Raw genomic sequence first — 72,089 nt, 5'->3', positions numbered from 1 at the left:
TGAGATTTAAAGGCTCCAACCGATCAATTCTATTGACTGGGTTGGTGAGTGTTTCTTTTTTCTTGACTGTATTGCTAAAACTCTAAAATCTTCATCATGTATTCATGGTTCTTCATATGGTGGTACGCAGAAATGCAGTTGGAGATACTTAAGTTGTGTATTTATTGTTGTGGTACCATAAACTTTTTGAATTTCGTGTAGAGTTAGGTTAAGGGATATTTTGCATTTTTTATGCAAGTAAGTAATTAGAAACAAAATAAATGTTCATATCTAAGTCCCACCAACATGTTTGTATTACAAGAGATATCCACCGTCACTTTTCAAACAAAATGTTGGAATCTTCTAATACACAATTAGTATGGTTTTTGTTTTTGTTTTTGGTGAATATAATTGGTATGTTAATCTCATAGTTTAGCAATTTGGGCTCTTAAGTGTCAAAAGTTTTTTTTTTTTAAAATAATAAGTTAAGGAGGAAAGTTTTTTGGTATACTAATATTAGAAAATGGAATTCGTGGTCTGAAGTCATCTTCAATGGAGAAAGAATAAATACTCTCCTCTATTGAATGAAGTTACCAAAATACCCCTCAAGTCTCATACAACTATGTCACCATTTTTCTTTAACTCTTACTCCGTTGAGTAGAGAAATTCTCCCCAAAGTTTACTTGTAAAGAAAATCAAGACAAGCTCAATTTGGAAAGAAAAAAAAAGGGGCCGGGGGATGGGAATCCTTTTATCCAAAAACTGGAATCGGAGCCCAAATTGGAGTTCAGACTCCAAACAGTGCAACCTCAGTGGTCTGTACACATTGCAGCGAAATGGGATGATTTTAAATGGGTAAGCCTCATTTGGAAGGGGTAGGGGTGTCAAAAAAGAACCCGAATCTAAAAAACTGAGCACATCGAATTGAAAAATGCGAATAGAACTGGGCCAAACAGACGGTCAAGAATGATTGAATGGACCGTAAAACCGGAATACTACTAAAATTAATTGATTTTTGTATATTATTTTAGGAAAAAAGAACGTTACATGATCATGTGGTTCCTATGCCCACAAACACACGGTGCACGATAGTACCACCTTACCTACATGAAATAAAAAATTACATTTATATTGATGCCGCTGAATAACGCTCTCATTAACCCCGTGCTAGTGCACGACACAATTAGACAGCGACCTCTTGCCCATTTGAAGTCCACGATCAAGTGTAAACCAGAAAAAAGAAAGCAAAAAAAAACACTGGATCTGAAGAGGAGAGTAATAAGTTACTGGAGAGAAGTATATTGATATTTTTGTTTTGGACCATTTGGGGTTAAAAGCTTGTCACAGTTTATGCAGACCTATTTGTTAATAATATTCATCCATTGATTTGAATATTCCAGTCCAGTTCTGTCCAGTCCACTCCAGTCCAGTCCAATCTAGTCATGTCTAGTCTTAGACGGTCACTACTGGACTACGAGAGACTACTAGAGACACTGAGGGACAAAATAAGTGCCAAAGGGCCAGCAGACATGTCGTCTTTGTAGGACCCATGGGTATACCTGAGAATCCCATCTCTATCTCATACCTGGGATTGAGTTGGCAACTCAAAATTGATCCTTTTCACTTTCTTAAGCCCAATGGGCAAAGCTTTGCTTCTAAGGCGCCTGAAAGAAAAATTAAAGAAACTAAAGAGATCCCCACAGCCCCCACAGCCACAATGGGTAGCGATCCTTTAATAGAGTTTAGTGCAAACAAAGTCTGATAAGTGTGATAATAGAAGGATACAGTACATTTGATAAGGACGAGAGCATCACTCGTGGCCAACTAAAAACTTCCAAGACATTTTAGCCCTTATACCTTCCACTCGGACCGAGTTGATTGGCCGTATTGGACTCGGTGAAACAACAGTAATAAGTCGTTCAATATAGAGTTGTAATTCCGAGTCAGACCCTAATAAACCAACACAATTGGATTGGAGTTTGGGGACTGGTTGAGGTTGTGTTTGGTTGAAGGTGTCAGATGAATCGAATTCTTAAATTGGATCAGCTTCTTAAGAATCTGGTTCATGTGGATTTTGATTCAGATAAAAAATCTATTTGGTTATCTTAGGTCTGTCAGGTGGAATCCAATTGAAAAACTGTTTGGTTGCCCTAGGTTTGTCAGGTGGAATCCTTCAGAATCTATATGTAAGACTGTTTAGTTACCCTGAGTCTGTTAGTTGGATTCTACTTGAATTTTGTCTGAAAAAATATTTTAACGTTGTTTTGTTATACAACATATGCATACATTTAATATGACTTTATAAAAAATAAAATAATAAAAAAATTAGATTAAAATTCTCAAAAGAAAGTCTTTCCTAATCTTTCATGTGTCCATAAAAATTACATAATTAGCACTAAGTGGTGTTATATTACTTTAACAAAGTAAAACTCATAGTACAGACATTTTCAAACAACAGAGACCTTTACATATGGTAAAAAATCCATATCCATTTAATTTAAGTACATACATATAAAATTTTTGTCAAATTTCAAAGATATCATTAAATTTGGGTTCTTGTGTGGATTAGTGTCATAACTGACTATACTATGACCAGTTGAATAAAAAGGGCCTTGGTGGATTTGAACCACCATCCTTACAACATGTTCATGTCCAAATGCTCTACCAATTTGAGCCGAAGATCCATCAAGTGGAGCTTGGAATTTAATCAACAACAAATAGAACCACTAACTATGAGGACATGACATTCTAAGACTGATAGTATATTGCTTTCTAGTGAAACGGGACCATATCAGGACTCAGGACTCAGGACTCTGGAGAAGGGTGGCATCAGTTGACAGTGAACCTGTGATTATGTGATTCTCTCTCTCTCTCTCTCTTTCTTGCTAAAGGTCAAGAGTGCCACTTGTGTTTCAACTTCAAGAGAGGAGTCAGACTCATCCCTTTTCCCAGAAGGTGGTGGCCAACAATGTCCGTAACTCACTCCTCTGCTTCTGTCCCCACCAGTCCTACTCCTCCGTCCTCACTCCATACAAAAAGGGGAAAAGAAATTTAGGATAGTAAAGGAGAGTGATTTACCTATATACTTTTTGGGAGAAAGTTTTCTCTCTGGAAGTGTGGCCTATGCCAGCACTCCCATGAATCTATCTCTCTCCTCCCTATTTGAAAAGATACTTCTACACCTTTTTTTTAAGGAGGAGAGAGATAGACACATGGAAGTGTTGGCATAGGCCACACTGCCGAACAGAAAACTGCTTCCCATACTTTTTGATGAACCTGTAATCACACAAACCACACATCAATCCCAAGAGGTTAACCTGCTTTTAGGATCGTGGAATGGCAGATTTACCCGTATATTAGTAGCACAAGAGATTCTGAGAGGATTTGTACCAGCATTAGACATCATTTTAGTAATAATAATTTGAGAAAAAAACTCTGTCCAGGAGTGTGGCTTACGCCAACAATCTCATATATGTATTGCTCCTCCTCAAAACAAGGGGGCATGGGTGTTTTTTGAGGATCCGACTTCTCTACTTCCGCCTGCCCGGTACTGTCCTGCACCCCCACACACAAGCACGGCAGAGAGTACTGCCTTCCGCCCGGGAAAGGCGCTCAAGGAGGGGTAAGGCGATACATTCTGCTTTGCTTGTGTGTGGGGCGCACAAGATAGTAGGGACAGTCGGAAGTAGAAGAGTCAAATTGGTTTTTTCATATGAGTAGATGTATATGGGAGTGCTGCCGTACGCCACACCCTTTGACAGAAAACGACTTCTCAAATAAGTACACTTGAAACCCATTTAACAACTACGCTTTTTGGTAGGGATGGTTGAAAGAACTGAAATTGGATTGGCGATTCCAACCGTATTGGATCAGAATTGACCTATTCAAACTTCTGATTCAATTCTTATTTCAGCCACTTCAAATTGGCTGATTCATATTTGATTTCTATGGTTCCGATCCATTCCTGATGAATCAAAATTCGAATTCATGGAGATTGGTTCCATTTACTTGAACCATGCTTGTAGAGTTTTTAATGAATACAATTAGTGGGAAGAACAAAATTTTCGTTTGAATATATATATTTTTAAATAAAACAGAAAAATTCAATAACAAAAAAAAAATATTTAAGTAGAGAAGCTACTATTCTGGTGATTTTGTTATACAATTCGTCATATTTATTTGCATAGTCCACATAAGTGAATTCGGTTCCTCTGCACGTACATATGCTAGGCAACCACCTATCTTTTTTTGCCATTTAAAGGGGAGGAGGGTATTTATGAAAACAAAATAAACATGTGATTAGCTACGGGTGTACGTTCACCTGCATGCACGTATAGATGATCCATTCTCCATGTAAGTAGGGCTTTTTTGTTACCAACCATGTTTTTTTTTTTTTTTAAATTATTCTCATGAAAAAAAATATGATGGTTTTGCCTCGTGAAAGTCGATACGATAATTGTAACGATAGATTGGGTGTTTTAATGGTTGAACAAATAGGATATACAATTGAACCCAACCAAGATTTATCCCAACTAAATGGAGTTGGCTACAACTTGCAATCAAACTTTTTTAAGTTCTAAGCTATGCATGTCTTTTCTCACTTCTCGAAACATTTTAGATTTATCCTAAACTCTTTCAACTCATTGAATTTGAATCAAATCACCTCTTCGTATTCAAGCATTCAAAGATGTTTGTTACTCATGTCCATGTCACCTCAGACAACTTCCACACAACTTATCATATATCGGAGTTGCTCCTACAACAACAACATCATAGCCTTATCGTGACTTGGTGGGGTTGGCTACATAGATCCTAGAATAGACAGTAGAATAATAATAAAGAAGTAAAGGGGGGTGGGGCATACAACAATGACACAAACTTGACACAAACTTTTGGGGGGGGGGGGGGGGGCATACAACAACGACACAAACTTGACACTAACTTTAGGACATCGATCATAGCTAAATACCGCTTCTTAACAGCCCAACATTCTACTCTAAGCCTCGGAAGGGACTGGCGTAGAAGGGACATTTTGAATTTTTAATGCAAGTAAGTAATTACAAACAAAATAAATGTTCATATATCTATCCCACCAAAATGTTTGTATCCACTGTCACTTTTCAAACAAAATTTTGGAATCTTCTAATACACAATTGGTATGTTTTTTTGGTGAATACGAAAAGTAACACAATTTTGGAATCTTCTAATACACAATTGGTATGTTTTTTTGGTGAATACAATTGGTATGTTAATCTCATTGTTTAGCAATTTAGGCTCAAGTTTCAATTTGTTTTTTTTTTTTAAATAGTTGGTTACGGAGGAGGGTATATTGATACTTGAAAATGGACTTCGTTGTCTGAAGTCATCCGAAAAAGAATAAATACTCTACTCTATTGAATGAAGTTACAGAAATACCCCTCAAGTCCAATACAACTATGTTACCAGTGTCCTTTTACTTTTACTTTGTTGACCAGAGAAATTCTCCCCAAAGTTTAATTTTAAAGAAAAACAAGCTGATATAATCAGGGCAAGCCGAATTTGCAAAGGGGGGGGGGAGGGGGGATGGGAATCCTCTTATCCAAAAAACTAAAATCTAGGTGCCCAAATTGGAGTTCGGACTTCAGACTCCAAACAGTGCAACCTCAATGGTCAGTACACATTGCAGCGAAATGGGTTGATTTTAAAAGTGAGCCTCATTTGGAAGGGGTAGGGGTGTTAAAATAGAACCCAAATCGAAAACATTGAGCACATCGAATTGAAAAACCCGAATAGAACTGGGCCAAATGGAAGGTCAAGAATGATTGAATGGACCGAAAAAATGGAATACTGCTAAAATTAATTGATTTTTGTAAGATTTTTGTATATTATTTTAAGGGAAAAGAACGTTACCTGGTCGTGTGATTCCTATGCCCATACACAGAATGCACAATATTACCGCCTTACTCCACGACATAAAAAATTGCATCTATGTTGATGCACTACAAGAAAACTCATTTTTAGAGACGATTTTTTCCCGTTGCCAAAAATCAAAACCTATTGTTAAAAATCTGGGCAACGGTTTTCCAACCCGTTGCCATAACCGTTGCCATAAATGATGCAACCGAAAATAGACGGCAAAAGGTGTGACGTTGGGAAAAATATATTGTCAACAGTAGCAATAATACAGTTGCCTAAAAACGTATTTTTGGCAACACTATAATTTACCGTTACTAAAAATAATATTATAGCCGAAGAAGAAAGTAAACCTTTGCCATAAATTGTATTTTAGCAACAAAATAAACCACCGTAACAATAAGAACATACCGTAGGCCATACTTATAGTTAGTGTTTTGGGGGACGGTATTAAAAAAACCGTTGCCATATATGCAATAACAAAAAATAAATAAATTATTTTTATACAATTATATATTACCTGTAATTATATCCGTATACATCTTTACCCAAAAAAAAAAAAAAAAAAAATAGTATCCATTATCATTTAAAAAAAAATAAAATCAAACACAAGTTCAAATAAAAATGGATTGCTTTCAATTCACTTTTAAAAAAGTACTACAATCATAATTAAAAACTCATTGCTCTAATTACACTCTTGTATATTAATCAAGCTTCATAGACTGCACACTCCTCATCAGCTGGACAGGTTTGTCTTGCAAAACTCATCCAATGGATCTCAACTCTCTTTCACAGGGAATAGACTTTGTAGATTTTACACATGCATTTATCAAATTAACAAAAAGAAGAGATGAGGAAAAATGGCAAAGAAAAAGTTCAAAAACCAGCATTCAAGTCACTATTCACGTCACTGTTCACGTGAACAGTGTCACGTGAACAGAGCTATAAGAAAGAAATAACGAGGAAACTTTCAAACAACTCAGTTAAAAGCACCAAATCAGTTTGATGAGCCAAAGACTTCTTAACACTTTTAAAAAAAACTCCACATGAATGTATAAATACAGAAAATTAAGGAAAATACCAGTAGCTAATGCATTCTTAAGACCAAGTTTTACGAGTAAGGTAATGGCACTGCCACAAACAACATTAGACAACTACTACTCATCAGTCCCAAACAACGGTACACATAATCAAAGCCAACATGAAAAGAAACATCTCACAGTGGAAAACCATTCCCAAAACAAATCCAATTCCGAATCACTCCTTTGGTAGTCTTGAACTACCAGATTAGCACATCTCAGCTTCCAAAAGAACAAGCAATACTTCTGAGAGGCAAAAAAAAACAATAGGCCTTGATCTACATCTGCTTATCTATGGACTTGGCATCATTAAAATTTATCATTTTAGAATTTAGAAACCACTCAAGAACATAAAGAAAAAACAGTTTAAATGACTAAGAGAAAATATAAACCTCATCAAAGGCCCTCTTGTAACCAAACAGCAAGGTAAAAAATTGAGATAGACTCCATGTATATGTCTTATGACTAAGAGAAAATATAAACCATGTATATATGCCTTATTGCATTGATGGTGAGTAAAAGGAGTTAAATAGTGATGGACTCCAATTCTTTCTTATGACGAAGAGAAAATACAAACCATGTATATATGCCTTCACACACCCTCCAATTTCTTTTGGTTTACAAATATGAAGTTTAGGGATTGAAAGAAGCAATGAGATTCGAAACAGAATACCACAGAAGCTCCAAAATATCACAGCTCAAGGTGACAAATTTAAAGATAGTTTTGCAAGCAGAAGCACTTACCCAAAGAATCAATAAAAATCCAAGGAAGAAGAAGAAGACAGAAATGGTTGTAATTTTTACGTACTAGGACTTGCTTCCAGTGTTGTCTGTCCTTGCTCAGCTTGTACACATGGGTCCCTCACCGAGAAAGAGAAAATCTATTGCTCCCAACGTAAACTACTACACTAAGCTTAAACAGCAATGGAAATAAAACAACCATGATCGAGTATCTATTGATCCTGTATTTGGGACTTTCACTTAATTATCACTTTGTCCATGAAGGTTCCCACTGCTTCCATCCAATACCAGACTCGTCCCCTTGAAGCACATTACTTTCATTGGGTTTTTATAGGTGAAGTTTCCATGCTTGAGAAAATGACATAGTCAAACACTGGTGTCATTGGGTGGTGTTGCCTAATTAGGATTTTAAACATGATAGTTTTGTACTAGAGGAGTTCACCAAGAGTCATAAAGAGTTAAGATATAGTTATGGCACCATTGAACAAGAAGTGGTGACTACTGAAACCGAAGCTCCATTAAATAGAGCACCCACCATTCAGTAGGACCTCTGAACACTAAAAAGTGAATGCCTAACTTCATAGGACAGTTTGGAAGATATGCAACATGTTCAAATTATAACCACTACCAAAAAAGAGTGAAGTGGATACCTTACTTTTGTATGCCATTCACTCAAAGAACATATGTGTAAAGATGGACACCTCGGAGAAATGGAACTCTTGGTGACAATGGACTCGGGCAATAAGATACTTTGACAATAAGCTGAAACAGCACAGCTGCAACGAAAAACAGTCGAGCACAATCAGAGATGTTCTTTAAAAGTGAATTTCTCTCTACCGAAAAACTCTCACGTGTATACAGAAGCAAAAGTTTCACACAGGGAAGACTCTCCCAAGCCAATATCCTCTTTAACCATTTCCAAGGAGAATGAAAATTAAGATGAAACAGCAAACACTACACAAGCATATCAACTTAGAAGTACATGGCATCAACATTGCATTCTTACATTGATCAAGTTGGTGGACTCATCCTCAATCTAACCGTTCCATCTGCAACATAAGAAAAAATGCAATACTTAGGGTCAATTTGGTTAGAACTAAAGTAAGTGAAAATAACCAGTGAAGATCAACATATTTTTCACTCATACTTCCAACCAAACGCCATTAAAGTTGCTACAAAAAGTACAAGGAATGGGAGGACTGAACCATTAGTTACCAACAACGTACAGCACAAAAATGTATTCAATACACACAATTGGCAGAGATGATGGAATACCTGTATTTGAAGTAACATTCCAGAAAACTCCCAAAACAGAGAACCTCTAGCCCCCTATTAATCAGCAGGAATATTAAGATGCAATAACTACATGTGCCCCGCAGTTTTAACGACCAATAGCCTTCTAATAAGCAACAAAACAAGGAATAGAAAGCACCACAGTAACAGGTAGCAGTGTATCAAAAGTATGAAGATTTCAGAATCAGAAAAGAAGAAAAAAGAAGGGAAGAGGGGACATGACCAAGATCTCTCACCTATGGTCATAAACAAAGGAATCAAGGGATTGGATCTGCTAGACTGCTAGATGGATCAAACAATAGAGAACAAATAGAAACTTGCAGAATAAAATCAGAATGGAAGACTGATAGGGGAAAAGCAATAACTCAAAGAGCACTGTTCAGATGGTTCTGATTTTCAAGTCAAGTGACCTTATTGATCAGGTTATCAGATGGAAAATTCCCACAGAATTCTGAGGGCAATTGCACAATTCTACCTCTACTAGGAAAACAGGGCAGATGGATTAGAACTGAGAATCTAGCCAAATAAACTAAGGTTTTAGATCTGAAATTAAGAGATTATGATAAAAAGAAGTAATCCACAAAATTTAAGATCAATCTCAGCAGATTTGAGAGAGCTCTGATATAAACTTAAATACGGAGAAAAGCTGAAAAAACAGGGTATCACCAACTATAATTTAGAAAGCTGGATTGGAAGAATAAGAAGAGAAACTAGACAATAGAAAAGTTGAATAAGAGAGCGCACAAGGAATCCAACTTACTGATCCCTGGAATCCACCATGTACTTGAGAATCCCTCTCAAGTAACTACTGAATCCACAACAATCATTATACTCAGAAAATTGAACTTTAATTAATCATAAATACATGGGTTAGGCCATAGGCCATTAGATCTATATATAGAATTCATACACTGACCCTCTACTACTTGTAAACTGACTTGGAATTCAAACTACTACTTGGAATAGTAAAATCAGACATGAAATTGACACTCCTATTACCTTAGGACTCTAAATCTCATAGGATACTCTGAATAGCAAAACTCTTTTCTAACAACTACTACTATTAACTCTAGGACTAACATTTAGACACTAGTAACATCACTCTAACTTAACTAAGAAAGTAAATCTAGTATTCCTATAAACGGGTCCATTACAATGAAAATCTATGGGGCCAAAGGGTCACAAACTTCTTTAGTGGCTCTCACCCATCTGGCCATCCCCCAAAAAATAAACAGAGTTTACAAAGAACACATATGAATTAGGTTTAGGGTTTTCAAAGGGCCCAATACTGAACAAATGCTGAATGAAGAAGAAAACATAAATGACGGACAGGGAGGTGGGAAAAGGTTTTACCTTGGAGCAGAAAAGCGGGATCTCTCTTGAGTTGCCAAGAGATGTCCATGGCGTAGTTCGTTAACTACCCGGCCTCAGTCGAGCTCGTACCTGGGCTGCACCGAGATGCCGAAGATGCCAACCACAGCAAAGTTACAGTGAGTCCAGCAGAAGTTATGCTCCAAATTTTCCCTCGCCGAGTTTCAATCTTACAAGTTTCGATCGAGAGAGAGAGAGAGAGAGAACCATCACCTTCACAGCATTTGAGGATAAAGAAACTAACAAAGCTCACACAACTCCCTATGATATTGCTATAAATTATAATGGATTAGCTATAGGAACAAAAAAATTTTATAATCTTTAGGGTGCAAGGGAATGTGAATTCCAGTTAGGTAATTAAGGAATGTGGGCACAAGAAGAGGGTCGGTGAAAGAACATGGGAACTGAGGTTGGAAACTGTACATTTCTCTTGTCCTCTCTCTATCTAATTTATACATTCATTTAACCAAGCCAAGAAGACTTTAGCTTGGACCCTCCATTTGTATAGTTTTACCGCAGCTTCCTCCTTATACTTCTTCTCATACTCTGCAAACTAGGCATTCCATTCAGCTTCAAGAGAAGAACCTTTAGGAATGTGGCAGCTCCAGTGCCTGTGAAACAAGAGTGACAAAATTCAATCACAAACCACAGGAATACGTCAAATCAAATCAAGTGGCAAGAATAGGGGGCAACCCAATTTTAATTGCTTTACTTCTTCACTTCCTCAGGAACATGGAAAGGCTCATGCGGCCATCCAAGGCTCTGCCTTGTTGCATCCACTTCTTTCGCACCCAAACTCCCGTGTACACTACATGAGTTTGCCTTGTTCGGGGACCCATAACCAATGGTATTAGTGATCTGTAAAGGGATCAGACTTGACAAAGTTGTTACCCAACTTCACTTCAAACTGTTATAAAAAATATTAGAACTGTATTGGATGGGTAACAATTTAACCTTGATGAGGGTGGGTTTGTCTTTGACTGCCTTTGCTTCCTTAATGGTCTCCCGAATCTCATCATATCCAGTGTTACCATTCTTTACCCAAATCACATGCCAACGAAGACCCTCAAAACGGGTATTGACGCACTCGATCGGTAAATGCAATCTCTGTGTCTCCGTCAATGGAGATGTGGTTGTCATCATAGAAAGCGACCAACTTACCAAGTCCCCAGTGCCCAGCAAGGGAGCAAGCTTCATTTGAGATACCTTCCATTTGACAACCATCTCCCAATATACAATATCCGGGGAAACAACAGTAACAACAAACAAAAGAAATAAGTTAAGGCAATTATCATAGATAAAAGGAAGACAAAATCATTGAAACTAATATATAGTCTAAGGGAGTATACAAATCAACATCAAATAAATACATCATGATAATTTGGACATCTCCCGTGTAATGGTCAACAATCTCGGAGTGAGCTTTGTTATAACAAGCAGCCAAGTGCTTCTCCGCAAGTGCCAGCCCAACGGCAATGGGAATACCCTGACCAAGAGGACCTACAGAAAGAGATATTAGAATACAACAAAGAATTATCATGTTTCTGATGTAAGAGAATGGAAGAATTTAGCATCAGAGATATAGACCAACATTTAGTTACTTCAACACCAAGTGCCTCAAAGTTTTCAGGGTGACCAGGAGTTTTGCTTCCCCACTGACGGAAAGCCTTCAAGTCTTCTTCCTAGAAGATGGAATTGTACCATAGAAGGATTCAGCAAGAAGGAACTATAATCGGAACAAGACAGAAACCAAAAGAAGGGCACACAAATGGGTACCTTAAATCTGCATTAGCAGAAATGAGAAAAGATAAGCAGACATAAGAGAACAAAACGAGGGTATCTTGAATTAGTTTCACAAAAAAACTACATATGAGGACACAGTCATCTAAGTAGAAGACCATATGGGTATCCTATAATCTGTTCCTCCTCGAGGATGTGAAGAAAGAAAATCAACTGGTCAAACAGAAAAATGGATATCATAAATCTACTTAAAACAAATTTCTTTATTAGTTTTTCCTGGCAAGAACAAAAGACCGCAGAGGATTCTATTGATCAATTAACCGTTGAAGAAGACCGAGTGTAACATAATTCTTAAATATTCATTTCTGTCGCAGAATGCAAGGAGCGACTGATTCCAACATTAAATATAAAAATACGATTAATTAAAGTTATCCGTAAAAAAGAACGAGGTAAATACCAAAATCTGAAAGCAAAGATCCCAAATAACCTATGATGTAATGGAAGAAAAAAAAGAAGCAAACCAAAAGCATCCGCAGCCTAGATACAATCAACAGAAACAATCGAAAGACGCTCCTTTACACTGTCGAATCCAGCAAGATGAAGCAGAGCATACTGTAACATGCAACCATGTCCAGCAGAGAGCACGAAGCGGTCACGGTTGAACCATTTGGGATTTTTAGGGTTGCATTTCGTCAACTCATCGTTCAAAATATGACCCATGGGAGAGCACCCCATCGGCAAACCCGGGATCGATCGCGAGAAACCTAATCGTATTGATCGATTTCTCTACTAGGGTCTCCGACTCTCCACGGCGGCCGCACGGATGGAAGAACGAGAGCTCACGAGCTTGCGAGAACTAGCGATGAGCAGAGACTGTGATTTGACTGATGCCTCGAAGCCAGTGAGGGCAAGATAGTGTCAGAATGAGAAGTGGAGTATTGGAAAAAGTGCGAAAATCTTTTTCCACATGTGTGCAAAGAAAATTAGAGAAAATACGGTAGTATGTGAATAATAATTATGAATAGTATCACATGAATAGTGATCATGTGTGGGACCCATGTTAACACAAAGTGAGAGTGTACAAAGAACGTGTAAAAATGATAAAAATAATCAAATTCACAGACACAAGTATTTACGTGGTTCGGTAATGCCTACATCCACGGGCGTAATTGAGACTTCTTCAATATGAGAGAACTGAGACAATAATCGTACAAGTAATAACACTTGGATTTAAACCAAACTCAACCATGTATCCAAAGCCGGATACCCTTTGTACACCCTCTCTCAACTCACACCCTCAAACCCCTGAAGAGATTATACTAAACCCAATACTCCACAAACACTCTCGGCTGACTTGTTATGTGCTTCTTGCACTTCCTACTACATGAGCCTCTCTCCCTCATCTCTATTTATAAGCAAATAGGGGAGGGGAGATTTCAACTTGGCATTAAATGAGGTAGATAGGAGGTGGATAGCCTCCACGTTTTTCTCCTCTCTTTAGTCCATTTTGGCATACTCTCTTTCTTTTTCTTCTTCTCATTTATTGTTTTCTCTTGACTTTTTTACACAACACACCACCACCCAACCCATTTGTCAAGGGTGGTGGCTGGCCCTCATAAATGAGGAGGACCCAACAAACTCCCCCTCCGACTCATAAGGAGGGACATGCCATGCCTACAATGATTTTGCAAAACTCGTGCTTTACTTTAGGTAAAGCCTTTGTCATCATATCTGCTCCGTTCTTATCAGTATGAATCTTTTCAAACTACAAATGTTTTTACTCTAGCACATCTCGTATCCAGTGATACCTTACATTGATGTGGTTAGTCTTGCAATGGAAACTTGGATTCTTACTTATATGGATAGCACTTTGACTGTCGCAATGAACAACGTACTTATCTTGTTTCAGACTCAGTTCTTGAATGAATCGCTTCATCCATAACATCTCTTTACAAACTTCTACAACAGTTATGTACTCAGCTTCTGTGGTTGATAAGGCCACACATTTCTGCAACTTGGATTGCCATGACACTGCCCCCCCTGCAAAAGTAACGAGGTATCTTGAAGTAGATTTCTCGAGTCAATATCTCCTGCCATATCTGCATCTGTGTATCCCTGCAACACAGGTTTTCCACCTCCAAAGCACAAACAAGAATTAGTTGTACCTTTAAGATATCTCATAATCCATTTCACGCTTCCCGAGTGCTCTTTGCAGGTTAGCAAGAAATTACTTACAACTCAAGCGCATGTGCAATGTCCGGTCTTGTACATACCATGGCATACATCAAACTTTCTACAGTCGAGTAGGGTATATTCTTCATTCCAATTCTTCCTTCTTCAGTTGAGGGGCTGTGGTCACTACTCAACTTGAAGTGGCATGCAAGTGGAGTACTTACATGCTTTGTTTTGTCCATATTGAACCTTTCAAGCACCTTCTGCACGTATGCTTCTTGTGATAGCCATAGCTTCCCAGCTTTCCGATCACGGAAAATCTTCATCCCTAAGATTTGTCGTGTCTGCCCCAAATCCTTTATGGCAAAGGACTTGCTCAATTCTTGCTTTAACCTGTCAATTTTATTGACATCCTGACCAACAATTAACATGTCATCAACATAGAGCAAAAGGATAATAAAGTCATTTTCTGAAAAGTTCTTAACAAATATACAATGGTCTTAAGTTGTTCTCGTGTACCCATGATTCATCATGAATGAATCAAATTTCTTGTACCATTGCCTTGGTGCTTGTTTCAAACCGTACAAGCTTTTTCTTAACCTGCAAACCATGTGTTTCTGACCATTGACTTTGAAGCCTTCTGGTTGCTCCATGTAAATTTCTTCCTCCATATCACCATGGAGAAAAGCTGTTTTCACATCAAGTTGATGAACTTCCAAGTTCATACTCGTAGCCAAACTTAACATTACCCATATAGATGACATTTTTACTACGGGTGAAAAAATTTCATCAAAGTCAATACCTTTCTTTTGCCCAAAATCTTTCACAACCAACCTTGCCTTGTACCTTGGTTGTGGGTTGTTCTCTTCGGTCTTTAATTTGAACACCCATTTGTTTCTGAGTGTCTTCTTATCCTTAGGTAAGCTTATCAGATCATAGGTATGGTTCTTATGCAAGGAGTCCATCTCCTCTTGCATAGCTTTTAACCACTCAGCTTTGTGCTTATCAGCTTTTACTTCTTCAAAGCACTCTGGTTCACCTGCATCTGTTAGTGTAACATATTGATGAGGTGGGTACCTGATAGATTGTTGTCGCTCCCTGGTGGATCTTCTTAACTAGGACTCAACTGGTGGCTCTTGAGTCACTTGCTCCCCTGTTCACCATCATCGGTACCATCTATAGGAGCATTATTTTCACCATCGACATCATCGGTTGCTTCTTCAACGCCTTCTTACGCATCTCCCCCATCATCATGTGCCATGGGTGGAGAATCTGGATCAGAATCCACAAGGTCATCAATGAACGGTTGAGATTTTTCAATCTTGTCAAAGTCTTCAATTGTTTGGTCTTCAAGAAAGACCACATCTCTGTTTCTGATCATCTTCTTCTCAATCGGATCCCATAACTTGTAACCAAACTTGTCATTAGCATATCCTAAGAAAATGTATTGTTTAGATTTGTCATCAAGTTTGGACCGTTCGTCTCTTGGAATGTGCACAAACGCTTTGCAAACGAACACCTTCAGATGGTTGTAGGATACGTCTTTTCCGCTCCATACCCGCTCAGGAATATCTCCATTCAAAGGAGATGATGGAGATAAATTAATCAAGTAAACGGCTATCCACATGGCTTCTCCCCATTAGCATCGTGCCAATTTTGCATGTGAAAGCATGCATCTGATTCTTTCTATAATGGTGCGGTTCATCCTTTTAACTACACCATTATGCTGTGGGGTCTTGGGAACTGTTTATTCATGTCGAATTCCATGATCTTTGCAATACTCTTCAAATGGACCAATGTACTCACCACCATTATCAATATGAACGCATTTGAAAGGTTTTCCTGTTTCTCTTTCAACGGTAACATGAAATTGTTTAAATACACCAAAAACTTGATCTTTAGTTTTTAATATAAATGCCCACACTTTTCTAGATGCATCATCTATGAAAGTAATAAAATAAGATGCACCACCAACTGATTTTACTTTCATAGGGCCACAGACATCAGAATGTACCAATTCTAAGATGTCTCTTTTCCGTTGGAGAGAACTCTTGTTAAAAGTAATTCGATGTTGTTTACCGACTAAACAATGAACACAGCGGTTTAGGGACGTACCTTTAATATTAGGTACAAGATTACCTTTTGTGAGAATTTGCATCCCTTTCTCACTCATGTGGCCAAGTCGTCGATGCCATACATCTGTACTGGACTCATCCTCCGCTGTGTTTATTTCAACCTTGTAAATTTGCACTTTTGTTTTGTACAAAGTGTAGCACTTACTTCCCCTTGCCATCACAAGAGATCCTTTGGTAAGCTTCCATCGACCGTTACCAAAGTGATTGTGATATCCTTCATCATCTAATTTTCCTGCAGATAACAAATTTAACTGGACATCTGGTATATACCTTACGTCCCTGAGAACCATTTTACAACCAACATTTGTTTCAATGTTCACATCACCCATCCCCATAATTTTTAAGGTTCCACTGTTGTCCATTTTTACAACACCAAAACCACTAATTTTAAGAGAAGTAAAAAATTCTTTGTGAGGAGTAACATGGTAAGATGCATCTGAATTGATGATCTAGTCTGAGTCATTGCATGCGAGGGTGAGACAAGATTTTTCACAGCTCAAGATGTTGACAATGTCTCCATCTGAGCTCACTGCAGTAGTGTTGTTTTCTTCTTTCTTGTCATCCTGGTTCCCTCTTTTTGCTTTGAGCTTTCTGCGGTCCTTTTTTATATGCCCTACCTTTTTACAGTAGTAGCATGTGATCCTTCCTTTTGACTTGGATCTTCCTTGTGACTTCTCACGATCTTGTGGTCGTCTGGTTCTGCTTCTCCCCCGACTTTTCTTGACAAGTGCCTCTTGCTGAGACAGCCTCAAGGATTTTCACCTTGTCTCATTCTCCAAGAGAGCCGCTGTCACCTCATCAACTTCAAGAGCGTCTTACCCGACCAATAGGGTAGTCACAAGTGTATCAAATGAAGATGGAAGAGAAGCCAAAAGAAGAAAAGCTTTGTCCTCATCTTCAATTTATACTTCAAGGTTTAACAGTTGAGTAGCAATTCTATTAAACACATTTAGATGATCCATGAGGTTAGTTCATTCTTCCATCCTCAATTGATATAATTGTTTTTTTAACAATTTATTTAAGAGGGATTTTGGCATATATAAACTTTCAAGTTGTAACCACAATTTAGGAGCAGAGGTTTCATTCAATACATTATACTTTACCTCAGGTGCGAGACATAAGCGGATGGTACTTATTGTCTTTATTTCAAGTTCTTTCTAGTCATCATTAGACATGGACTGTGGTTTCTTGGCTTTGCCAGACAATGCTTTAAACAACCCTTGTTGCACCAAGATATCTTTTACCGTGCTTTGCCACAAACTGAAGTTATTTTTACCATAAAAAAGCTCCATGTCGAAGTTATCCATAGAGATTCCTTTTTCAGTCATCGTACTACGATCAAGCTTTTACACACGTTCACCTGAACCAAGGCTTTGATACCACTTGTTGGAAAATGTGCAAAAATCCTTTTCCACCTGTGTGCAAAGAAAACTGGAGAAAATACAGCAGTATGTGAATAGTAACTATGAATAGTATCATATGAATAGTATCATATGAATAGTATCACGTGAATAGTGTCACATGAATAGTGATCATGTGTGGGACCCACGTTAACACAAAGTGAGAACGTATAAAGAGCGTGTAAAAATGATAAAAATAAACAAACTCACAGACACAAGTATTTACGTGGTTCGACAATGCCTACATCCACGGGCGTAATTGGGACTTCTTCAATATGAGAGAACTGAGACAATAATCGTACAAGTAATAACACTTGGATTTAAACCAAACTCAACCCTGTATCCAAAGCCAGATACCCCTTGTACACCCTCTCTCAACTCACACCCTCAAACCCCTGAAGAGATTATACTAAACTCAATACTCCACTAACACTCTCGGCTCACTTGTTATGTGCTTCTTGCACTTCCTACTACATGAGCCTCTCTCCGTCATCTCTATTTATAAGCAAATAGGGGAGGGGAGATTTCAACTTGGCATTATATGAGGTAGATAGGAGGTGGATAGCCTCCATGTTTTTCTCCTCTCTTTAGTCCATTTTGGCATACTCTCCATTTCTCTCTTTCTTTTTCTTCTTCTCATTTATTGTTTTCTCTTGACCTTTTTACATAACACACCACCACCCAACCCATTTGTCAAGGGTGGTGGCTGGCCCTCATAAATGAGGAGGACCCAACATGGAGCCAGAGTGGAAAATGGTGATAACGACCCTCAGGGGCTTTCTTATCAAAAGAAAAAAAAAACCCACAAAGACTTGAGAGACGATGAGGGAAGATCGAGGAGTCGCCATGGTTTCTCCTACTGTAGAAACAAAGTGGTTGAAAAAGAAAAAAAATAAAATAAATAGAGGGGTCGAGTTAAAACTACTCCCGATGCAGACAAGATCGGAGGAGAGAAAAGAGATTAGGTAGTCTCCTATTTTATCCTTTCTCTCCCCTGTATGATGTGTCACCCCCTTTCTATCTCATATAAGACTTCGTATGACGTGTCACCCCCCTGTCTATCTCAAATAAGACTTAGAGCACCACACTGGGATGTTTGACCGTTACGCCGTTGGATCCCATCACAACCGTTAAGTATGGATTTTAAATGCTAACCTTCTATTTCCATATTATTATTATTTTATTAATTCGTTTGCACGATTAAGATTGTCCACTAGGATCGGCATGACATAGATTTTTTATTTTTTTTTTGGGTAAATTTGCCAAAGGACCAATATGCTCATTTGATCTTAAATACAATGGGAATTCAACATACTGGATTCACTTCTTTGTTGCCTTAATTATCTCTCTTAGTAGTAGCCCAGTTAGATTGTTGGGTTATTAGGCTTCATTAATATATGCTTGATTTATTGGGCCCATAAGGTATTATTTCACTCTAGGTTTAAGTCGAGGGTATAACTGACCTTACACATTGTGGGAGTGTGATTAGGGTCAGGAAGAATATTATATATTCAACCCTAAGGTCCCCACAGCCGTCACTTGTTAATTTAGAATTCCAACTCACGGGAGAGCAAAAGTGAAAGGCTGTGAAAGGCTAAAAGGAAGGAAGAGAAAGAAAAGGCTTGGGGATCGATTGCAGTTATCAACCAAAAAGGTATGTCTTGTCTCCCTTGATTTTATTGATGTGTTTCCAAATCTATATGGGCATGTATTAGATTGATTAGGATAAGAAATTCCTACAATGGTATCAGAGCAGTACAAGCACCTTCATGGCACCTACAATGCCTTGAAAGATAAATGGGGTATGGATGAATTGATCACCATAGTTGGGTAGGAAGAGGCTAGAATGAAGAGGGACAAGATTGACAGTGCCAATCTGACACAGGGCAAGGGGTCCTCATCTGGGGGACCTCACAGGAATCACAGGAGATTTTCCAAGAGAGGTAGATTTGCACCCTACTGGACTGGACAGGGCAATAGAGGGCAACAACAGAGACAACACAGGGCAGAAAGATTCAAACAGTGTTGAGTGTTTTTGGTGCAAAAAGAAGGGGCACATAAAGAAGGACTGCTTCAAGAGGAAGGCCTATTTTGAAAAGAAAAAGAACACTGGTAAGGATACATCCTTAGTCTCTTATGAATCTTTCCTCATAGATGCACCGGTAGATTCTTGGTGGTTAGATTCTAGATCCTCCATTCATGTCACTCATTCCTTGTAGGGGTTCACAAGTAGGAGGGTACCAAGCAAGAGTGAGGTGACGGTGTTCCTCGGGAATGGAGCAGAAGTGAAAGTGAAAGCCATAGGGATTGTTAGATTATGTTTAAATTCAGACAGTACAGACAATTTTATTGATTTGAAGGATGTAGTTTTTATCCCGTTCATGAGGAAGAATTTGATTTATGTTTTCAGACTAGTTTCAGATGGATATTCTGTTATTTTCAATAAAGTTGGCTTCACTCTACTTTCGAATTCTGTGGTTGTTGGTTCTGGCAATTGTTCTGATGGTTTGTATAGACTGAACTGTATCTCCTCTTGGGTTATGAACGTTGGCACTAAACGCCAACTAGTGGATGAGAAATCTCCTGTACTCTGGCACAGAAGGTTGGGCCATATCTCTAGAAAGAGAATGGATAGGTTAATCAAGGAGAAGGTACTAGATGAGATGGATTTCCAGGAGATGGAAATATGTGTTGACTGTATAAAGGGGAAGATGGCTTCTTCTTCCAAGAAGGATGCATTTCGTCATAGTGAGGGCCTAGATCTCATCCACACAGATATATGCGGACCTTTCCCAACTCCATCACTTGGAGGCCAACGTTACTTTATTACTTTCATAGATGACTAGTCTTGATAAGGTTATATTTTCTTGCTTGCTGAGAAAGCAAATGCGTTGAACGCCTTCATGATCTTCAAGGCTGAAGTGGAACTCTTCCATAGTAGAAAGATAAAATCGCTCAGGTCTAATAGGGGTGGTGAATATTATGGAAGAGCCGGTGATACAGGACAGCTACTTGGACCTTTTGCCAAGTATCTACAGGAATAAGGGATAGCTCCACAGTACTCCATGCCTGGCACACCACAACAAAATGGTGTAGCAGAGAGGAGAAATCGTACTCAGAAAGACATGGTGTGAACCATGGTCCATAACACTAGCCTTCCAGAGTCTTTATGGGGAGAAGCACTCAAAACTGCGGCCTACATTCTCAACAGAGTGCCGAGTAAGTCAGTAAGCAAGACTCCCAATGAACTCTGGATAGGTAAGAAGCCTAGCCTTAGGCATCTTCGAGTCTGGGGTTGCCCTGCTGAGGCCAGACTCTTCCATCCACAGTAGAAAGTCTAGCACCCAAAAACTGTGAGCTGTTATTTTGTTGGGTACCCAGAAAGGTCTAAAGGCTACAGATTCTATTACCCAGGTGCAGGGAAGAGAATAGTGGAGACCACCCATGCCAAGTTTCTTGAGTCAGAAGGAGATCTCTCTGTACCCCGGAACTTAAGGTTTGATGAGGAACAAATTGGAACATCCAGTGTGGCACCGAAGTCGAGCAGGCCATTATTGATTGAAGACGGTGATTCTCACATGGATGTTGATATGGATGTGCCTATAGATCCTATCGTCCCTGCCACTGCAGTTGTGGATGTGCCACTCCCTGAGATTGATGATCCGATACCAGCCGACAGGGTTACTACTGCAGACCCTAAGCCTTTGAGGAGATCTACCAGGACTCGCAGGTCTACCATTCACTCAGATTATGTCACATATCTGAATAAGTGTAAGTTCGATATCAGTAAGGAGGAGGGTCATGTTACTTTTCTGCAGGCAATGAATAGCAGGGAGTCTGATAAATGGGTGAAAGCTATGAAGGAAGAGTTACAATCCATGCACAACAATGGTGTTTGGGAATTGGTGGAGATTCCACAGGGCTACAAAGCCATTGCATCAAAATGGGCCTTCAAGACCAAGACTGATTCTCAAGGAAACATAGAGCGCTACAAGGCCAGACTTGTGGCAAAGGGCTTCACCTAGAGAGAGGGGATTGACTTCAAGGAGACCTTTTCCTCTGTATCTTCAAAAGACTCATTCAGAATCTTCATGGCCATAGTAGCACACTTTGACCTTGAGTTACATCAGATGGATGTGAAGATGGCTTTTTTGAATGGGGATCTGACTGAGCAGTTTTATATGAGTCAGCCCGAAGGCTTCGAAGAGAAAGGGAAGGAGCATCAAGTTTGCAAACCGAAGAAATCACTGTATGGACTGAAACAAGCTTCGAGACTGTGGTACTTGAAGTTCAATCAGATAATGGCCTCTTTCGATTTTGTTGAGAATGCAATTGACAATTGCATTTACATGAAGGCTACCAGGGGCAAGTTCATTTTCTTGGTACTTTATGTTGATGACATCCTACTTACCAGCAGTGATCTTGGCTTACTTTAGGAAACCAAGCTGTTTCTGTCCAGTAACTTTGAGATGAAGGATATGGGTGAGAGCACCTATGTACTTGGCATCGAGATAAGTCGAGATAGAAAGTGAGGTCTTCTTGGTTTGTCACAAAGGACTTACATTGATAGAATTTTGAAGAGATTCAAAATGTCCCAGTGTTCAAGGAATGATGCACCCATCAGCAAAGGAGATAAGTTGAACAAGCAGCAGTGCCCGAAGAATAACCTTGAGAGAGATTCTATGAAGGACAAGCCTTATGCTTCAACCGTTGCAAGCTTGATGTATGCAAAGGTGTGTACTCGACCTGACATCGCCTATGCAGTTAGCGTGCTTGGTAGGTTCCAGTCTGATGTTGGTTTGGCTCATTGGACTGCTGCTAAGAAGGTGATGCGGTACTTACTAAGGACTAGAGATTTCAAGCTTGTCTACAAAAGAGATGAGAGACTTGAGGTGGTCGGCTACTCAGATTCAGATTTCAGTGGTTGTACTGATGACATGAAGTCAACCTCTGGATATGTCTTCTTGATGGGTGGAGGAACAATTTCATGGAAAAGTGTCAAGCAGACTATTATTGCTTCATCCACCATATAGGCAGAGTTTGTGGCATTGTTTGAGGTGACTAAGCAGGCAGTATGGCTGAGAAATTTCATTACAGAACTGAGGGTTGTTGACACCGTCTCCAAACCTTTGCAGCTCTGGTGTGACAACAACTCTGCAGTCATTTTCTCAAAGAACAACAAGAAGTCCAATAGCTCAAAGCACATTGAAATAAAGTATCTTCTGGTCAGGGAGAAAGTGATTGAGGGAGAAGTTGATGTTGCTCACATTCCTACTGACAAGATGGTGGCTGATCCTCTCACCAAGACTCTTTCAGTGGGAGTTTTCAAGGGTCACGTTACTTGTATGGGACTAGCAGAGTCTTTTGATAGGCTTGTTTAGTGGGAGTCTATTTTCCCTTATGCTTGTTTAGTGGGAATCTGTTTTTCCTTTGGTCATTATTTGAGCTCTTTTACTTAACCAGTGATTTTGTATTCTTTTGCCATCCTAATACATTTACTGGATATGGTTCATCACTTATTCTTATTTGACATGTCTATAAAATGGCGGTTAGCCATAGGTGGTATTTAGCCAAGGCTTTCAAAATGGTGGTTAGTCATAGGCAGTATTTAGCCAAAGCTTTAAGATTGGCGAATAAAGCCATGGGCGGTTTAGCCCAAGTATGAGTTAATATCAAAGTGTACTACCTGTGAGGATTTTCAAGGTAGAGAACCTACGAGGAAATGAGCATGTACTTGCTGATCACTTGTTATGCTCTTGTTTCTTTGTTAATATATATACCCAAAGAGGTTCAAGTTAATAGATCATTTGTGGTTATGATGACAGAAAGTTGTATGCCGTATATTGAGGCATATCTTCTGCTGTCGTTCGACACAAGTGGGTATTAATGAGAATCAAAGTAATTTTGAGTGAAAGTGGGATTTTGGCCAATTTCAATAAAGATATGTGTATTAATTTTGCCCAAGTGGGAGATTATTGGGTTATTGGGCTTCATTAATATATGTTTGATTTATTGGGCCCATAAGGTATTATTTCACTCTAGGTTTAAGTCGAGTGTATAACTGACCTTACACATTGTGGGAGTGTGATTAGGGTTAGGAAGAATATTATATATTCAACCCTAAGGTCCCCACAGCCGTCACTTGCTAATTTAGAATTCCAACTCACGGGAGAGTAAAGTGAAAGGCTGTGGAAGGCTAAAGGGAAGGAAGAGAAAGGAAAGGCTTAGGGATCGACTTCAGTTATCAACCAAAAAGGTATGTCCTGTCTCCCTTGATTTTATTGATGTGTTTCCAAATCTATATGGGCATGTATTAGATTGATTGGGATAAGAAATTCCTACAAGAGATACTTCATCAGAAAAAAAACAAAAAATAAAAAATAAAAAAAAGCAAAGCTAAGAAACCTTCTGTAATTCAACATACTGCCTTCACTTCTTCATTGCCGTAATTATCTCTCTTAAGTATTAATCCATAGATACTTCATCAGGAAAGAAAAAAAAAAAACAAAGCAAACCTGACAAATCTTGCCATAATTCAACCTACTGACCAGAGACACTTCATCAAAAAAAAAAAAAAAACAAACAAAGAAAGCAAAGCTAACTTGTCGTAATTCAACCTCCTACTGCCTTCACTTCTGCAATATAGTGTAAACTACTACCAATTCCTTCAGTTATTGTATGCTTCCGAAAACGTGAGTGTGACCACCCCGTTCTCTATTTCAAGGTCAATTTCATCCATCTTAAAAAATCCACCAATGGAGATTGTTGCATAGTATCTCAGCCCGACCTTGGTTTCACCCTCAACCACAATTTCATTTCCCTGCTCATGTAATAAATAAATCTTCAGATCTTTGCCAGCGATCCCAGCCATTGGGATGTTCATCGTTACCACATCCCCTGTATCGATAAGGGGGATATAATCGGCTGTGTATAGCTTCAATCGCATGACTGATATCTGGTCCGGAGCAGGAGTTTCAACAAACTCAAACAAGTCTGTACGTGAAGATCAAAGTATATATTTAATGAATCAAAACCCAACGTAAATATATTGATTGAAAAGGAAAATAGAAATAAAATCTGATTACGTAAAACACAGTCGGAGTAACATTTCCTAATATGTGTCCCTGCCCAATCACCGAAGCCGCCGATGCCTTTGTCATTGACAGCATCGTGCTCTTCATCAGAATCAGGGCATGGACATTTAACGTTACTCATGAAAATATTAGATGGAGCTGTATAAATAAACCAGAGAGCTTAGGGGTTAACTAAGGATTAAATTACAAACAAACATTAACTAAACAAATATGTTAGATGCAGCTAGGGGTTAACTAACTATTAAATTACTAGCATCAATTAAACAAAGATTCAAAACTAACTAAAATAACCAAAACTAACCTAAAGAACCATTGCTGTAACAGGGACTGCTAATCATCGGCTTACTTTCATTGTCGGATAAGTCTGGCCTCCCCACTGGTGAGAAGAACCTTCTACTAAAGAAGGAAATTCAGCTGCTCATCCAGGGAAGACCTATCCCGCCCAATGATTTCAGCCTCCTAAAGACCAATGAGGATAGCATCTTCAAGATGAGTATTCACAGCAACTAGAAGAGTATTCACAGCAACGAGTAGAGTATTCATAGCAACGATGACAAGTAGAAGAAGAAGAATGCGATATTTCTTCTTATAAAGGAATGTAATTGAATAACAACCGTAGATGTAGCGGCAAGCAAATCGAGGGGCTTTTGTGTCTTTTTGTCTAGGATCAGAGAGAGAATAAAAGAAGATAGATAATCGTGGTTTCTTTTTGTCCTTTTTTATAACCGTAATACCTTATGATTCCATGCTTCCCGATTTTATAAGGGTGAGAGAGTACTAAGACTATTCTCAAGAATTCTCAACCTTCGTTTTTGAAAACTTCGATTATACTTTCATTAAAAAAAAAAAAAAAAAAAAGAAATTTTAGCCTTATTTTTTCATGTAGAAAATTTTTTAATATAAGGGTCTAAGACAGTAAGACAGATGAGTATTTTCAAAAATGAGGGGGAGATTTGAGTTTCATTTAATTTTCAGGGGGTGACATGTAATTTACACATCTTAAAACCTATGGACTTGGTTAACAAATTATGAACCCTAAATTAAGCTAATTACATTAATTAAACCTAATCCTAAGTGGTTGGTTAAAGGAATATGAAATCCTAATTAATATAATTAGTGAAAGACTTTGTAATTAACTAAGGTTAGATTAATTAATTTTATAAACTACATTAATCTAACTACCTTGGATGAATGCATTATTAAAATCCTAATTAATCTAATTTACTTGATTAAGATCTAATTAGACTAATTACACATACTTGGGCTAACCCTATATAAAACAAAGTACCAAATTAATCTAATGGGTAAAGGGTTTTGATTAGCTAAAGATTGTACTAATTAATTAACTACCCTAATTTAGTAAATGATTGTTAGGTTATGGTATGACTAGGTGATCGACAGGATTAATATGAAATAGGTGATCGATGGGTTATATGGGACGGATGTGTTATATATGAAATAGTTGATCGACCGGATTAATATGGATGAATGTATGATATAAGAAATATGTGACATGATGAATCTATTATATCTGAAACAGGTTAATCGATTGGATCTAAAAATAGAATTTTTTTTATAAAAAAAACCACATTTAGCGGCGTTTTTTTACAAATGCCGCAAAAAATCAAAATTCAACACCTATCACGGCGTGTTTTAAATGCCATTGTACTACATTTTACTGGTGTTTATTAAAAAATGCTGCAAAACATAGAAATTCAATGTTCTATCACGACACTTTTTAAAACGCCGTTGTAGTATACCGTCCCGGTGTTTATTAAAAAAAGTGTCAAGCAGACTATTATTGCTTCATCCACCATGCAGGCAGAGTTTGTGGCATTGTTTGAGGCGACTAAGCAGGCAATATGGCTGAGAAATTTCATTGCAGAACTGAGGGTTGTTGACACCATCTCCAAACCTTTGCAGCTCTGGTGTGACAACAACTCTGCAGTCATTTTCTCAAAAAACAACAAAAAGTCCAATAGCTCAAAGCACATTGAAATAAAGTATCTTCTGGTCAGGGAGAAAGTGATTGAGGGAGAAGTTGCTGTTGCTCACATTCCTACTGACAAGATGGTGGTTGATCCTCTCACCAAGGCTCTTTTGATGGGAGTTTTAAGGGGTCACGCTACTTGTATTGTACTAGCAAAGTCTTTTGATATGCTTATTTAGTGGGAGTCTTTTTTCCCTTATGCTTGTTTAGTGGGAATCTGTTTTTCCTTTGGTCATTATTTGAGCTCTTTTACTTAACCAGTGATTTTGTATTCTTTTGCCATCCTAATACATTTACTGGATATGGTTCATTACTTATTCTTAATTGACATGTCTACAAAATGGCAGTTAGCCATAGGTGGTATTTAGCCAAGGATTTCAAAATGGCAGTTAGCCATAGGCAGTATTTAGCCAAAGCTTTAAGATTGGCGAATAAAGTCGTGGGCGGTTTAGCCCAAGTATGAGTTAATATCAAAGTGTACTACCTATGATGATTTTCAAGGTAAAGAACCTACGAGGAAATGAGCATGCACTTGTTGATCACTTGTTATGCTCTTGTGTCCATGTTAATATATATACCCAAAGAGGTTCGAGTTAATAGATCATTTGTGGTTGTGATGACAGAAAATTGTATGCCGTATATTGAGGCATATCTTCTGCTGTCGTTCGACACAAGTGGGTATTAATGAGAATCAAAGTAATTTTGAGTGAAAGTGGGATTCTGGCCAATTTCAATAAAGATATGTGTATTAATTTTGCCCAAGTGGGAGATTGTTGGGTTATTGGGCTTCATTAATATATGTTTGATTTATTGGGCCTGTAAGGTATTATTTCACTCTAGGTTTAAGTCGAGTGTATAACTGACCTTACACATTGTGGGAGTGTGATTAGGGTCGGGGAGAATATTATATATTCAACCCTAAGGTCCCCACAGCCGTCACTTGCTAATTTAGAATTCCAACTCACGGAAGAGCAAAAGTGAAAGGCTGTGGAAGGCTAAAGGGAAGGAAGAGAAAGGAAAGGCTTAGGGATCGACTTCAGTTATCAACCAAAAAGGTATGTCTTGTCTCCCTTGATTTTATTGATGTGTTTCCAAATCTATATGGGCATGTATTAGATTGATTGGGATAAGAAATTCCTACAAGAGATACTTCATCAGAAAAAAAACAAAAAACAAAAACAAAAAAAGCAAAGCTAAGAAACCTTCCGTAATTCAACATACTGCCTTCACTTCTTCATTGCCGTAATTATCTCTCTTAAGTATTAATCCAGAGATACTTCATCAAGAGAAAAAATAAAAAAATAAAGCAAACCTGACAAATCTTGCCGTAATTCAACCTACTAACCAGAGACACTTCATCAGAAAAAAAAAAAAAAAAACAAACAAAGAAAGCAAAGCTAACTTGCCGTAATTCAACCTCCTACTGCCTTCACTTCTTCAATATAGTGTAAACTACTACCAATTCCTTCAGTTATTGTATGCTTTCGAAAACGTGAGTGTGACCACCCCGCTCTCTATTTCAAGGTCAATTTCATCCATCTTAAAAAATCCACCAATGGAGATTGTTGCATAGTATCTCAGCCCGACCTTGGTTTCACCCTCAACCACAATTTCATTTCCCTGCTCATGTAATAAATAAATCTTCAGATCTTTGCCAGCGATCCCAGCCATTGGGATGTTCATCGTTACCACATCCCCTGTATCGATAAGGGGGATATAATCGGCTGTGTATAGCTTCAATCGCATGATTGATATCTGGTCCGGAGCAAGAGTTTCAACAAACTTAAACATGTCTTTACGTGAAGATCAAAGTATATATTTAATGAATCAAAACCCAACGTAAATATATTGATTGAAAAGGAAAATAAAAATAATATCTGATTACGTAAAACACAGTCGGAGTAACATTTCCTAATATGTGTCCCTGCCCAATCACCGAAGTCGCCGATGCCTTTGTCATTGACAGCATCGTGCTCTTCATCAGAATCAGGGCATGGACATTTAACGTTACTCATGAAAATATTAGATGGAGCTGTATAAATAAACCAGAGAGCTTAGGGGTTAACTAAGGATTAAATTACAAACAAACATTAACTAAACAAATATGTTAGATGCAACTAGGGGTTAACTAACTATTAAATTACTAGCATCAATTAAACAAAGATTCAAAACTAACTAAAATAACCAAAACTAACCTAAAGAACCATTGCTGTAACAGGGACTGCTAATCATCGGCTTACTTTCATTGTCGGATAAGTCTGGCCTCCCCACTGGTGAGCAGAACCTTCTACTAAAGAAGGAAATTCAGCTACTCATCCAGGGAAGACCTATCCCTCCCAATGATTTCAGCCTCCTAAAGATCAATGAGGATAGCATCTTCAAGATGAGTATTCACAGCAACGAGAAGAGTATTCACAGCAATGAGCAGAGTATTCATAGCAACGATGACAAGTAGAAGAAGAAGAATGCGATATTTCTCCTTATAAAGGAATGTAATTGAATAACAATCGTAGATGTAGCGGCAAGCAAATCGAGGGGCTTTTGTGTCTTTTTGTCTAGGATCAGAGAGAGAATAAAAGAAGATAGATAATCGTGGTTTCTTTTTGTCCTTTTTTATAACCGTAATACCTTATGATTCCATGCTTCCCGGTCTTATAAGGGTGAGAGAGTACTGGGACTATTCTCAAGAATTCCCAACCTTCGTTTTTGAAAACTTCGATTACACTTTCATTAAAAAAAAAAAAAAAAGAAATTTTAGTCTTATTTTTTCATATAGAAAAATTTTTAATATAAGGGTCTAAGACAGTGAGACAGATGAGTATTTTCAAAAATGAGGGGGAGATTTGAGTTTCATTTAATTTTCAGGGGGTGACATGTAATTTACACATCTTAAAACCTATGGACTTGGTTAACGAATTATGAACCCTAAATTAAGCTAATTACATTAATTAAACCTAATCCTAAGTGGTTGGTTAAATGAATATGAAATCCTAATTAATATAGTTAGTGAAAGACTTTGTAATTAACTAAGGTTAAATTAATTAATTTTATAAACTACATTAATCTAACTACCTTGGATGAATGCATTATTAAAACCCTAATTAATCTAATTTACTTGATTAAGATCTAATTAGACTAATTACACATACTTGGGCTAACCCTATATAAAACAAAGTACCAAATTAATCTAATGGGTAAAGGGTTTTGATTAGCTAAAGATTGTACTAATTAATTAACTACCCTAATTTAGTAAATGATTGTTAGGTTATGGTATGACTAGGTGATCGACAGGATTAATATGAAATAGGTGATCGACAGGTTATACGGGATGGATGTGTTATATATGAAATAGCTGATCGACAGGATTAATATGGATGAATGTATGATATAAGAAATAGGTGACATGATGAATCTGTTATATCTGAAACAGGTTAATCGCTTGGATCTAAAAACAGAATTTTTTTTTAAAAAAAAACCACATTTAGCGGCGTTTTTTTACAAATGCCGCTAAAAATCAAAAATCATGGCGCTTTTTAAATGCCATTGTACTACATTTTACCGGCGTTTGTTAAAAAATGCTACAAAACATAGAAATTCAATGTTCTATCACGACACTTTTTAAAACGCCGTTGTAGTATACTGTCCCGGTGTTTATTAAAAAAAGTGTCAAGCAGACTATTATTGCTTCATCCACCATGCAGGCAGAGTTTGTGGCATTGTTTGAGGCGACTAAGCAGGCAGTATGGCTGAGAAATTTCATTGCAGAACTGAGGGTTGTTGACACCATCTCCAAACCTTTGCAGCTCTGGTGTGACAACAACTCTGCAGTCATTTTCTCAAAAAACAACAAAAAGTCCAATAGCTCAAAGCACATTGAAATAAAGTATCTGTTGGTCAGGGAGAAAGTGATTGAGGGAGAAGTTGATGTTGCTCACATTCCTACTGACAAGATGGTGGCTGATCCTCTCACCAAGGCTCTTTCAGTGGGAGTTTTCAGGGGTCACGTTACTTGTATGGGACTAGCAGAGTCTTTTGATATGCTTGTTTAGTGGGAGTCTGTTTTCCCTTATGCTTGTTTAGTGGGAATCTGTTTTTCCTTTGGTCATTATTTGAGCTCTTTTACTTAACCAGTGATTTTGTATTCTTTTGCCATCCTAATACATTTACTGGATATAGTTCATTACTTATTCTTATTTGACATGTCTACAAAATGACGGTTAGCCATAGGTGGTATTTAGCTAAGGATTTCAAAATGGCGATTAGCCATAGGCAGTATTTAGCCAAAGCTTTAAGATTGGTGAATAAAGTCGTGGGCGGTTTAGCCCAAGTATGAATTAATATCAAAGTGTACTACCTGTGAGGATTTTCAAGGTAGAGAACCTACGAGGAAATGAACATGTACTTGTTGATCACTTGTTATGCTCTTGTTTCCTTGTTAATATATATACCCAAAGAGGTTCGAGTTAATAGATCATTTGTGGTTGTGATGACAGAAAGTTGTATGCCATATATTGAGGCATATCTTCTGCTATCGTTCAACACAAGTGGGTATTAATGAGAATTAAAGTAATTTTGAGTGAAAGTGGGATTTTGGCCAATTTCAATAAAGATATGTGTATTAATTTTGCCCAAGTGGGAGATTGTTGGGTTATTGGGCTTCATTAATATATGTTTGATTTATTGGGCCCATAAGGTAGTATTTCACTCTAGGTTTAAGTCGAGTGTATAACTGACCTTACACATTGTGGGGGTGTGATTAGGGTCAGGGAGAATATTATATATTCAACCTTAAGGTCCCCACCGCCGTCACTTGCAAATTTAGAATTCCAACTCATGGGAGAGCAAAAGTGAAAGGTTGTGGAAGGCTAAAGGAAAGGAAGAGAAAGGAAAGGCTTAGGGATCGACTTTAGTTATCAACCAAAAAGGTATGTCTTGTCTCCATTGATTTTATTGATGTGTTTTCAAATCTATATGGGCATGTATTAGATTGATTGGGATAAAAAATTCCTATAAGAGATACTTCATCAGAAAAAAAAAATAAAAAAAGCAAAGCTAAGAAACCTTCCGTAATTCAACATACTGCCTTCACTTCTTCATTGCCGTAATTATCTCTCTTAAGTATTAATCCAGAGATACTTCATCAGGAAAAAAACAAAAAAACAAAGCAAACCTGACAAATCTTGCCGTAATTCAACCTACTAACCAGAGACACTTCATCAGAAAAAAAAAAAATAAATAAACAAAGAAAGCAAAGCTAACTTGCCGTAATTCAACCTCCTACTGCCTTCACTTCTTCAATATAGTGTAAACTACTAACAATTCCTTCAGTTATTGTATGATTTAGGAAACGTGAGTGTGACCACCCAGCTCTCTATTTCAAGGTCAATTTCATCCATCTTCAAAAATCCACCAATGGAGATCGTTGCATAGTATCTCTGTCCGACCTTGGTTTCTCCCTCAACCACAATTTCATTTTCCTGCTCATGTAATAAATAAATCTTCAGATCTTTTTTGCCACCGATCCTAGCCATTGGGATGTTCATGGTTACCACATCCCCTGTATCGATAAGGGGGATATAATCAGCTGTGTATAGCTTCAATCGCTTGACTAATATCTGGTTCGGAGCAGGAGTTCCAACAAACTCAAACAAGTCTGTACATGAAGATCAAAGTATATATTTAATGAATCAAAACCCAACGTAAATATATTGATTGAAAAGGAAAATAGAAATAAAATCTGATTACATAAACTTAGTCGGAGTAACATTTCCTAATATGTGTCCCTGCCCAATCACCAAAGCCGCCGATGCCTTTGTCATTGACAACATCGTGCTCTTCATCAAAATCCGGGCATGGACATTTAACGTTACTCATGAAAATATTAGATGGAGCTGTATAAATAAACCAGAGAGCTTAGGGGTTAACTAAGGATTAAATTACAAACAAACATTAACTAAACAAATATGTTAGATGCAGCTAGGGGTTAACTAACTATTAAATTACTAGCATCAATTAAACAAAGATTCAAAACTAACTAAAATAACCAAAACTAACCTAAAGAACCATTGCTGTAACAGGGACTGCTAATCATCGGCTTACTTTCATTGTCGGATAAGTCTGGCCTCCCCACTGGTGAGCAAAACCTTCTACTAAAGAAGGAAATTCAGCTGCTCATCCAGGGAAGACCTATCCCGCCCAATGATTTCAGCCTCCTAAAGACCAATGAGGATAGCATCTTCAAGATGAGTATTCACAGCAACGAGCAGAGTATTCACAGCAACGATGACAAGTAGAAGAAGAAGAATGCGATATTTCTCCTTATAAAGGAATGTAATTGAATAACAACCGTAGATGTAGCGGCAAGCAAATCGAGGGGTTTTTGTGTCTTTTTGTCTAGGATCAGAGAGAGAATAAAAGAAGATAGATAATCGTGGTTTCTTTTTGTCCTTTTTTATAATCGTAATACCTTATGATTCCATGCTTCCCGATCTTATAAGGGTGAGAGAGTACTGGGACTATTCTCAAGAATTCCCAACCTTCATTTTTGAGAACTTCGATTACACTTTCATTAAAAAAAAAAAAAAAATTTAGCCTTATTTTTTCATGTAGAAAAATTTTTAATATAAGGGTCTAAGACAGTGAGACAGATGAGTAATTTAAAAAATGAGGGGGAGATTTGAGTTTTATTTAATTTTCAAGGGGTGACATATAATTTACACATCTTAAAACCTATGGACTTGGTTAACGAATTATGAATCCTAAATTAAGCTAATTACATTAATTAAACCTAATCCTAAGTGGTTGGTTAAAGGAATATGAAATCCTAATTAATATAATTAGTGAAAGACTTTGTAATTAACTAAGGTTAAATTAATTAATTTTATAAACTACATTAATCTAACTACCTTGGATGAATGCATTATTAAAATTCTAATTAATCTAATTTACTTGATTAAGATCTAATTAGACTAATTACACATACTTGGGCTAACCCTATATAAAACAAAGTCTCAAATTAATCTAATGGGTAAAGGGTTTTGATTAGCTAAAGATTGTACTAATTAATTAACTACCCTAATTTAGTAAATGATTGTTAGGTTATGGTATGACTAGGTGATCGACAGGATTAATATGAAATAGGTAGGAAATAGCTAATCGATAGGATTAATATGAATGAATGTATGATATAAGAAATAGGTGACATGATGAATCTGTTATATCTGAAACAGGTAAATCGATTGGATCTAAAAACTGAAATTTTTTTTTTTTAAAAAAAAAAAACACATTTAGCAGCCTTTTTTTACAAATGCCGCTAAAAATCGAAATTCAACACCTATCATGAAGCTTTTTAAATGCCATTGTACTACATTTTACCGGTGTTTATTAAAAAATGCTGTAAAACATACAAATTCAATGTTCTATCACGACACTTTTTAAAATGCCGTTGTAGTATATTGTCCCGATGTTTATTAAAAAAAGTGTCAAGCAAACTATTATTGCTTCATCCACCATGCAGACAGAGTTTCTGGCATTGTTTGAGGCGACTAAGCAGGCAATATGGCTGAGAAATTTCATTGCAGAACTGAGGGTTGTTGACACCATCTCCAAACCTTTGCAGCTCTGGTGTGACAACAACTCTGCGGTCATTTTCTCAAAGAACAACAAGAAGTCCAATAGCTCAAAGCACATTAAAATAAAGTATCTTCTGGTCAGGGAGAAAATGATGGAGGGAGAAGTTGATGTTGCTCACATTCCTACTAACAAGATGGTGGTTGATCCTCTCACCAAGGCTCTTTCAGTGGGAGTTTTTAGGGGTCACGTTACTTGTATGGGACTAGCAGAGTCTTTTGATATGCTTGTTTAGTGGGAGTTTGTTTTCCCTTATGCTTGTTTAGTGGGAATCTGTTTTTTCCTTTGGTCATTATTTGTGCTCTTTTACTTAACCAGTGATTTTGTATTCTTTTGCCATCCTAATACATTTACTGGATATGGTTCATTACTTATTCTTATTTGACATGTCTACAAAATGGCGGTTAGCCATAGGCGGTATTTAGCCAAGGATTTCAAAATGGCGGTTAGCCATAGGCAGTATTTAGCCAAAGCTTTAAGATTGGCGAATAAAGCCATGGGCGGTTTAGCCCAAGTATGAGTTAATATCAAAGTGTACTACCTGTGAGGATTTTCAAGGTAGAGAACCTACGAGGAAATGAGCATGTACTTGCTGATCACTTGTTATGCTCTTGTTTCCTTGTTAATATATATACCCAAAGAGGTTCGAGTTAATAGATCATTTGTGGTTGTGATGACAGAAAGTTGTATGCCGTATATTGAGGCATATCTTCTGCTGTCGTTCGACACAAGTGGGTATTAATGAGAATCAAAGTAATTTTGAGTGAAAGTGGGATTCTGGCCAATTTCAATAAAGATATGTGTATTAATTTTGCCCAAGTAGGAGATTATTGGGTTATTGGGCTTCATTAATATATGTTTGATTTATTGGGCCCATAAGGTATTATTTCACTCTAGGTTTAAGTCGAGTGTATAACTGACCTTACACATTGTGGGAGTGTGATTAGGGTCAGGGAGAATATTATATATTCAACCCTAAGGTCCCCACAGCCGTCACTTGGTAATTTAGAATTCCAACTCACGGGAGAGCAAAAGTGAAAGGCTGTGGAAGGCTAAAGGGAAGGAAGAGAAAGGAAAGTCTTCAGCACTGGACCTGGCAATCGTGGTCTGTTTCTTGCTTCGCCACGTAATCAGATTTCCCCCAACAAAAGTACAATATGCTGTAGTTGATCGACGGTCACTAGTAGAACCTGCCCAATCAGCATCAGAGTAAGCAACCAGCTCCATATATTTATTTGGGCGATAAATCAGTCCCTTACCAGGGGCTCCCTTCAAATACCGAAGAACACAAATAGCTGCATCCCAATGATACTTGCAAGGAGACTGCATGAACTGACTGAGAACCCCAACAGCATAGGAAATATCTGGCCTAGTGACTGTCAAATATAGCAATTTCCCAATTAAGCTTCTGTAGGGATGAACATATTTAAGACGCTCACCATCATCAGAACCAAACTTGTGACTAGGGTCCATAGGAGTATCCACTGGTTTTGCACCAAACATACTAGTTTCAATCAACAGATCCAGTACATATTTCCTTTGGGACAGGCTGATTCCCTTCTTACTGCGGATAACCTCAATCCCAAGGAAGTAGTGAAGCTGGCCCAAATCTTTAGTTTGAAAGTGCTACTGTAAGTAACTTTTCACCTCCTGGATTCCATTTTCATCATTTCCTGACACAATGATGTCATCAACATAAACCACTAGAATCACCAATTTCTCTCCTTGACGGCGAACAAACACAGAATGGTCAGAGAAGCATTGAGTAAAACCAAATTGTGTGACAACAGAACTAAACTTCTCAAACCATGCACGAGGAGAATGTTTTAGCCCATAAATGGCTTTGTGCAGCTTACACACATGACCACCATTCTCCCCCTGAGCAACATAGCCTGGAGGTTGCTCCATATAGACCTCCTCAAGTAGGTCACCATAAAGAAAGGCATTCTTGATGTCTAACTAATACAACGGCCATGCAAAATTCACAGCCAAAGAGATAATGATGCGAACAGAATTCAGCCTAGCCACAGGAGAAAAGGTCTCAAAATAGTCAACACCATAAGTCTTGGTATACCTTTTAGCTACCAGGCGGGCTTTAAGCCGCTCAACAGACCCATCAGAATGGTACTTAATAGTGTACACCCATCGACACTTGCCTAGGTGTTTACCAGGAGGTAAATCCACCAACTCCCATGTATGTCGAGTCAGTAAAGCATCCATTTCCACATCCATGGCCTGTTTCCAGGTAGGATTATGAAGAGCCTCAGTATGAGTGCGGGCAATAGTATATGAAGACAAAGAGATAGCAAGACTATGGGGACAAGAAGGAAGATGGGATAAAGAAACAAAGTGCTCAATAGGGTAAGTAACTAAAGACTTTTGAGTACAAGAGTGTTTACCTTTCCTAGTGCCAATGGGCAAGTCATCCGGATCCGGATAAGCTGGTGAGACTGGAAGAACAGGTAAAGTGGGATCTCCATCAAAGGTTGAGGGAGGTGCAGGAAGCGATGCAGACAGGCCAGGCTGATTCGTATGGAGCTGCCCAAAGTGCCTCTTACGCCGGTACCCCCGTAGTGGAGTAGTCATAGGAACAATGGCTGGAATAGGAGGAGCTTCAGACACAGCTAATGGATCACTGGACACAGTAGGATTGTTAGAAAAATAGGATGTGCCCTCGAAGAAGGTGACATCCGCACTCACAAATTGTCTGTGAGTGAGGGGGTCATAGCATCTATACCCCTTTTGGGTCCTAGAGTAACCCAAGAAGATACACTTGGTGGACCTAGGGTCCAACTTATCACCATGGAGATGTAGATTATGAACAAAGCAAACATACCCAAAAACCCTAGGAGGCAAGCTAAAACTTGAAACACCAGGAAATAAAATAGAAAAAGGTGATTTATCACCAAGGACAGAAGAGGGCATGCGATTAATCAAGAAACATGCAGTAAGAACTGCATCACACCAAAAATGTTTGGGCACCTACATATGCAACATGAGGGCCCTAGCAACTTCAAGTAAGTGCCTATTTTTCCATTCCGCAACTCCAATCTGTTGAGGAGTATAGGAAAAACTAGTCTGATGAATCATCCCAGTCGAAACACAGTAAGATGAGATCTCATTTTGAACAAACTCTAAAGCATTATCAGACCGAAATATTTTAATAGAAGCATTAACTTGAGTCTTTATTTCATTTCAAAAATTCTAAAAAATAGTTAAAAATTCTGATCTATCCTTTAAAAGGTACAACCAAGTAGTTCGGGAAAAATCATTCACAAAAGTGACAAAATAACGAAAATCATGTCTATTGCTAGCACGACAAGGACCCCACACATCTGAATGCACTAAGGAAAATAAAGACTTACTACGGGGCATAGAGCGAGATGGAAAGGTAGCACGATGATGCTTGCCCAACTCGCAGCCCTCACACTCTAACTTATTTAAACTCTTAAACTGGGGAAAAACAACCTGTAATCTAGATAAAGATAAATGTCCTAGCCTACAATGTGATGCAGGTTCATCATATATATTGGCTTATTTCTTTAGAAATAGGCCTAGGGTTGGGTTGTATACATGTTGGGCCTTTGTTCCCAAGGGATTTCTATGTATTAGGCCACTTTAATGAGCCTAAACTAGGGGTACATAGGTTGCATACGGGATTAGCCGAATACTTAGTTTATTTTTATGTTTTCTTATTAAACCGGTTCAAATTGGTTGCATCCAATTGGTTCAATTTAAGTGATCATGTGACTTGGTTAAGTGGTCATGTGATGTAAGTTAAGTTTAGATTAGGACTCTATAAGTCCAACCATGTTTTGAGTCTATTTCCTTTAGTATTTTAGTTTCCTAGTCAGTTTAAGTTACCTAATAGGTTAGGGATAGGGTTAGGCCTTTCCTTTTTAGAGTAGAAGTCTATTTTTTAGTCTTTTATATAAGATTGTAAGGGGGCAAAGCCTTGAACACGAATTTGATTAATGAAAAAAGCTTTTGCATGTTGGCTGCCATTGTTGTTGCTCCTGTGCTCCTTGTGGTTCTATCAAGGTGGAAAGGGACTGGTGGAATCCGGTTGACTCCTTACGCCGTGACGACTGGGAGGATCTTCTTCAAATTCGAATGTGGCTTTATCCTTCACAACTGTCGAAGCTTGATGCCAGTGGAATCTTCAGTAAGTTTGACGCCAAAATTCTTCTTCTAATCCTTTCGCCCAATTGATCCCCTTTATTTTTGGTTTGAATCCCATAAACCCTAACTCCATTAAAGCCCAAAACCTGCAACTCAATTCTGTCCAGAATTACAGAATTTCAAAACTCATCCAAACTCTAACCTTTTTATACCATATTGACCCCCTAGACCTGCCCATTAATACCCTATAAACCCCTTTCCCAATATCCAACCCAAACCCTAGGAATTGACCTAAATCCTAGTGCTGTCCATTCGAACCAACAACCCCTTTTGTTATTTGATCCGATTGTTTGGTTCCTAGTAGGTCTTCTACCTATTACAATGCCATCGAAACGGAGACTCTCCACCAACAGTAGTAGCTACAGCCGAAGCAGACGGGGCAGTGCCATACAAATAATATAGGCCATCTTACTCACACCCTCCACCAATCGTCTTCCTCGTGTGAAGATCCTGAAAAACACAGTAAGAAGGAAAGAAGGTTACCGAGCAATTTAAGTTTTTAGTAAGTTGGCTAACAGAAAGGAGACTTAAAGGAGGAACATGTAGGGCGGAAGAAAGTGAAATATTAGAATTAAGTGATATAGAACCATGCCAGGTAACAAGAGTAGAGGGACCATTGGCAACAATAACAGGAGGGGTGTGAGAGTTAGAAAATATAGAACTAAAAACTGATGACTTGCCCGTCATATGAGCGGAAGCCTCCGAATCAATGATCCAAGGTGTGGAAGTAGTAGAAAGGAGAATAGCAAGAGTACCTGCATGAGCTAAGGTGGCAGTGGTGGTGGATGCCCCAGAAGTGGAAGTGGATGATTCCAAACTCTTGATGCGACGCATAAGTTGTTGCACCTCATCACAAAGGTTGGTAGAAGAATCTCCCACGGTCGAACCAGCTTTAGAATCGCTAGGTGTAGCAAAATTAGAACCATCTTCAGAAGCCGCATGATTGGCCAAGTTTTGAGCCCATTGGGGTTTCCCATGCTTGGACCAGCAAGTGTCAACAGTGTGATTGGTCTTCCCACAATAGGAACATAACCGGGCTGCTTTATCAATATGCTGTCCACCAGAATTACAACCACCCGATCCACGTCCTCCCCCTGAACCACGACCTCTAGTAGTAGTGAAAGTAGAATTTTCTTTTGGATTGGTGTCGGGCTTGGAACTAGAAGAAGCAACACGTTGCAATCGAGAGAAGGTGTCATTCAAGGTAGGGACAGATTCACCAGCAAGTAGGTGTCCTTTAACAGCCTTGAGACTAGGATTTAAACCAGCCAAGAATTTAGACACAAAAAATTCGTTTCTTTGAGCCTTCAACTTCTCAATGTCAGTGGTGAGGGGCTGGAACATATTTAGTTCTTCGACCATTCCCTTAAAGGTACTGTAATAGTCTTAGAGAGATTTGTCCGACTGCTGAAATTGAAATAGTTTCTCATATAGATCGAAGATACGTGTCATACTCTTCTCTTGAGAGTATGTCTCCTTGAGATCATCCCAAACTCCCTTTGCTGTAGTGTGGAACATAACATTCGCAACAATGTCTGGCTCCATGGAATTCCACAACCATAACAAAATAATGGCATTCTCCCTTTTCCAAGTACTATACTCCTTAGAATCAGGTTCTGGAGGAGGAGAAGTAATATAATCAAACTTGTCCTTAGCTATAATATAAACTTGAACAGCTTGTGCCCACAATAAGTAGTTAGAGCCCCCCTTCAGTTTTATGGATGTAATCTGAACATTCACATTGTCATTGGAGGTCTTCAAATCAGGCATAGTGTATAAACTTCAACAATCAATAGGCACCAGCACCCAGGAGCAGTAATAAACAACAGCCAATAGCTCTCAATAGAAGCAACCAAAACCAGCAGTAATCAACAGTAGCAGTAGATAATAAGAGGTAAATAATCTTCAGCAAAAATAGAGGTAATAGACAACAGCAGTCTCACACCAATAGAAGCAGCCAGGCAGAATCGATCTCAAGGTTTTTGAGAAGAGGAAAACTTTAAGGCAGCAGCACCATCACCCCAAAACAGGGTACAATAATCTCTCGAAGCACTAAATAACATGTAGAAGTAGGCTGAAACCACAGGGCATCAAGCAAAAACTTCCCAAAAAAAATTCAATAATTGTAGGGTTTTACCCTGGAGTCGATCTCAGCAATCTTCAAGAGTCATTGAGGGAGAACTCCAATCGATCATCAGATCAAGTATTAAATAATAGATATCACTCCATTCATTCTTCAAGGAGTGGAATTACACCATCGAAGAGGCAGCTATAGGTGGTTGTACACCACAAACCAAAAATCGATGAAGGGAAACCAGAAGAGGATCGTGGGGGGGTTTCTCTAATCTGATTAATCAAGCTCTAATACCATGTTATAATATCAGCAGTTAGAAAACCAGATTAGGGAAAATAGAAGAGAAGAGAGAAGAAGAAGAGAGAGGAGAAGAGGAAGAGAGCAAGTCGTAGAAGAGGAGACCTGCGTGAGAGAATGGAATTATCTCACGCTGGTTATTCAATACTTATTTATAAAAATAGAAATAACTTGGATAGAATTGCCCTTACAGATGCTGAAATATAAAAACAGAAATAAATAAAGACACAAAGACTTATTTGCCCCCATATAACTATCGAGTTTAACAAGTTTCATGTCCGTCATTTAAAAAAGGACAAATAAACATGCATGAGATCTTCTCCTAATAGGGAAGAGGAGAAAATGGCCGATGTATGAATCACTTTTTGCTTGTGTCTCCTCATTCTCACATGTGTTGCAAATTTTGAACATCTTTTTTTAATGTTTAGGGGCTGACAATTCTATTGAATTGTGCTAGATGGTATTCTTTTAGCATTAACAATCTCTACATGTAAGATAGTTAGAGTAGGCTTATGGGAACAAAAAAAATCCTTTTTTATCCATCATGATATCAGTCTTATTTGGCAAATGTTCTATGTTTTTTTATTGGATCTTGTGAGTAGGTGACTGGGAATCACTTTTTGACTAGATCAAACTACATAGGTTCAGCTTGACCTTTTTGTATTCCACTATCCTTAAAAAAAATTATTTCCAACATTTGACCTAGGTTTTGAGACTTAGAAGCGAGGTTATTTAACAAATATTTAGGAAATTGAATCGTTAATTGTTTGTATCATTTTTTATATTTATGTATTTAACATATCTTAAATCAATTTCTTCTATTGTTAAAATTCAATGTATTGACAAATATCTTAGATCTAAAGAGACTACGTGTATCTTCCATTGTTGTCATACATGAAGTAAGTTGCATTTCCAAGCATGGGATCAGGAATGGTCAAACTCAGCCATTATGACCTGTAGATCAAGAATGTTAAGTTGGATGAGTTGTCAGCATTGCTGGTTCATTTTCTGTTCACAAATGGATCTTCTTTTCTTGTTCTTCATCTTTAAACTTTTTTGTCCTCTACTACAGTGTACCCATCATTATCTTTCTGAGAAACAAACAGAGAGAAATTAGTTTTGTCTCTTCATCAAGCTCTAGGTTCCTATCTTGTCATGCAACTTCCATGACTTAATCTCTTTTATTTGTTACCAGGTTCTTTCCCTACTTCCACCTTCTAAGGGGGAAAATGTTTTGGAGCTAGAAGCAGTTATAGGTTGATTCATTGGTAAATTGGCACAAGAAGCTGGTCAGGTTCTAGCTCTGGACTTCATTGAAAATGTTATACGGAAGGTAAAATTAATTTGTGCAAATAAATATGGAAGCAAACATATTATATCTTAGTATAATATCCACAAGCAGAATATTTTCTTTTCAATTTCGGACCTTGAACAATGAGAATATCAATGTACGTTTTAAGAATTTCAAATTTATGTGTTATGATGTAAATCTCCAGACCTGAAGATCACTCCAGACTCAGTGGACTTGATATTCTCAAACTGGCTTCTGATGTATCTCTCAGATAGAGGTAATTCTTTTTCCTTCTTTTACCTATGTTTTGATGCTCCTCTACCCTCTTTATTAACTAAACTTTGAATTAATTTGTGTGTTTAAATGTCTGAAGCTTGGATTGACTTTCATATTGAGTATGCATTTGAAAATTTTAAGCTTCTTTGGTTTAATTTGTTCTCAACCATATCTTTATTCATTGCTTAAGCATTTCATGAGAATCTATAAATTGCCCATGCTTTGCTACCTGTTTTTCCTTTCTCACTATTTTTATCGTCACTATAGTGTTTCATGAACCAAACAACTCCATAAAAGTCAAAAAGCTGGGCTCAGGGGCTGTGCAGTCAGCCACTTCCCCGTCATTCTCTCTTTACTCTCTTATCTCTCTCCCCTTCCCTTCCCACTCTCTCACGCCTCTCTCACTCCCTTCATCTCTCTATCTTTCCATCCCTCACATCTCTCCCCTTCCCCATCCCTCTCATGTGTCCCTCCCCCTCTCTGCCCCTGCCCCATTCTTCTCTTTCTCTCATGTCCCTCCCCCTCTCACGCATTTGAGGATTTATCTGATTTTTTTTATATGGGATTTTAACTAACAAAACCGGTTAGAAATTGGACATGTTAGTAATGTTGTCTATTAGGCTGTAGGCATCCTCAATATGTCAATGGATGGTAGTGAGATTTCTCTTGTTCTTGGCAGTTTGGTGAGAAAAGAAAAGGGAATTACTCTATAGGACCAGAAAAATTGTAAATAATTGTGATAAGAATGTATCACGTACAGTTTTATGATCTACTATTTGGAAGAATGGAGATCATACTCATTTATTTGGATTAATTTGTTTTGTATTCACATATTTTCTATCAATCATTAAGTAAGTCAATATTTAACACTTCTATCAATTTTTATCAATCTTATATATATATATATATATATATATTGGATAATTATCCGAATAGATTACAGCTTTAGTTATAGCCTTCTTTGAGTAGAGGTCCTTGATAAGTTGGTCTCTTTCTTCCACTCTTTTTCATTTTATTAAATATTAATCACTTTGGCATATTGCTTTAATGGAATCAACTAAACTGGCAAATCTTAAACCTGTGACATTAGAGCTTGGAGGAAAGTTGACATTGACCAGGATGTTCAGCTTGCACACTTTGCTCTATTCTTTAATTAGGTTTGTTCGATCAAGATTTTTTGCTGAAACAATTTAGATTCTTATGATGATGGGATCATAAATTGAGGTTCTGCCGTCTTCAGGGTCAATATGTTGTGTTAGGTTTGTGCTTGGTTTCGTAAATTTGTACATGAATGTGTATATGATTAGTATGTAGAGAAAGCAAAGGCATGTACTAAGAAACATATTATTGGTGATCCCTTTAAAACAGGTGTTGAACAAGGTCCTCAAAAATCTTTTCTCTCTCTCTCTCTCTCTCTCTCACACACACACACACACACACACACACATACATTGACACACACAAATAAACCTGCTGAACTTTCCATCTCCAGGAAGCCATTATGCATCATTGTGTCAACTTGTTCCTCTATCCAACTCAATTCACAACAAAGCCCTGTTCTGACTATTACAGATCTGCATTCTACATCTCTTTCTTACAATTATTATATATAATTGTTAAGCACGTATATCTTTTATTTAGTATTGCTGCTTCAATCAACATTTCAGATTGCTTCAGAGCAATTTGAGGAGATCTACATAATATCTGGAATTGAAAGTGTTGCAACCCTTGACGTTGGAGGTGAAAGCCTGGGCACCAAAGGCTACTTTATAACCTTTTAGAAGTGCTCTCTATTGAAGGTTCTTTTTATATATATTTTTTCACTCTTCAAATTTCAAGAATTTGAATCATAATTTCTAATTCTATATATTTCTCCACTCTTCATAAGATATGCGTTGATGTCTATACATGTAGAAGTACTTCAATCGGTGTGCTACTATTATTTTCATTGAAACAAGCAATTAATCTTTGATGGTATTCGAGTTATTGTCCCGCCTTATTACATGCTATTAACTTTTGATTTTTGTGCAGATCATTGTTTGTGTAGGATGATTTAAAATGTTTTTTCTTTATTGTTGTGATGATACTCCTAAAACAGTTGATCTCTCTATACTTTATATTTTAGGATTAGGAATCATTTATTTTTTTGTTTTGAGTTAGGATGCTTGAAATGCATGTTCTACCAAAACTATCTGGTAGTAAATGAGGAATTAGGCAACTTGTTATGTATCAGCTGAAAATTTGATACTTGTATTTGTGTTACATTAATGTCATCTTAGTAGTGTAGATCGAGTTTCATTTGTAGATGCATTGGCACTGTTTTGTGTATTACCTCTTTCTACTACTGAACTGATTTAGTTTTAATCATTGTGTCAATGGTGCAGTGATATGCTGTTGGTGAAAATTGAAGTCGAATCTTTTAGTAAAAGAAAGTAGCTTTAATGGGAGGAAGAAAATAATGTTGTCAATAAGTAGTCAGATGTCTTGGAGTTTCAGGAATACAATGATGGCTCATTTGATAGTTTTATATGGGTTGCAGTCAAATGTAAAAGGCATCCATTATATATAAAATGAGGCTTAGAATATCAATCAACCTTTGAGGAAACTTTTATGCTGGTCTAGCAAAGCAGCCCAAAGCAAAGAAGTCTGTTATTCTATCCAGTCCCAGAAACAAGATGCTATGTTGGTTCAGGAAACTTGGAGATGTTGTCGGGATGCCCCAAAACATTAGGAGCATATTGTATGAAACATAATCTTCAATGTAGTAATCTTTTTGCATAATTGCAATTTCTAAACCTACAGTGTTTGTAAAAGAGAATAGGTGTGCAATGTCATGATAAAGAATATGCTCTCTCTCTCTCTCTCTCTCTCTCTCTCTCTCTCTCAAACGCACACATTCACATTCTTGCTGACATGCGATTTTCCTAATTATTATAAAAGCTGGTTGTAACCATAATGGTTCTCTGACGAATTCTCTAATGATTCCCACCCAATTAAGACTTGACACCTACACCTATCCTATAACAGAATTATTCTTTGTGTCTTGTATTGTTGCTCACTTCCCTTGTAGGTGATATTCTAAAGTGAGCCGTGGATAGGGAGGGGGTTACAACTTTTAGTTGGAATGGGAGATCAAATCGGTTTCTTTCTTTTGATTTCAGTCGGGAATCGGTCTTAAAAATCCTGGAATCGACCCTGGGATCTGAGAACTCAGCAACTTTAGGGTATATTGGCATATGAATTGGCTATATCGGATTGCCTGGAATCGGAATACGGTGGTAGCATAAACACGGCAATTTTGATATAATACGGTGGTAGCATAAACATGGAATTGGCCTATGGCTGCACTTAGTTCTGTCATGTGGTTGGTTACCACCTTTCATGGGTTGAAAATTTCCAAGGTCCCTCCCTTGCACACATTATCAAATTTCAAACTAATTCAAGTTTTCCAAGTTACAAAACAAGAATTAAAAAAAAAAATCTGAGTCTATAAAGAGGCTGCATAGGACTACGACATTATTGCACTAATGGACATACCGTGGTTCTAAGATTTGGCATATTTGCCGATACATAACGGTATCATTATCGTACTTTGTTACCGATATGTTGTCAACACGAATCAGGTGTATGGCCAAAAAATGGATCAGTTTTGAAATTACACCCGATACCAGTATGAGACGGTGTGATTCCAATTTATCTGTATTGGGTAAAATACACGTACTCCCGATAATGCACCAAATATTCCTCGTACCCACCTAAGCTTCTGATAAGTCCACGTACCACCCCTCAATATTGCACGTATCACCCTTGTTTTACCCCCCTAATGCCAGACAAGTCCAAACCGTTAAGTTTAGTCGTTAAGTGCTAAAAACTTGACCAATATACCTTTTCTTTTATTTTTATAAATTCGAAAAGACCAAATTGCTCTGACCTATTTGTTCATAATATGAAAAGACCTTTTTGCCCTAACCTAATTTCAAAAGACCCTTTTCCCCCACTATTTGTTCTTAAGGATCTAACACAATCTAATTATCAAAATGCCCTCATCTTCCCCAAAATGCCATGGAGTTTGGAGGTTTGAGCTGGGTTCGGTTAGGGTGTTTGGACAAGAAGAAGAAGAAGGCGGGAAGAAGATTGGAGATGGAGATGGGGGCTTGGGTTTCAGTTTCGTATGGAGAAAGAGATGGGTTTATAGGTTTAGGATATTAAAGAAGAAGAACAAAAAAAAGAAGCAGTGGGGGAGAAGCAAGTTTGTTGGCGGCAGCCATGGAGTTTGGAGGTTTGAGCTGGGTTTTAACATCATAGAACGGAGGAGGGCAATCTTGAAAGATTACTGCCGGAGGTTTTGCTTCCAAGGTGTGATTACCGTCCGAGAGGAGAGTGTTCAAACTTCTTCGTTGGCCGCAGCCATAGAGTTTGGCTACCAAGCTCTGGTTACCGCCGGCGCCATTGATGACCTGCAAGCAGAAGAGAAGAAGACACAAAGGGTTTTGGGGTCAATTAAAGGGTAAAATAAACTTTTGAGAGAAGTTTCAGAAATGGAAGATGGATTTTGGGGAAGATGAGGGCATTTTGGTAATTATGCCCTAACAAGGGCATTTTGGTAATTAGGTTAGGTTAGGTTCTTAAAAACAAATAGTGGGGGGGTAAAAGGGTCTTTTCAAATTAGGTTAGGGCAAAAAGGTCTTTCATATTATGAACAAATAGGTTAGGGCAATTGGGTCTTTTCAAATTTATAAAAATTAAAAAAAGGTTAAAATGATCAAGTTTTAGACCTTAACAGTTAAACTTAACGGTTTGGACTTGTCTAGCATTTGGGGGGTAAAGCAAGAGTCGTACGTGGACTTATCAGAAGCTTAGGGGGTTACGAGGAATATTGGGTGCATAATGTGCATTACAGGGGGTACGTGTATTTTACCCTATCTGTATTAGTATTGGCCAAGATCAACACGAGCAGTAATACTGATGCCAATCCCTATAAAACCCTTGGGCCATACAACGGAAGAGTATGATTAATATGATTAATTTGAAATTAAATAATTAAAGGGGTCATATTCTCTATGCCGCAGTGTAAGTAGCGCCCAGACAAAGGGGGTGGGTATTTCTACCGCCATTCAGGGGGTGACGGTGTGATTCCAAACTTATCTGTATTAGCATTGGCCAAGAGCAATATGAGCAGTAATTGTGTAATTCTGATGCCAATACCTATAAAACCTTGGGCCATACAAGAGAAAAGTATGATTAATATGATTAATTTGAGGTTAAATAATTTAAAGGGGTGATATTCTCTGTGCCACAGTGCAGGCAGTGCCCAGACAAAGGAGGTGGGCATTTCTGCCATTCAGGGGGTAGGGCAGTCATTTCCCCCACCCCAATGTCTAGGCGCAGCCTATGCCCCAACACAGAGAACATTTGACCATAATTAAATTTGAAGCTGAAATTTAACATGTGTTCAAGTTCCCATAAATGCAACAAATTTTTTTTTTGTTTTAAATATTGAAAAATCGTTGAACAAAAATAAAAAGGAGAGTACATCATTTACTGTCATATCGAATTTTTCATTTGTACCCTTAATCCTAACTAATGGGTTACGAACATAACCCTAGGATCTTTTAAGATATCCACAGTACTAAAATCCTTAATTATACTTTTTAATAATGTCCAACAGATAACTAAAAATATCCGAGTGGGTGCTAGCAGCGCTACGGGTTATTTTGTTAAACTCAACACCAAACAAAACGGTGTAATCAGAGCCGTTGATTTTTTTTTTTTTCAATCTTAACCGTTGAATATATAATCCCACTCAACCTGTTGATCGTTACAGTAGGTTTCACAACTTTACCCTTTCCTGTCATTGTCTCCCTCTTCTCCGGCGTTGAACTACCTCGGATCTTTCTCCTCCCACCACTGCAACTCCATCTCAACCCCATTCTTTCGTCGGAGTTGAAGCCATTGTGAATGTTAAAAATCACTGAACAGAAACGTTAAAAATTTTTTATTTGGGTTTTCAGATCTGAAACTGTAGATCTGGGTTTTCAAATTTTTTTTTTATTCACCCTCCTTCATTCTTCGCCGAGGGTTTTAGGGGGTGGAGTTGGAAGGATGAACAGGTGATGGAAAGAGAAAGAGATGGGAAAGCATCGTTTGGGGCAAGGATTGTGTGAGAAAAAAAATTTTATTTGGGTTTTCAGATCTGAATTTTTAAAATTTTTTTTATTTGCCCTCCTTCGTTCTTTGGCGAGGGTTTCAGGGGTGGAATGTTAGATAAATTGTAATCAGTGAGAGATTAGATAAATAATTTGTTATTTTGGAAAAAGTATTTTAGTCCCACATTGCAAAACTAAAAGAATTATAAATAATATTTATTATATTACTTTTTTTATTACTTGAATTAAATCGGAAAAGAGAGACATTCTATGGTGTACATGCGAAGACGAATACGCGCACGCGCGGTGTGGGCAGTAGAGGCATACGCACGCAAATAGAGGTCCTGTGTTCAAACGAATCATCTCTCTCTTGCAATTCAGTATCTCTAAGTGGAGTTCTATGTTTTACATTTATTCCTGAAGGTGAATTTGCCGTGTGGGGTAAATATCTCTTTTAAGATAGCGAGATCGCGTTCAAAGCAGTTTGAAGTTTCCTTTTTCAAACAGAGTTTTTCTTACATGGAGTTGAGAGGACGAACAGGAGATGGAGAGAGAAAAAGATGGAAAAGCATCGTTCGGGGTGAGGATTGTGTGAGAATTACCATAGCAGCAGGGGGAAAATTGCAGCGGCGGCGGGTTGTGGGAAAACAAAAGAGGTGGGTTTGCAGCCTGTAGGGGAGGGGGATTGAACAGGGAGCAAGGGTGACGGGGAAGTTTGCAGCGGTGCTTGGAAAGAGATAAAAAAGAGAGGGAAAGAGAAACAGAGTGTGTGGGAGAGAGAGAGACAGTAATCCATCGCCACCTCCGCCAGCGAGGTTCGAAACTCAACGAGACACAAATGGTTCCAAGGGCAGCACGATCTCAGTACCACATCCGCCAACGAGGTTTAGTATAGGTTTCGCCCCGTTCACTCCTCCCACTTCCGCCAACGAGGTTCAGTATAGGTTTCGCCCCATTCGCTCCTCCCACCTCCGCCATCCATGTGTATTGTCAGTGGAGATTTAGTTTTGTTTTGTTTTTCATTGGAAGATGGAATTTAGGTTAGCCGATTACAGGTAAATTATTAAACGGTTAGGATTTTACATTAGAAATCAACGGATGAAATTTCAGGTATGTATCTAACGATGTCTTTAACCCACTTTTTCTATTGCACGGTGATTTTTTTTTTTTTTTTTTTTCGACTCAAGATCTCTTGATGAGCATGGTCATGAAGTAGACCACAACTCATCACTTTTCCCGTTGCGTTGCGATTTTTTTCCCAAAATATCCCAAGGCCACTTCCCATGCTATGATTCAGAACCTCCACTAGGTTCAGTCAATCGGTCTAAATGCTGATGGATGTGACACCTAATTGTTTTGCTTCCCAAAGCATTTTAAGCACCTCCCCAATCCAAAGTTGCAACTTGCAACCACAAATTGTTTTTGGGTTTTTTACAAGTATCATCCCAAAATCTTTTATATTTACTATTACTTTCCGTAAAAACTTTGAAACAACTGTTACTCTCCGTTGTTGCATACTAATAATTATCTGGTCCCCACCATTATAGAATCGTAACAGAAGGGGCTAATCGTAAGAATATGTTAGTATCACGGATTTTTTAAAACCAAAATGCCCTTTTGGGGTGATAATTGTAAAAAACTCCTACCCCATCACCGTCCCATTCTCTTCCCCCCCCCCCCCACCCCCCAAACATCCCGTCTTGCCTATGAACTTTCATCGATGTACTTCGCTCTTTTTTCTTAATTAATTTTCCATTCATCCAAGAAATCAAAAGTTCAAAAACATCAGATTTTTAGTCTTTAATTCACTCCATTCTGTCTATACTGTGTTTGAATCTGAATATGATAACTGGTATGCATAAATATACAGATTACAATGTGTACATTAGTCATATCTTTTCAAAAAGAAAGTTGGCCATCATCTCAAAGAGCGTCGGACTCGATCGGGTCTTACTTATGGAGTGGTGGAGGAGGAGGCAACATTAGGTTTAAGAGGCCGGCGTTGAGAGCGGAATTGAATTTACTGTAACTAGAAGGGAAATAATCAAAATTATTACATCCATTGACGCAACGCTGGAGGCAATGGAGGAGGCAATGGAGGAATCCATCCTAACCCGAGAACCAATACCAGGAGAAAGAGAGAAAGTGAGAAAGATCACCACACCGCACGGAATGGGGAAGAGAAAGAAAGTGAGAAAGATCCGTTAACTACACTTCACTTGGGTTTTTGTACTGAGAGGATAAGGAGAGAACCTCAATTAAAAAAATTAGGGCTCGTTACGAGCATTAAAAGAAGGAGAGTATCACTCACTCGAAATGGAAAACACAAAGAACTGAAGAACACAAGCTCGTAAAAACTCAAAAAAAAAAAAAAGAAAAAGAAGCAGAGAATTAATGGAGAGAACGAACCAGATAAATCGATACCGTGATTTCAGATGGGCGAAATCCTAGTTAAAATGGTGTTAATTCCTCATAAAATTCATTCCTGTAAATGGAGTTCCCTTGGTGAGTCGAGCAATGTCAGAAATTACGGAGGGACACTTTCTCAGGACGAGTCGAACCAACCACTTAAGCTAAGACGTTGCTTCACCGAAGAGAGAGAATATTAGCATTTGGTAAAGTTGGTTCGTTGATGGTGCAGGTAAAGAAAGGGTAAAATAATTCTTTCACACCAATAGTTAACAGTGGCCTAACATCATTACTGCAGAAAGAGACATTTGAGTTTTAAAAAAAATCAAGGGATGATCTGAGTTCAATTGAAAATCAAGGGGTGATCTGTAATTTATCCATAAAAATTTAATAAACTCCCACACCCATTCTAACAATATAGCTGTAGACTTTAAGAATTATTGTTGTTGCATCGATTATCTCAACCTTACAACATTGAAAAGTTCTACATTAAAGAGACCAAGATGAACTTAAAAGATTACATAAACTAGGATTTCAATTGTAGAGTGTGAGGTCAAATAACCTAGGTGATGGGATCGCAACAAGGGGTGTTGCCTTCTTTAATTCCATTCCAAACTTATCTGACATATCAAGTTCCACATCATTTGGCAATTTCCACTGGAATGAATGCAAAGCCGACGCCAATAGGTATGGTACCATTCTTTCTGCCATAGGGATTCCTACACATATCCTTCTTCCTGATCCAAATGGAATATATCGAAAATCTGTACCACTAAAATCATGTTCATCACTATCCGATTTCAAGAACCTCTCCGGCTGGAACTCCAAGGGGTTATCCCAAGCCATAGGATCTCTCTGTATTGCACACGCATTCACTATAACTTTGGAGCCCTTCGGAACCATAAAGCCGCCTAAGTTGCAGGATGCACTTGGGCATCGAGGAATCAAGAAAGGAGCAGGTGGGTGAAGCCGCAGGACTTCCTTCACCACTGCATGGAGGTAATGCAATTTAGGCAAATGAGACTCTTCCACCATATTCTTCAACCCCACTACCTCTTCTAGCTCTTCTTCAGCTTTCTTCATTATATGTGGGTGTTTCAATAGCTCAGCCAGTGCCCACTCCACTACGCTCGATGTTGATTCAGTTTCAGCCACCATCATGTCCTGTGAATATATATATAAAATTTAGTGAGTCAGGCAAGTACCACTGATGTATTTGTAGTGAGAACAACGTTTGATACCATACACACAATTTAACTAATGGGGTCCGTGTTTTTTAAAAACTCATCCCAACCTTGAGTCCTCTTAACTCAGTCCAAGCCCAATCCGGCCCAGACGTTGGGGTGAGATATCTCAATTGAGGGTTGATCCTAATTGATCCTGATTTTTGTCAGGGCCTTGAGCCTAGCTGTTCTTTTATTATTGTTGCGTGTGAAAACCTCCGGTACTTGGTTCGCCCGTGGATGAACCTGCAAAAACCAAGCAATGAGCGCAAGAGGGCCGGTGTGGCTCCGGCCTAGGACTCTCCGATGCTCAAGTCAGGTCTTCAACGCGACAGCGTAACTGCGTAGTAAAAAGCAAGATGAGGAATAGTGCTCCATACCTGGGTATTTATAGAGTAAGGAGGAGATGAGACGGTTGAAAGAGTCCTAGTATGGTAGGAGTCCTTCTTTCGGAAGGTTCTCTCGCGTGGAGCGGAGTGGAGAGTTATTTTCGGGGTCGGACTCTTATTAAGGTAAGAGTCCATGTAGAGTGTGATTCCGTGTTGCGCTGGGATCGTGGCTCGGTCCTTATCCCATGATTCTCGGGATGTGCTGACGTGGCCCGGAGATCCCCGGTGGGGTGCTATGAGAGCCTCAATGGAGGAGGGCTCGGCCTACGAGGTCGGCCCGTGGGGTCGGCAATGGAGGTCGGCCCGGGAGGAGGTCTCGGCCGCGAGCTCGGCTAGGAGTCTATGGCTGACCCGTATAATCTCGGCCTCAGCCACCGACCAGCTCGCTCAAACCAGGCTTTGTCAGGTGACTTATCGGAGATGGGGTCGGCCCAATTTCCTGCTCGGCCCAACTCGGTTCTCGGACTGAGGTCGGGTCGGCCACGTGGCAGCCTCTGATAGGTGGGGTGTTTTATGCCTCATCACAGGCCCCCCCACTCATCAGGTGTCGGCTCGGCGTTGATGAGTGAAGTTTCCTGGGCGCTTGTCTGGAAGATTCTTGCGGTTGGGCCGAGATTATTTATTGCTGCGGATTTGACGTTGCACGATCTGACGGTTGGGTGTCCGTGCCACTTCAGCAGAGTCATTATGGCGGGCTCGGGAATTCGAAACGTCCTTTGATCTGGGCCGTTGGATCATGCTGAGCTCTGGTCGGCCGTTGGATCAGTAAAACCCAAGGATTATAAATAGGCGACTCCTAACTATTCATTCTTCACTGCTCTAAGTTATTGACTTCTCGGCAAGTTTGGAACCGTCAACTAGGTAGATCTCGTCGTTTGCTTGCTCGTGATCGACTCGGCCGAAGCTTCGTTCGTGATCGACTCGGCCATCGTTTCGTTCCCGCTCAGCTCTTCTTCAACCAGTAAGTCTTCTCCGCCCAGTATGTCAGTTGGTAGTAGTCCTATGGGCGAACTGCTCGCCAGGGCGGCAGAGGGCGCTAGTCCGAGCCGAGAACTCCCCACTCGCTCTCCCACCATAGACCTGTTGGGCTCGACCTCAGACGAGCCCGATGTAGTGGAGCTTCGTCAGGCCGAGGTGGCCGAGCCCCCGTTACCCATGGAGTTTGACCACGCGGCCCAATCCACAGCCGCAGACCGGGCCGAGAACTCCGGGTCGTCCTCATCCGATGAGGAATCAAGTGAGGGAGATTCGTCCGAGATGGGGGTTGGCTCGGTAAGCTCGTCTACCGACGCCCCTGAGCCCGAGGAAGGCAGTGTCGGCACTGTTCCGAGCACGATCACGGAGGCCGACCTCGACTATCTGAGGACGACCTACGCCATCCCCGAGGACATTCAGCTCCGAGTTCCTAATCCCGGGGAGATGGCCTGCTTCATCAGGCCCGGCGAGGTGGCTCTGTACGAGACGCCCTTCAAGTATGCGTTTCGGCTCCCCGTTCTCAGCCTGGTGGACCAGATCTTGGACCACTTCCACCTGTCTCCTGGTCAGCTGGTGCCGAACTCTTGGCTGGCCGTGTACGGCTTCTACGCCCTGTTCTGCGAGATGGGCCGAGGTGCGAGCGTGGCGCTTTTCTCTCGGCTCTTCTTCCTGAAGAAGTCTCCCGAGAAGGGGTGGTATTACTTCTGCCGCCGATCAGGGAAGAGTGCGGCTCTAGGCGGTCACAAATTTCTGGTCGGCACGCCGACCTTCAACAAGTATTGGAAGCCCCATTTTTTCTTTGCTTCCATTCCCAACAGCCCTCTCCGAACCGAGTGGAAGGAGATGAATCTGAACTATGTAAATAGAGTACTACCCCTGACCGAGAACGAGATGACCTCGCTCGACCTGATGCCCAAAGTCCGCCCTTCGATGTTCTCCAGCTTCGGACGAGGGGTTTCTTCGAGTTGGCATATGACCCCTGGTAGGAATCCTTGCCGAGCTTATCTCAGTTGTCCGAGCCGACCCCTTTACTTAGTTTTCTTTTCCTTTTCTGACTTGTTTTTTATGTTTTCGGTTTCTCTTGCAGTGGTCGGCCACATTCCTCCAATGGACACAGCTCGGCTGAAGGCCGAGATTATCGCGGATAGGAAGAAGAAGAATGCCGAGAAGAGACCCCGGGGCGAGTCCTCCAAGGCCTCCAAGGGCAAGGGGGTGATGCCGGGACCATCGGACGCGGTGGTCGGTCTGGAGGCCGAGAAGAACACGGGTCAAGCCGGGTCTCCGAGGAAGGGGAAAGGCCGAAAAGGCGAGAGGAGCCCGCCGAGAGACATCAAACGCCAAAAGCTCTCGGTAAACCTGACGAGTGGCGGCCTTCCGCCCGTGGCTTCTCCCACCAACATCTCCCGATACATCCTGGGGAGGGCTTCGGCCAACAACGTCCCTGTGAGGCCGACCTGGCGCCTCTTCCCTGGGGACTCGGCCGCTCACGCCAAGGAATGGCTGGATGCAGGTCGGCTCCCAGCCGACAAGGAGAAGCTCGAGGCGCTGTCCGACCCTGAGCTCCTCTCCACCCTATTTCAAGACTTCAATATGGTAAGTTTCCTTGTCGGCTCTTGCATATGATCTGATGTGTGTAGTTTATCCTGATTTTTTGTTCTCATGCTTTTTTGTAGGGGTTCGCCAAAGCAGTGGAGACCATGCTCCGCTTCGAGCGGCTCCTGACCGAGAACTATTCCTTGGACGTCCAGTGCAAGAAGGCTTATCAGGACGCCCAGGATGCCGTTCAGAGGCGTCGGGAGACCCAAGAGAAGCTCACCGCTGCTGAGGCCGAAGTGGAGAGCTCTCAGGCCGAGGTGGTCAGGCAGAGAGAGAAGGTCCGGGCTCTGCAGGCTCGGCTCGCCGAGGTGAAGGAGAAGGCCAAGGAAGATCTGGCCACGGCTCGGAGCGCGGCAGTCAGCGACTATCTCCAATCGGAGGAGTACGCCGATATCTGCCATGAGATCAGGAAGCCTCCCTTCGCCGAAGGTTTTGAAGCAGGCCGAGCTGAGCTTTTGGCCGAGATCAAGGCACGACTGATCTCAATCTCTCCCGCTTTGACGATGATGCGACTACTTTTGCAGGGGAGATGGGAGATGAGGAGGGAGCCGAGGTCACCCAAGCTCAGCCCCTTGAGGCACCTGCTCCAGCCGACGTCTTCCCTCTGGGAGCTGGACCCCAAGACCCTGCTGCCGAGCCCAATACCGTGGACGCCTCCGAGGGCGCCTCCAAGTCCCACGCCGAGGAGACGGAGATGTAATTTTTTTTTTTTTTTTTTTGTGTGTGTGTGGGGCCGAGCTGCCCCTTTTGTAACCGTGCCGATCAGTCGGCTTACAATGAATAAAACAACTTATTTTTGCCAGAATTTGTCTAAGTATTTGAACTCGGCGCCCTCAGCATTCTTTTCCTTGCGTATTCTGTTTTGTTTGTGGCCAAGCTGCCGAGTCGTTTCACTAACCGAGCTTAGGAACTCGTCTCTTTTTTATCCATGCCCAACGTTGTCGGCGGTTTCGGCCATGCAACGCCCGAGGTCAATGTGATCTTCGCTTTGGTTGGTTAATTCGCCTTTCCCTTCAGTCCGATTGGAGAGGCTATCATATAAGCGGACGCGTGGCCGAATATCCTTCTTGGCCGAGCCTAATGCCTTAGCTTGGTTTTGTACTTTGTTAGGCTCGGCCAAATAGGGATGTCGGCCCTTGAGAGGTCGGCCATGTCTATGTGGACAGGTCTTACGACTCGGCTGCCGACCTACGAGGGTCGGTCTTTGATGTCGGCCTGGTCTATGAGGACCGGTCTTATGGCTTGGCTGCCGACCTATGAGGGTCGGTCTTTGATGTCGGCCTGGTCTATGAGGACCGGTCTTATGACTTGGCTGCCGACCTATGAGGGTCGGTCTTTGATGTCGGCCTGGTCTATGAGGACCGGTCTTATGACTTGGCTGCCGACCTATGAGGGTCGGTCTTTGATGTCGGCCTGGTCTATGAGGACCGGTCTTACGATTTCGACTTGGGAGCTTGCCAATACGTTGAGTGTTGGAGAAAAGACTTTATTGAATCAAATGTCGGAACTGAAGCCGAATACAAGCATGCTCAATTATTGAAAAAACTTTTTCAAATTTTCCGAGTTCCAAGGTCTCGGTACCTTCTTGCCCCCCGGAGTCTGCAAGCGATATATGCCAGGGCGAATTTGCTTGGAGACTATGTACGGGCCTTCCCAATTTGGTGCTAATTTTCCTTGTTGCCTCGGCTGGGATGCGCTGAGTTTTTTGAGAACAAGGTCCCCTTGACGAAAATGCCGCTCTTTGACTCTTGAATCATAGTAGTTTGCCGTCTTCTGTTGGTACGCCGCGTTTCGGAGTAGGGCATTTTCTCGGACTTCATCGAGGAAGTCAAGATTGGCTCTCAGCCCATCTTCATAGGTCTTCTCATCGAAGTTGAGCACTCGGTACGATGAAGCCATAACTTCAACCGGTGCGAGGGCTTCGGTCCCATAAGCGAGGCGAAATGGACTCTCCCCGGTTGGAGTTCTTACAGTCGTCCGATATGCCCATAGGACGCTTGGGAGTTCTTCCACCCATCTCCCCTTGGCCTCATCCAACCTCCTCTTAATGCCGGCAAGTAATGTTCGGTTGGACACTTCTACTTGTCCATTTGCTTGTGGATGAGCTACCGAGATGGGTCGGAAGTCAATGTGGAAGTGCTCGCAGAATTCTCGGAAGGCCGGGTTATTGAATTGCGCGCCATTATCAGTGATGAGAACTTTCGGTAGCCCGAACCGGTAGATGACTTTATCCCGGAAAAATTTTTCCATGTTCTTCTCAGTGATGGTGGCAAGGGGCTCGGCCTCGACCCACTTGGTGAAGTAATCGATCGCCACTACTACGTATTTTCTGTTTCCCGATGCTGGGGTGAAATCTCCGAGAATGTCCATTCCCCACATAGCGAATGGGATTGGGCTCAGCATTGAGGTTAATTTTGTTGCTGGTCGGCTTGGGATTGGCGCGAACAGTTGGCACTTCTCACACGTCTTCACATATTTCATGGCCTCTTCTTGCATTCTTGGCCAATAGAATCCTTGCCGAAGTATCTTGTATGCAAGAGCTCGGCCGCCCATGTGACTCCCGCATATTCCCTCATGCACCTCGGCTAATGCATACTCGAACCCCTTCGGTCCCAGACATCGGAGAAGAGGGGCCAAGATTGCCCTTTTGTAGAGTACTCCGTCGATCATCGAGTACTTGGAAGATCGGATCTTGACCTTCCTTGCTTCGTCTCGGTTCCCCGGGAGCAGGTCATTCTCCAAGTAGTTGACAATGGGGTTCAACCAGGTCGGCCCATCCTCTTCAATGTGCTTTATGCTTTCTTCTTGTAAGGATGGCTTCTCCAATATTTCTATGTATACTGACCGGCTCAGATATTGGAGGTCGGCCTCGGCCAACCTAGATAAGGAGTCCGCCGCGGCATTCTCTTTTCTCGGTATTCGAGTCATCTCAAAGTGTTCGAGCTTGGAGATCAGATCTCGGGCTCGACCCAGGTATGCTATCATCCTTTCGTCTTTTGCCTCGTAGTCTCCGTTGACCTGGTTGACCACGAGTTGGGAGTCTCCTCGCACCTTCAACCGCTTTATGCCCATAGCTTTGCTGACTCGAAGTCCAGCTAGAAGGGCTTCATACTCAGCCTCGTTGTTTGAGGCGGGAAACTTGAACCTTAGGGCATATTGGACCAGAAAGCCTTCGGCGCTTACAAGTATTAGGCCGGCCCCGCTCCCTCCGGAATTGCTTGAGCCGTTAACATTCGTGGTCCAAATCGGGTCGGCCGTAGCCCCGACCTCCTCGACTGTCTTTTCTTCTCCAACCTCATGTTCGGGCCCCGTGCATTCGACGATGAAGTCGGCCAGGGCTTGTCCTTTTATCGCCGTCCTCGGTCGATAGCTTATATCGTATTCACTTAGCTCAACTGCCCAGGAAATCAGCCGTCCCGAAACGTCAGGTTTGTGTAATATCTTTTTGAGTGGCTGGTCGGTCAGTACCACGATCGGATGAGCTTGGAAGTACGGCCTTAGTTTCCTTGCAGCCGTGATTAGAGCGAATACTACTTTCTCGAACCCGGAGTACCTTGTCTCGGCATCAACAAGAACGTGGCTGATATAGTATATCGGCCTTTGAGTTCGACTCTCTTCCCTGATCAACACCGCACTGACCGCTACGGGAGTGGCGGCTAAGTAGACTTGAAGCTCCTCTTTTGGTTCAGGTCGGCTGAGAAGAGGCGGGTTCTCCAAATATTTCTTCAGCTCTTCAAAAGCTTCTTGGCATTCGGATGACCAGATAAAATCTTTTGGGTTCCGGATATTCTTTAGGGCCTTAAAGAACGGTAGGCACTTGTCGCCCGATCTCGACATGAATCGCGCCAACGCCGCCACACGTCCGTTTAGCCTTTGTACTTCTCGGATCGTCCTTGGAGGACTCATCTCTTGGATGGCTCTGATTTTTGCCGGATTGGCTTCGATGCCTCTGATAGAGACCATGAAGCCGAGGAACTTTCCCGAGGTTACGCCGAATGCACACTTGGCGGGATTCAGCTTCATCTGGTTCTTCCTCAATACGCCGAAGGCTTCTTCCAGGTCAGCCAAGTGGTGCTCGGCCTTCAAACTTTTCACCAACATGTCGTCCACGTAGACTTCCATGTTCTTTCCGATCTGCTCGCGGAATATATAGTTCACGAGGCGCTGGTATGTCGCTCCGGCGTTCTTCAATCCGAACGGCATGACCTTGTAGCAGAAATTCTCTTGGTCAGTTCGGAAGGCCGTGTACGACTCGTCCTCCTCATGCATCATGATTTGGTTGTAGCCGGAGTACGCGTCCATGAAACTCAGCATCTCGTGACCTGCCGTGGCGTCGATCAAGAGGTCGATCCGAGGTAGTGGGTACTCATCTTTTGGGCAGGCCTTGTTGAGGTCGGTGTAGTCGACACACATTCTCCACTTCCCGTTCGGTTTAGGGACCATGACGACGTTAGCCAACCAGGTCGGGAATTTCTCTTCTCGGATGAATCCTGATCGGCGAAGCTTCTCCACCTCTTCTTTGATTGCAGTTTGTCGATCAAGTGCGTAGTTCCTTCTCTTCTGCCGGATTGGTTTCCGACCCGGATCCACATGGAGTCGGTGCTCAGCTATATGTCTGGGTATGCCCGACATGTCAGCGGCTGACCAGGCGAAGACATCGGCGTTCGCTTTTAAGAAAACTCCGAGCCGCCTCCTTTGATCTTCATTTAGTAGTGATCCGAGCTGGACCACCTTGGCTGGGTCATCTTCGCTGAGATGAAGTGGGGTCAGGTCTTCCACGGGTCGCCCTCTTCTCTCGATAAGCTCATCCCGCTGATCTTCGGGGAGATGTACGACGCACATGGCCATTCCTCGAACATTACCCTTGTTTTGCTTGACGAAAGTAGCGTAGCACTCTCGTGCCTTCTTTTGGTCGCCTCGAACCTCGCCGACACCGTTCTCGGTGGGGAACTTCATCTTCAAGTGAGTCGGGGAGATGATGGCTTGGAGGGCGGTCAATGAAGGACGGCCGAGTATGGCGTTGAAAGCCACTACCGACCGTACCACCATGAATTTGACTTGGATCATCGCCTGGCATGGAGCTTGCCCAATTGTGACTAGTAGATCGATCGAGCCCTTGATGGTCGCGGCCGCTCCCGAGAACCCGTGAAGCGAGGTGCCTTCGGGCTTGAGCGCTTCGTCGCCGAAGCCAAATTGTCGGTACACTTCCAGTGACATAAGGTCCACGGATGCGCCGGTATCGACCAATACACGGTGTACGGGTCTGTTCGCAATTTCTACCTGCACCACTAAAGCATCGTCATGAGGTAAACTTATACCTTCGAGGTCGGCTTCCGTGAAGGAGATCGTCACCGCCGGCTTGAGTTTCTTGGCGGGCATCTCGGCTACTCCGACGAAGCGAGCGTTTGCCTTAGCCTTTCGAGTACTCTCTTGCCCGGGCCCTCCGAGGATAGTGTATATGGGGGCTCCCTTGTCATTGCTCGGCCCGGATCCGTCCTCCTTCTTCTCGGCTCGGACCTTGTCATCATCTCTTTCAACTCGCCTATTTTCGGCCCTAGGCTCGGCTCTTCTTTGATCTCGGTCATCAGGCCGCCGACCTCCACGATCTTCTCGGCCTCCTTTGACATATCGCTTCAAGTGGCCCGCTTTTATCAGCTCTTCGATTTCTCTTTTCAGCTGATAACAATCTTCGGTGTCGTGACCGATGTCCTTGTGGAATTGGCAATATTTGTTGGGATTCCGAGATGACCCCGTTTGCATCGGTCGGGGTCGGCGGATGTACCCCCCATCTTGTATTTGCATCAGGATCTCCTTGCGAGATGCATTCAATGGCGTGTAGTCGGGGCTCCGAGCTCGATCCGACCTGTCAGCTCGGCGATCCGTCCTTGGCCTTTTCTCTTTTCTTCGGTTGTCTATTGTCGGCCTTTTCTTGTCGGTACGACCCTCGTTGCCCTTCCGGGCTTGGAGGACCTCGGCCATATTTGCGAACTCGTTGCACCTCTCCAAGAGCTCGGCCAGGTTTCTTGTCGGCTTCCGGGCCAAGTCCTTGATAAGGTCCATATCGGCCAATCCGTTGCTCATAGCCGTATGGGCCGTGGCCTCATCCAAATCCTTGATATCTAAGGATTCCTTGTTGAAGCGGGAGACGAATGCTCGGATCGACTCGTCGGGCCTTTGCTTCACGCTGAGGAGGTTGACCGTGGTCTTCTTATGTTTCATACTACTCTGGAAGCGCGTGACAAAGGCTCGACAGAGTTGAGCGAAGCTTTTTATGGAATTCGGCGGCAACCAGGAAAACCATGAGGTCGCCGCGCCCTTGAGGGATGCAGGGAAGGCTCGGCAAGAAACGATCTCGGTTCCCCCGTACATGGTCATCATCGCATTAAAGTAGTTGATGTGATCTGTCGGGTCGGTCGTCCCGTCATACCGGTCGAACGAGGGAGGTTTGAAACCTTATGGCAGCGGCGCGGTCATGATCTCGGGAGGATAAGGGTGACGCCCGACCAAAGAGTAGGCGTCCGGGGTCGCCTGTTTCTTCAACCCCTCCACCTGCTCGGCCAAGTCTCGTAGCCGCTTCTCCAGCTCGGTTTCAGGTGCTCGGCCAACCGGCTCCTCGGCCCGGGGCCGATAGGGTCGGTCATCCCGTTGTAGTCGGCCATTCTGGTCAGCTCGGTCCTCACCACCCTTCCTTGTTCTTTTTTCTTCTTGGAAGTTGGACCCTCGGGGGCTCCCCTGTTGCTCTTCTCGGGGAGGTGAGCTCTGACCCCGGGGAGTATGACGCGATCCTTCTCCTTGTCTCGGCGCGCGCCTTTCAACCGGGTCTTTTCTTTGTTCTCGGAATCTCCTCGGCGGTTCGTCCTCTCCGATCCGTCTAGAAAATACCGACCTCCTCGCTACCGAGCCGGCCGGTTCAATTTCCTGCCCTGTTCGCGGGCTTTGGCGATGTTCTTGTTCACCCCGCCGAGCGCCTCTACTGGGGCGCGTAGGTGGAGTCTTCTGACGAGACGGGTGCGAGGACGCAGCCCGACTCGGCTCGGCCCTACGCCGGCCGCCATTTTGCTGCAGGTTTCTTTCAGGGTGAACCGGAGCTGGAGGGGGCGCGGCCAGCGGCTGGCCCATCAGCCCGCCTCGGACCATCTGGTTCATGAAGGCGCGCAGCATCTCGTTGGTGTGGAGCATCTGCAGCTGCAAATCCATAACCTGTCGATTATTTGCCGGGGCTTCTGGGTCCAAACTCTCCGGCAAGGGTGGCGGTGCAGGTAGGACATTCCCGTCCAAACTTGGCTCGGCCTGTATCCGGCTAGCCGCGGCCGTGGTTAGTGCACCTCCCCCATTCCCGCTCTCTGGAGGGGGAATGGTGCCCGTGATGGGCTGCGCACCACCTGCCCTAGGGGGTCTTCTGTTTATCCCCTGCCGAGAGGCTTCGGGGGGCGGTGATCGTCTCGTCGGCACAACGGGTTGCGGCTCCTCCGTACGGGAAGTAGAGCCGTGCTGCCCTGACCTCTTATGCACCATTATTATTGTTCTGGGAATTGGCAGAAACGACGATGCTTGCCGATGTCGTTCCCACAGACGGCGCCAAATCTGTTGCGTGTGAAAACCTCCGGTACTTGGTTCGCCCGTGGATGAACCTGCAAAAACCAAGCAATGAGCGCAAGAGGGCCGGTGTGGCTCCGGCCTAGGACTCTCCGATGCTCAAGTCAGGTCTTCAACGCGACAGCGTAACTGCGTAGTAAAAAGCAAGATGAGGAATAGTGCTCCATACCTGAGTATTTATAGAGTAAGGAGGAGATGAGACAGTTGGAAGAGTCCTAGTATGGTAGGAGTCCTTCTTTCGGAAGGTTCTCTCGCGTGGAACGGAGTGGAGAGTTATTTTCGGGGTCGGACTCTTATTAAGGTAAGAGTCCATGTAGAGTGTGATTCCGTGTTGCGCTGGGATCGTGGCTCGATCCTTATCCCATGATTCTCGGGATGTGCTGACGTGGCCCGGAGATCCCCGGTGGGGTGCTATGAGAGCCTCAATGGAGGAGGGCTCGGCCTACGAGGTCGGCCCGTGGGGTCGGCAATGGAGGTCGGCCCAGGAGGAGGTCTCGGCCGCGAGCTCGGCTAGGAGTCTATGGCTGACCCGTATAATCTCGGCCTCAGCCACCGGCCAGCTCGCTCAAACCAGGCTTTGTCAGGTGACTTATCGGAGATGGGGTCGGCCCAATTTCCTGCTCGGCCCAACTCGGTTCTCGGACTGAGGTCGGGTTGGCCACGTGGCAGCCTCTGATAGGTGGGGTGTTTTATGCCTCATCAATTATTATTATTATTATTATTATTTTATATGTACCAAAAAAATAGACAAAAAAAAAATAAAATCAATCGTTCTTAAAAATAACTCTTAAAGCCTTAAATGTAATATGTAATAATAATTAGGGAAAAAGATCTTTGTCTGGGAGTGTGGCATACATCAGCACTCCCATGAGTCTATCTCTCTCCTCCTCAAAACAAAGGGCAGAGGTGTCTTTTCACATGGGGAAAAAGATCTCTATCTGGGAGGGTGGGATTTCCATTATTCATGGCGGTGGGGCGGTCATTTCGCTCCTTTTGTCTAGGGGTAAGGGTCACGCTCCTCTCCACAAAAACCATTTCCCCTTAAAATACAGTTATATAAAATGAGGGTTGGACTGGCCGTGCGAGGTTAAGCCCAAGGCTTTAGCCCAAGCCCGGCTAGACCCAGTCCCAAACTTAAAATTCCAACCCAAGCTCACTTTGCGGGCTGAAAAGCTTGGCCTAGGCCTTATCTCACAGTCATTCAAATGGAACATTCCCACATAATATCTGAACAGCTGTGAGTTGTTCACATACACACATGTACGTGAACATTCCCTGCACTTGGTTCAAGTTCACAAATCCAAATTTATAGAGAATGGATCATCTGCACGTACCAACAGGTGAACGTACATGTGAGAGCTAATCATATTTTAATTCTGTTTCTATACAAACCCCTCCTCCCCTTGTAAAAGGAAAAAATAGGACAGGTGGTTGGCTCTCACATGTACGTTCACCTGTGGTACGTGCAGAGGAACCGAACTCAATTTATACACCTAAAGTGAAAACAACAGAGTTCAAAATCAACCTATGACTCCTCTACTTCCGCCTGCCCGGTACTGCTGTTTGCCCCGTACACAAGCAAAGCAGAAAGTACCACCTTAACCCCCTGCTCGGACAAAGCACTTGGGCAGGGGTAATGCAGTACATTCCACCTTGCTTGTGTGTGGGACACACACGGCAGTAGGGGCAGGCGGAAGTAGAGGAGTCGGACGCATTGTTGTTCTCTACTGGCACGGGCTTCAATCCAGATCATCTACGGCACCCTGCCCAGAGCGGCCTGAGGGGCGCACAAACAGGGCACCCTATAATGACCGCCTTACCTAGGGATGTAAATGGATAGCCGAAAATCCCTATCCGATCCGTGTCCGAATCCGTTTAGGGGCTTCCGAATCCAGAATTTTGGTTCCGAATAATATCCGAATCCGTCCGAAACTTAATCGGATTCGGATTCAGATAGTTCCAATTCGGATCGGATAAATATCCGGGTTTTTTTTTATTCGATTATAAATATTATTATTTTAATATAGAATAAAAACATATGGCATATTACTATATTACCCTAATCTAATCCTAATTTCTAACCCCAACCACCCAAAGTCCCAAACCCTAATCGATCACGGCCTCACAATTTCACAAAGTCGAAGGGACTCATCTTCTTCTCCCAAACCCTAACTGAGTTCCGCCGCTCTCTCCACTCTCCAACTCTCCAAGCCCACTGCTGTGTCTATGTCGATCTTCTCTAGTTCTATGTAGGTATGTCTTCCTCTCTCTTTCTTTTCCTCTTTCCATGGATACATATCATCTAATACAACCTATTTGGTTCTTCCTACAGCCTGCAACGAGCGGTCATGGCAAACTGTGTTTTTCTATAGTTGGATTCTGCTACTTCTTCTCTGCCTCGTGGCAAGTACCTACACAATCGCCATACCATAGCGATTCCAGGTAGAGTGACACTAACTTATGCGACTTCTTCTCTGTCTTTTTTTTCTATAGTTGGATTATGGCTCCTTGTAAGGTTATATTTTTGCTTTTTAATATTGGGTGGAAGTTACAAGTGTTGGCTTCTTCTCTATTCCCTAAATTTAGCCTAGTTGTAGATGCGGTGATGTTTGGCTTTTATGTTTTGGCTTTTGTGTTTAAAAATAGCATATGTATGTGTTTGAACTGGCTGACATTCCAATACTAATCCTTAGCCACCATGAAAATCAATAGACAAATTATGATCTGGTCTCAAAAGTTTTCTATGGAATTAATAGATACGGGCAGTTGAATGAAAAAAGAGCTGCAACAATATTTACCAAATTTAATATTGTTGATTCTCAGACTCACTTGTAAGGCTCCTTGCCAGTTCGAGCAGAGTCGTTTTCACAGAGGTTACCTTAGTTTGGAGTTGCAATGATTCTGTAACTCACCATGTTGAAACTAACCTATTTGTTTGCTTAATTTGTGAACTGTTTTTTTTTTTTTGGGGGATTTTTGGTGTGTAACTGTGTATAGAGAAGCATTTTCAGCTAGCCATTGTGACATGCAAGGTAGCCTCGGGATTTGTAGCCAACAGACTAGTTGGCTAATGCTATGAGCACTTATGTTAGTCTTATGTTGATTTGTAACAAATTCCTCATGGCCAGCAACTAGTTTTAGGCCAAATGGATTGAACACTTAAAGAAAAATTCATCTTAAAAGAGAATTTAATAACGTTTCTGTCCGGAATTCAAAAGAAGAAAAACATGAAATAAGATCCTCATCTGCCTACAAAATTCTGGTGCTTGGGATATGGATGCATTAATTGGTGGGTGGGTCATGAACTTGATCATGGGTGGGTTTCCACATCCCTCTTTCTAGATCGCTTATTTATTTATTTATTTTACTTCTGTTGAAAGTTCAATTTTCTTAAAGATATATGAAGATAAAATAGATATATATGTTCAGTACTTGGAAAGAAATTCAACCTCAAACTTGTGAGATTGAGAAGTTAAAATTTGGCTCTTGGACACTTGGAGGAGCCACCCAATCTCCATCCAATTGATAATTTCTGCCCACCTGGGTTACCTCTTCAAAAATAGACCTAGCAATCTAGCATTTGATAAAGAATTAACCTAGCTTCCCTCGCAAAGAAGAAGCAAACAACATATACTTTTTTGTCATAGTTTGATATATTATATTGTACTAAATATTAGAAATACATTGGTTACTTTTCTTGGCATTCCAATTTTTCAAATGTGATCACCATCTTTTATAACTAATGATGGTAAATAACTGTTAATTGAGTATATAAAGGACAACTTGATGTACTTTTTTTTTTTGCTTTACTATTCTCTTATATCTTCACTTTGTTCTTTTTTTATTGATACTTTGTAATAGATACTTGACATTGCTATTGTTTTTTTATTTGTTTGTTGATGTTTGATAATTGCCTAATTGTAGAGACTAGAAATGGATGATCTTCATTGTAGTACTGCATCAGCTGCTACACCTGGTAGTGTTGTTGCTCCATCTAGTACTAATCCTAAGGAGAGTGAGAATGAGGAGACAAGTAAACATAAAGATGATGAGAAAGGGGAGAAGGATAATTGTGTGGGTGGCAAACGTCAAAAAATTACATCCATAGTTTGGAAGGACTTTGATAGGGTTGTCAAAGATGACAAGGTGACAGCTACTTGTAAGCATTGTGGAAGAGTCTTTAATGGCTCGAGTTCTATGGGGACATCTCATTTAAATAACCACAAAAAAACTTGTAATAGGAGGACCCATAAAGATGTTGGTCAACAACTTCTTTCAATGACACATAGTACTACAAGTGAGTCTACTAAGGTGGGAAGTTATAAGTTTGATCCTGAGCTCATCCGAAAACATTTTTCTCGAATGATTGCCAAACATGCTTATCCATTCAACATGGCTGAACATGAATATTTTCAAATATTTGCAAAAAATCTAAATCCCATGTTCAAGTTTTATTCAAGGAAAACAGTGAAAAAAGATGTTATGGGTATCTTTGAAGAAGAGAAGATAAAAATATATAAGGAGTTGGACAAGTTGTCTTCTAATGTTAGTTTCACTACAGATTTGTGGACATCAGAACACCAAAATCTTGATTATTGTGTTTTGACCTGTCACTACATTGATGATGAGTGGAACTTACATAAGAAGATCATTTCTTATAAGATGCTTCCAACCCCCCATACTGGGGAAGCTATAAGTAAGCACATAAAGACTCAATTGTTAAGTTGGAATCTTGACAAGAAGGTTTGCTCCATAGCAGTGGATAATGCATCCACAAATGATGTTATGATAAATCATCTAAAAGACTGGATTAGTCGAAAAGGAGCATTGATAAAGAATGGAGATATTTTTCATGTGCGATGTTGTGCACATATTTTGAATCTTATTGTTCAAGATGGATTGGTAGAGCTTAGAGATGCACTGATGAAGATTCGGCACATGGTTAAGTGGATAAATTCATCACCATCAAGATTTGAGAAATGGAAGTATGCTCTGTCTCAAAGTAGATTGTCTGATAAAAAGAGTGTTTCTTTGGACGTTCCAACACGGTGGAATTCCACTTATGAAATGCTTCATAATGCTTTAGAGGTGAAAGTAGCTTTCGAACGTTTGGCAGAATTGGATAACAATTTCAAGACTTTGCCAACTATGGAGGAGTGGGAGAAGTGCCAAAAAATTGAGCAATGTCTAGAAATTTTTTATGATGCCACCATGCACATGTCGGGTTGCAAGTATCCTACTGCAAATTTCTACTTCAAAGATGTGTGTGATATTCTTTCGAAGATACGTGGATGGGAACAAAGCAAAGATGATTGTATTAGTTCTATGGCTATCACCATGAGATTAAAATATGAGAAATATTGGAAGGGTGCTAGTTTGTTTATGGCGCTTGGGGCTATTCTTGATCCTCGCTACAAGATGACACTTATTATGTTTTGCATGCGTAGGATTTGTGGGAATATTGATACTGAACATTATGTTTCACAAATCAAATTTGATGTGGCTGACCTCTATGCTAGGTATGCAAGTAAGTTTAGTAGTTCTTGTACTCAATCTATTGGCGATCTCTCTGATAGTATTGCCAACAGGAATGAGTCTTCTGATGGAAGTTTTAAAAAAGAGAAAAAAAATTACAATGATGATTTCAAGAAATTTGTAGCTGAGGAGTACAGTGTTTTAATGCAACCCTCAAAGTCTGAATTGGATCGATACTTGGAAGAAAGTTTATTTCCTGATGTCGATGATGATTCTTGCTTTGATATTTTACATTGGTGGAAAGTCAATGGCCCCAAATTTCCAATCCTTTCCGAATGGCTCGTGATATCTTGGCTGTTCCGGCTTACGACGTTGCTTGCGAATCTGCCTTTAGTGTTGGAGGTAGATACATTACTGAATCTCGTTCTTTGTTACTTCCGGACGTTGTTGAAGCTTTACTTTGTTTGAGAGACTGGTTACCATCATTTAAGTTTGGTAAGTATTTACTAAGTTTATAATTTTAGCTATTTTGATATTTATAATGCACATGAGTACATGATATAAATTTATTGTTTTCCTACTAATTTGGGTATTTCTGTTTTGTTTAATGGATCAGATTCCACTGTGGATGTATGAGCATGACTAGCAAGTGTTAGTTGTTGGTGTTATTTCTACTATTGGTAACTTTTGATCTTAATCTCTTTGTCTTGAGATTTTGTTAAATTCTTAGATTTCTGATTTTTTTTTTTTTTTTTTTTTTTTTTTGCCTGTAGGATCAATGTTTGGAGGTGGTCTTATCATCCTTTGGAAAATCAAAGAAAAGTTATTTTTGTAACGGGTTATGGATGGTACCGTGATTTGTAATGTTTTGAATCATGAAACAATGGGATAGGATCTTTATCACCTCCAGTTTGCTGACCGGCCCAGTTCCCAAGTTCCTCTAACAAAGGGGGGCTGAAATGACCTCTCTACCCATGCCCAAACACCCTGCCCGGGTGGGGTCCACCATCCCCCTATTAGAGGAACTGGGGAACTGGGCCGGTCAGCAAACTGGAGGTGATAATTTTCCCAATGGGATATGGGTGCTATTGTTGGGTTTGTTGAATTTGTTGAATTAATTTTGCCTTAAAACTTACAAGCACAACTTTACTCAAGAATGTGGATCAATGGTTAATGTATTACTGTAGTTTTAATTATGCAGTTAACTTAGTCAACCTTAATTTACTTATGTATTTTCATCTTAGGGAATTTATATTTCTTACCTTAGAATTATTCGGTTTATTGTTATTCATATGTTCAATTTTTTTATACTTTATTGTTTTTGCAAGGACCTTAGATCTAAATGTAAATGTTGCTCTTTTTCCTTTCATTTTTAAGTAGCAAATAATTATATACAGACGTACAGCAATGGCATTCTTTAGTTTATTACCTGTAGTTACTCTAAATACAGAATTGTGATGTGCATTCTTTGGTGTATTACCTGTAGACTGTAGTTCATACTTCATAGTGCATCTATTACATCTGTATATGGTTAGATTCATTCAATTTATGACAGATCCATTTGATAATCAGGAGGCAGATCAGCCCTGATCCTTTGTGATTATGATCCAAATCTGAATCAAGTATAAAGACTATGAATATCTTACGTGCATGTGTTTTTATTTTTTATGTCATGAAATAGGGAATTTTAACTGTTTAAAATCCAAGTGCATCCCAAATAAATTGATTTGTTTTTCACTTATCCAGGGGGCACACTGGTCATTGCGTGCGTGGTTGTGTTTCGGTGCAGATACACGCCCCGTAGCATGACTGGTTAACGTTCATTTTCCCATAAAATAAATGACCATTTATCTTACTAAACGGATATTTTATCGGATCGGATAATAATCGGATATCCGATAAACATCCGAATTCGGATACGGTATTAAAGATCAACTTTCCGGCGGATATCGGATCGGATTCGAATAGTTATTTTAATAAACGGATTCGGATACGGATAGTGGTAAATCCGAGCCGAATCCGATCCGTTTACATCCCTAGCCTTACCCCCGCTTGGGCAAGATGCTAGGGCAGGGGTAAGGCGATCATTACAAGGGCCCTGTTTGTGCGCCGCTCAGGCCGCTCTGCCCGTGGCGCCGTAGACGATCAGGGTATGAATAGGGATTATTAACAAGTAAGTAATTGGTGCCAACACCTAACAACCTCGAATATTTCTGATAGTTTATCTTAAAACCACCGTAACCTGGGCTATTTAAATACTAATCAATTCGACAAGTCTGAGCCCAAAAAGAAAAGGTAACGTACCAAGAACAAGGCCTTGATGTGGGAGATGGTAAGGCCAGGAGATCCTTCCTTGTCCTTGAGATCAAGATTTAGCTGCTGTAGTAAGATCTGCAGGAGATCTTTGGCTTGTTTGCCATCTTCATTCCCTTCCCGTCGCTCGCTACCTCTTTCTCTTTCTCGATCCCTTTTTAATCGTTCTTCGATGACGGAATCCAACATCCGATCGAACCACGAAATCTCCTTCTTCATCCGCCGCACATTACCTTGGATATCAAGCCACGCCACCACCGGAAATAGATCCGAAATATTTGGCTCTCCCAAAAGCTTCACAACTCTGTCCATTACTCGCCGAACCTCGACAGTGGTGCGCCGCCCTTCCTCCCCTTCAAGTGTATCACCCCATAACATCCTGGTTATGACATTGAAAGTGGTGAGGAACATCTTCTCCCCAACATCGATCGGGGAGCCAACCTCGGAATAGATTTGGCTCGCCATGTGGCGGACCTCTCTTCGCCGGAGACCATACAGAGCCTCGAGCCTCTTGTGGTTTAGCATCTCCGAGACACAGATCTTACGGAGCATCCGCCAATGGTCACCGTATGGTGAATATACCATATCAACGCCCCCGTAAGTGGCAGTAGCCGCCACTGCTATCAGATCGTGGTTGGCAAATACGGTGTCTTGATCTTTGAAGACCTCCTTTGCCAGTGACGGTGACGTCACCACAATACAGAGCTTGCTGCCTAGTCGGAGTTTCATGATGGGACCATAGGTTTCAGCAAACTTGGCGAAACTACGGTGGAGCTCGGTACCGATGAAAGGGAGGTTGCCCACTATCGGCAGGCCTCGTGGCCCTGGAGGCAGTGGCGATCGCTCCCTCCTTGACCAACGCCACCACCGTGCCACTATTGTGGCGGTGGCCAACACCAGAAAGATCGATAGCACACGAGTAGCCCATGCTGCGTTAAAGAAGTAATCGTCTTTCCAGTATTGATAGAGCTCACTGTCGGACAACCACCACCATCGCGACAAAGCATAAGAAGCATCAGAAACCTTGGAGATCAGAGACATGGCAGGGACATAGACCGTAAAAAGTGGGAGCGGCGATAAGCTCTACTGAGATTATGCAATAATGCGAAGCCTGATATTGACACGAAATGACGCTTTCGTGTACTGCCATGCACGGTGCACATTGACGACCATCATTAAATACACTGATCCAGTAATGTAAGAAAATAATAATAATAATTAAACTACCCTCGCCCACCCACTATGATAAAAAGTAGATAAATGCATTTGATGAAGGCCGTGGATGTGGACATGAATTCCTTTTCTTATAAAATTAATGATAGAGGGTAAGTC

The 72,089-nt window shown here is 40.9% G+C and overlaps 2 protein-coding genes across 2 annotated transcripts; both read right to left on the bottom strand.

Annotated features, from left to right (window-relative positions):
• Positions 1 to 10,869: 10,869 nt before the first annotated feature.
• LOC122641912 (transketolase, chloroplastic-like) lies at positions 10,870 to 11,685 on the bottom strand. The gene is made up of 3 exons (XM_043835246.1): positions 11,310 to 11,685; positions 11,068 to 11,213; positions 10,870 to 10,966 (listed from the first exon to the last, which is right to left on the bottom strand). The coding sequence occupies exons 1-3, from the start codon at positions 11,577 to 11,579 to the stop codon at positions 10,909 to 10,911; spliced, it is 474 nt and encodes a 157-aa protein (XP_043691181.1). The 5' UTR covers positions 11,580 to 11,685; the 3' UTR covers positions 10,870 to 10,908.
• Positions 11,686 to 51,724: 40,039 nt separating this feature from the next.
• On the bottom strand, positions 51,725 to 71,798 carry LOC122654199 (flavonoid 3',5'-hydroxylase-like). The gene is made up of 2 exons (XM_043848190.1): positions 70,749 to 71,798; positions 51,725 to 52,354 (listed from the first exon to the last, which is right to left on the bottom strand). Exons 1-2 carry the CDS (start codon positions 71,796 to 71,798, stop codon positions 51,725 to 51,727), a joined length of 1,680 nt encoding a protein of 559 aa, XP_043704125.1.
• Between the last annotated feature and the right edge of the window lie 291 nt (positions 71,799 to 72,089).

The sequence above is a fragment of the Telopea speciosissima genome, chromosome 1 (assembly GCF_018873765.1).
Source record: "Telopea speciosissima isolate NSW1024214 ecotype Mountain lineage chromosome 1, Tspe_v1, whole genome shotgun sequence".
Classification (NCBI taxonomy): domain Eukaryota; kingdom Viridiplantae; phylum Streptophyta; class Magnoliopsida; order Proteales; family Proteaceae; genus Telopea; species Telopea speciosissima.
Note: the sequence above shows the minus strand (reverse complement) of the source record. Positions and strands in the feature narration are given on the sequence as shown.

What these genes read in the sequence shown, in the direction of transcription:
- LOC122641912 (XM_043835246.1), bottom strand. Translation starts at nt 11,579, where the DNA reads ATGGTTGTCAAATGGAAGGTATCTCAAATGAAGCTTGCTCCCTTGCTG. An exon ending in ACAAACCCACCCTCATCAAG is followed by an intron (nt 11,214 to 11,309) that starts GTTAAATTGTTA and finishes ATCCCTTTACAG; the next exon opens with ATCACTAATACCATTGGTTA. An exon ending in GTTCCTGAGGAAGTGAAGAA is followed by an intron (nt 10,967 to 11,067) that starts GTAAAGCAATTA and finishes CTTGTTTCACAG; the next exon opens with GCACTGGAGCTGCCACATTC.
- LOC122654199 (XM_043848190.1), bottom strand. Translation starts at nt 71,798, where the DNA reads ATGTCTCTGATCTCCAAGGTTTCTGATGCTTCTTATGCTTTGTCGCGA. An exon ending in ACATCAAGGCCTTGTTCTTG is followed by an intron (nt 52,355 to 70,748) that starts GTACGTTACCTT and finishes ATATATTCACAG; the next exon opens with GACATGATGGTGGCTGAAAC.